Source organism: Heteronotia binoei, chromosome 6 (genome assembly GCF_032191835.1).
Source record: "Heteronotia binoei isolate CCM8104 ecotype False Entrance Well chromosome 6, APGP_CSIRO_Hbin_v1, whole genome shotgun sequence".
In the NCBI taxonomy this organism is placed as follows: Eukaryota; Metazoa; Chordata; class Lepidosauria; order Squamata; family Gekkonidae; genus Heteronotia; species Heteronotia binoei.
In genome coordinates this window covers 1,539,838-1,610,454 of record NC_083228.1, presented here as the reverse complement: position 1 = coordinate 1,610,454, position 70,617 = coordinate 1,539,838, and the positions used below count along the sequence as shown (strand labels likewise).

The following is a 70,617-nucleotide window of genomic DNA, read 5'->3' as shown; positions in this document are numbered from 1 at the left end:
TAGTTCCCTCGCCATGGTAGTCATCTCCCCTCTCACGGTTTCCAGGACGTCTGGCTCTTTCGGATTGCCTCCATCTTCCTCCTCCCACTTGGACCCAGTTGGACGGCTGTCCTCTGGTCAGGGTCCACCCCGCTCGTCCTCATCTCTCGTGGGGCAATCTTCCCGTCTTTCCCCAGGGTTTCCACCACCCTTGCTTCCTCGTGCCGGTCTCTACAGGATGATTTTGTGGTGTGCCAGTGCTTCATCCCCACAGGTGCGGTCCCCACTTCTGAGGGGTGATGAACAATTGTTGTACGTGCAGAGGGGACCCACGCCCCCCGACTCTCCGAGTCCCAATGATGTGCCGGGGGGGGGGGGGGTCCGCACCTTTACTCCTTCGAATGGATCAGTACGTTCTCTGTTATCTGGTGCTCTTTCAGCCATTCGGCTTGAAAGTTGCCAGGTCAGATGAACTCTTAATAAAGTATCAGTTCCAAAATGTCAAGCATGAGATCTCAAAATAACCAGTCCTTGAATCTTGAAACAAAGTTTGGTTTATTGATAATCCATGTGGCTCATCCGAGCTGGGAGAAATTGGAACTGATACTTTTAACAGAAGAATACAGGCTTTAAGATGGCAGATCAAAGGTTCTATAAACAATTCTACATTCACGTGTGAAATTCACACGCTAGGTTCCTTATCTATTTTGCGGCTAGCACATCCTGGGTTCAGGCCTGGCTGAGCCTGAGAACATGTCCCAGGAGGTCTTATCTTCAAAGAGGACATTCCTGCATCTGTTAGTAGAAGCGAGAGAAGAAAGGTGGGGGTTGCTACTTTGATGTGCCTTGGTTTAATTCAGGGTTAGTAACAAATCTATAATTCTGAATACTATAACAGAAGATGAATACACAACGCTTGACACCTCTGTGGCGCCACACCCCTGCTGAGGCCCCCCTTCTCCCCCAACCCTGCCCTCCCCAAGCTGTGTCCCCAGATCACCAGCAATGGCCTAGCTTGAAGCCTTGGGCGTAGTGTTATCCCTAGCGGCTGCCCATGTTCCTGCTTAAGAGTAATGTCTGTGATTTCAGAGGCAGCACCCGTCAGAAACCTGGGAACTCCCTTGTGTCTGTCTGCATCCATATTCAGGTGCCTGCACCATCATTATTTTCCCTGGAATAGGAGTGACAGCTTTGGGTTCAGAGAGCTCAGCCAACATTTGCCTCTGTTGGGTGGGGTGGGAGGCCTGGGAGGTGTTGTATTCCTGTTCATGACTCTGTGAGGAAACCGGGTATCAATAGCAGCCCCTTGCAGCTGCTTTCAAACTAGAATCCTTCTGCAAATCCCTCCCCACGTGATTCCTTAGTCATCCCCTAGGTAGGCAGGCTGTACGGTTGCTATCTCTGGGCTGGGAAAATCCTGGAGATTTGGGGAGTGGAGTCTTGGGAGGGCTGGTTTGGGGGAAGGGCATAATGCCACAGAGTCCTCCAAAGCAGCCATTTGCACTGGGGAGCTCTGCTGTCTGGAGAGCAGTTGTAGTTCTAGGTGCTCACTGGGCTCCACCTGGAGGTTGGCAACCCTAAGCCAACAGTCAGACAATGGAAACCCTCAAGGATCAGTCTTCAAAACAGATCTCACAGAATAACCTATAGCCAATACCTGGGTTTGAAATGTTTCCCAAGGATCCTCCATCATTCTCAGCAGATTCTTCTCCCAGGGGACCTGCCGACCTGGCTTTGGGTTCGGTTTCATAGGGCAAATTTGGTTCTCTTCTCCCGTCCTGATTGGCTTCATTCTCACTGCTGAGCAGATAGGCTTCTACTGACTGCCTCGCAAGGGAGGATATAGCTGCAGCATAGTCCCCTTGCAGTCTTTGCACATTTTCTACAGTGAGACGTGAGACTGAAAGCTCGAGATCCTCTGACCGGCCCCCAGAAGGAGTGCAGGGTGTCTCTGGCTGGGACTGGTCTGGTCCACCAGACCCTGATCCATTCTGCTCTTCTGACATGTTGTCCACACACAAAGCAAAACAAGCACGTCAGCCACAGGCAGGTTCCTGAGGGAAAGAAGAGCAGGAAAAAAACCAAATGCCACCGGTCAAGGATTCAGCTGTCTGGTTGAAGAGCCCTTTTGTGACTTTGCAAGAGAGGTCACCTTGCCCTCCATTGAAGATGGTTTCAGGTGGATAGCCTGAATGTGGGTCTGCTGAAGAGGAGCATAATACGAGTCCAGAAGCACCTTCGAAAGGCAAGACCAACCAGGTTTCCAGGCTATAAGTTTTGATAGGCAGAGAGCTTTAACTCTCAAAAGCTTCCACTCTGGAGACCTTGTTGGTCTTTAAGGGGCTCCTGGACTCAAATCTGGCCCTCCCCTGGGGAAGCCTATCCCCTCGTCTGAAGAAGTATGCATGCATACGGAAGCTTACATTCTGAATAAAACTTTGTTGGTCTTAAAGGTGCAACTTGACTCCTACTTTGTTCTGCTGCTTCAGACCAACACACTGCCCACATGGATCTATCTACATTTCCGCTGTTACTATTTAACAGTTCAGCTGTGGGTAAGAACATAACGCTTTATCGAGAAACTCTGAACTAGAGAACAACCAGGCAAAACAAGCAATATATACAGTTGGGGAAGGAAAGATACATTCCTTTTAGTTGGCGGGAATCCGCCCTATTGGTCTCTCCAGGATAGGACTTGCAAGCCCCCAGTCCAGGTGAGGGTTCCCCGCCTGGGAGGTTCCCAACCTGCCAGCCCACATTGGGCCAACGGTGGGGAACCTCCCCCTATGTTGCCGGTGTGATGACGTCAACCAGAAGTGATGTCATCACGCTAGTAATGGGGCGCAGCGGCCACTCTAGGCGTTTCTGGGAAAACCCTATGTTTTTCCCAGATGTTTTAGCCATTTGGGAGGGAAAACTCAATGGTACAATAGGTACCAAAGAGTTTTTCCCTCCCAAATGGCTAGAGCGTCCAGGAAAACCATAGAGTTCCCCCAAAAACGTCTAGAGCGGCTGCGTGTGGCATCACTGGTGCAACGACGTCACTTCCGGGACGAAGAGGACTTGGCAATCCTACTCCAGGATGTACATTGTCCAGAGCCTGACTTGGGCCAGGATGGGGTGATCCAGTAAACTTAATAAATTAAAAATAACAATAAATAATAAAGCTGTAAATATGCAATTCTTGCTGGAAGGGAGCACGTATCACATGGGGCAGGCAAGTCTCCTGTGCCTCGCAAAACAAAGAACTCTTTGGAGGGACAGTTGGTTGCATTCACTGTTTACACACTTCAGTGCACAACATGCAGCACGCCAAGGAAAGAGTATGGACTTTCAACCCTGAAAGGTCATGATGCACAAAAGGAGCACCCCAGACATCTAATTCAAGAAGAAGACGACGGCAGATTTATACCCCACCCTTCTCTCTGAATCAGAGACAGAGTGGCTTATAATCTCCTTTATCTTCTCCCCCTACAAAAGACACCCTTTCAAGGACAACCTCTGCCAGAGCTATGGCTAACCCAAAGCCATTCCAGCAGTGCAAGTGGAGGAGTGGGGAATCAAACCCGGTTCTCCCAAATAAGAGTCCGCACACTTAACCACTACACCAAACTGGCTCTCTGATTACAAGGCAGATCAGAAATAACTTCTAGGTGTGTTCTATTTTCCATTAGAACTCCTTGAAAATTAATTAATTAATTATATTTATTTCTTCTTTATGGAGCTCAAGACAGCTTACATGCTTTAGAAATCACACTTAATGAGATAAAAGCTTGAGATGATCGATTGTAGTGGGGTGGGTCGCTGTGTTTCTGAGGTTTGAGTCTAGTGGCACCTAAGGCCAACAAAGTTTAATTCTGGGCATAAGAACTTTTTTTCTGTGCAAGTTCCTAATGCAGGGCAGGAGCAGTGCATGAGTGGAAGATGTCCTTCGGCTGTGTGGCATTTTAGCCACTTAATGCAGCTGGTGGGGGAAAGAGGGGCAGGAGCAATTAGTAGGAACTTTTTGGCATTCTGATTTCTCAGCTGACTCATACAGTAGAGCAGCAAGCAGCCAGGAGAAGTCTACCAGACCAATTAATATTTGCAGGGTTCATTTTTACCACACAGTCTCTGCAGGAGAACAAAGTTTGAGTCCAAGGGCACCTTTAAGACCAAGAAAGTTTAATTCTGGGCATAAGCTTTCATGTGCAGGCATACAAAGGGTGCAATCAGACGGGCAGGTTGCCATGGCAGAATCTTGGCTTGGGACAGTTTATGTGGATCAGACAGTGCCCGCTAAGCCTGCATCACAGCACAGCAGGCTGAGTTGGTTTCCCCCTCCCCCCCTCTTAAGTCTCGCTATGCAGTGCACAAAAGCAGACAAGCACACACATGCTCCTGGTTGGTTCTGTGGGGGCATTGAAGCACATGTCAAAGTGGGGTTCGGGGCAGGGGGAAGGACATGCCAAAAATGGAGTGGAATGACCACACTGCCTCTGAATTTGCATGGTGTGCTGGGGCAATCAGTTGGCCGGAAACCTGCTATGGAAGCATTTTGCCAGGGACGTCACCTGAATTTGCTAGTGGCCATTTAATCCACTTAGGATTCACTTCAGCGTGAGGTAAGGGCGAGTGGGGCATGAGAACCAGATGTGTATGTGTGATTGCACCCATTTAATCTGGAGCAGAGGTACGGCTAGGGCAGGCCAAACTGCTCGTGTGATTGCACCCAAAGTATACCCAGAAATAAACACTGTTGTACACACACAAAAGGCGCAGACACTCAGACAGGGAGCTGATTGGCTGGGAGGAGATGAGGAGGTGGAGTCTCACCTGCAAGGGTCAATTGGCCTAAACAATTTGGGGCGGTGCACATCAAGGCTGTATGGGGCTGGCCAAGGAGGAGGAGGTGGTGGTTATGCTGCTCTTGGCATAGAGAGAGGGGCCAGAAGGGAGGCGGGACCCTGATAAGCACAATTCCTCCCCTCCCCCTCTGAGGCTCAAAGGACCTGGAGGCCCGGACCCACCCACAGCTGGGACCAAGAGGAGGTTCTGGCCGCCTGGCCGCAGGACTCAGATCCTCCCTTCTCCGCTCCACTGCCCCCTCTGCCCCTGTACCAACACATTACCCTTCCCTGCAGCAGTCTAGTGCAGCTCAAGCCTCTCACGCAAAACGTCTTTATCTAGTCTGGGAAGGCAGGATTAATCCCTAAAGAGGCATAGCAATTAATTTTATTCCATTATCTCATGCATTTATACCCTGCTTTTCTCCCAAAGCAGCTGATGTTCTTCTCTTCTCCATTTTCTCTTCACAACAACCTGCAAGGTGGACTAGCCTGAGAGCATGGGACTGGCCCAAGATCACCCAGATGGCTTCTATGCTAGAGTGGGGATTCGAGCCCAAGTGTCCCAGATGTTCTGAACCATGATGCCCTGGAGGTGAAGAGAGAGCAGGTGGGGCTGGCTGCTTCTCACCACTGGAACCCTTCTGGAAGGCCCGATTGTGAGAAAGTAGGGCTGGCCCAGGGGATGCATGGCTGAGTGAGAACTGAAACCCAGGTCTTCCAAGCCCAAGTGACAGTGCAATGGATGCCAGCCTCTACGTGGGACCTGGAGATCCCCCAGAATCACAGCTAATCTCCAAAGATCAGTTCCCCTGGAGAAAAGGGATGTTTTGGAGGGTGGACTCTATGACCTTGTGCCCTACTGAGGTTCCTGCCCTCCCAGGCTCCAGCCCCAAATCTCCAGGAGTCTCCCAACCTGGAGCTGGCAAGCCCCCCACCAGTGGCTACTGTTGGCTCTGCCATGTTGCCAGTCTCCTGGTATTGCACGTGATCTCTAGAGTCCCAAGATCGGTTCCTTTTGAGAAAGTGGCTGCTTTAAAGGGTGGCCTCTCTGGCATTAGACCCCACTGAGGTCCCTTCCCTCCCCAGCTCCACCCCAAAAACCACCAGGTATTTCCCAACCAGAGTTGACAGCCTTGGGTTGGGGTCACCCTCAAAATGACCAGTTCTGTCATTGCCCCATGTGAGGACCATTTTAAAAAGCACAGAGACACAAAATGCATCTCAATGTTTTTTTACAAGAGTACATTCCTTTTGTCCTCACACCACCCTTGTTGAGGAGGCCTTGCCAAGTCCTGTTTACAGTGGGGGAACTGGAGCTGAATGGACACTGGTGGCCCAACATCAGGAAGAGAGCCTGCAGCTGCCAACAGGGAACTCATCCCCTTTATGCCTCCCTGCCCCCCAAAAGCTGTGCTTGGGGAGTCCTTGAGTCTGCATCCCACTTTCCTGGAGGCACTTACCTCCCTCTCTCACCACTGATGGTCTTGTGGCCTGCAGAGCCACTGCCCGAGTGTCACAATGGCGCTGACCCGCCTGCCTTTTGTTGCACGGCTCTGGGATGGGGTTGCCAGTGCACCAGGAAGCAGCCATTGAAATCAGTCTGAAGGAGGGAGAGGTGGAGGCAGCTTGAGGGCTCTGTGTTTAAGCTCCTGGCTATGCATCAGACATAAAGCCAACAGGGTTTGGAAAGTATCAGAAGAGGAAACAGCTAAGGATAGTTACACAACAGAAATAAGTAAGTTCCATTGTTTTGGCCCCATTGAGCTGTGTGTACTTCAGGCACAGTTCCCTAATCTCCCCTTAATCTCCACGGTACCCCTCTGCAGCCAAGGTAGCTAAGAGCACTGAAGTGCCAGGGTCAGTCTTTAAGTCGGGGTGACTGGAGGGAATTAAGCCAATAAAGCTGGCGTCTGATGAGGTTTGGAATAAGGACTTGCACTATGGGACTTTCCAGTTTAGAAGACAGATGGCCAAGAAGGGGCTAGAGCATTCTCAGCATGGAGAGAGCTGACAAAGAGAACTTTTTCCCCCTCTCCCAAAATAGTAGAACTTGAGGGCATCCAGGAAAGCTGGTGGGCAGTAGATTCAAGATGGACAAAAGGAAATACTTCTTTATACAGAGAGTAATTAAAATGTGGAATCTGCTGACCAGAGGATGTAGTGATGGCCACAAGAATAGACAACTTTAAAGGGGGACTGCACAGATTCATAAAAGACAGGTCTGTCGGTGTGTACTAGCCATGGTGACTAAAGGGAACTTCCGTGTTCAAAGGCAGTCAACCTCTGAATCCCAGAGCCAGGAGGCAACGTCTGGGGAAGGCCTCAGCCTCTCTGCCCTGTTGTTGGACCTCCAGAGGAACTGAGTGCCCCCTGCGTAAGACAGGATGCTGGACCAGATGGACCCCCACCAGCTTGATCCAGAAGGGCTCTTCTGATGTTCTTAATACACCTGTGCTGCTCAGACCTCTGTCTGGCCAATCCATTGCCCTGGAAAACTCCCTAGAAAGAGGACAAGGTGGAGAGCACCATGCTGCCCCCTGCAGCTGGCAAGCAGAGCACAGGCAGTCCCCGTGATGAAGGGGAAGCTGGTAGCCAGAGACATTTCAGTGGCCGCCAGGAGTCAGACAAATGTATCCTAGATGTGTTTGGTTCAAGTGTATTTTCTATGCATATTTCATTAGCCCATCCAGCACACTCCAAAAACGTAGATCAACCAGATTACTATACTATTATGGATGTGCAGCATCTTAAATGCTTGATTCTACATACTTCTTAGCACTGAACGTATTTACATTGTCAGAATGGTGAGAGCCACAGAAATAGGAAAGAGCAGGATGGGAGACTGCAAGGCAAGAAGCAGCCCAGAGGAGGGAAGGGGTGCACACCTCAGACTGTTGCCTGGGCCAGAATTAAGCTTGATTGAAACAAAGCAGGCCGCATTGTAAAAATACCCTCTTACTAGCCCCCTTCTTCCCCCATGCATCCCAGATTGCATCTCTTTGGCCTCAGTTTGCCTCAGGGCTGAGCAGGGAATAGAGAAGGGTTTTAGTCCTTCAGCCTCTACTCAGCTTCACTATTTGAAATCTGGCTCCCGGCTTTGTTGTTTAGATTTGATAGGAAAGTGTCCCAGGTGTTTGCAGTTTGGTGTAGTGGTTAAGTATGTGGACTCTTATCTGGGAGAACCAGGTTTGATTCCCCACTCCTCCACCTGCACCTGCTAGCATGGCCTTCAGTCAGCCACAGCTCTGGCAGAGGTTGTCCTTGAAAGGGCAGCTGCTGTGAGAGCCCTTTCGGCCCCACCCACCTCACAGGGTGTCTGTTGTGGGGGGAGAAGATAAAGGAGATTGTAAGCCGCTCTGAGTCTCTGATTCAGAGAGAAGGGCGGGGTATAAATCTAGTCTTCTTCTCTTGGCAGCTTGCCTAAGAGTTGCCACTCATCTCTTGTGGCACTGCCACATTGGCACCCATTGCCCTGACATGACTGAGCTGGCCCTTTCTCAGAGTTGCTGCCCATTGGCGGCATGAAGTCTAGCAATGCCTGCTGAGTGGCTATACTGTGGAGGGGAGGTTCGGTGACCCACATGCAATCATGAGCCATTCACTGCGCCCCCCTTGGGCAAGAGAGATAGAAATGAAATCTGGGACATTGGAGGGGGGGAATTACACAGGCAGAGAACAATGATTTGCTGTCATTAAGCTCACAGAATCAAAATGAGTGCTGAAATACATTATTCTTAAGACCTTTCCTATATAGCATTCTGTAAGCTCAGCAGACGAAACATGTTTCAATAAGAGCCAGAGACAACCCTAGAGAAGAAACCAATTAACATCTGCTGAAATGCTGTACCCAGAAGCTGGCAAAGGATATGGAAAGCATGTTTCTTGCACGAGTTCAGGAATAGGCTTCACTATTTTGTTTCCTTGCTTTTTAAGTGATTTCTTTTCTGAAGTGTAAGTAGTTTCTTGTTTGAAGCCAATCCAATGCGTTTTGGTTCCTGCTCTGTTGTTTTATTCCAGTGTCATGCTGGCTTCCCAAAGAAAATTGTTTCATGTAAATCTCTGTATTTCCTGAAATAATCTGGACCCCCCAATCTGTTTTTGATCTTTTCCAAAAAGTTGCTTGAAGGTGAAGATGGATTACATCCCACCACGGGTCAAGTTGAGTGAAGACACCTTTGTCTTTCTCGATGGCAAGTGGGTAAATGAAACCTACATTCAATCAGCGTTCTCTTCCTCTCCGGAAAATCTCCAGAAGCACACTAGCAAGAAGATCTGTAATGACTGGACTCTCTGGGAAGAGAACAAGGCCCTTTGGGAAGAAAACAAGGCCCTGCGGATGGAGAACCGGGCTCTCCGGGAAGAAAACAAGGCTCTGCAATGCTTGCGGATGGAGAACAAGGGGATTCAGGTGATCTACGACGAGAGTCTCCAGCAAGTGCTGCAGCAAGATAAGGCTCTGGAAGGCCTTCCAAACTTAGGGCTCCCGAACAGCATAGAAAACAAAGCCCTTCAAGTTCTCCGAGAAGAAAACAAAGCCCTCCAGGTCTTTCGGGAAAACAATGTTGCTTTGAAGATCTTCCCAGACAAGGTCTTCCCTGAGAAGAAATCTATTCCAGTTCCAGTTCTCCAGAAGGAAAAACTCACCGTCCAGTTATTAGGGAAGGAAGACCCGGCAGTCCCCGAAACTAGCAAGGTTGTGACTGTCCAAGAAAACAGTGCCAAAGTTACCCTGCCCCAGGCAATCAAACCTGTCTCAGAAATTCCGGAGGACAGCAGGACTTTGCCAGTCCTGGAAAGAAGCAAAACTCCTGTGTCCCTGCTCGAGGAGAATGAGGCCTTCCTGGCTGTCCAGAAGCTGAACCAAATTGTGCTCTCCCTTCTCAGAGAGAACCAGGCACTTCTGGAAGAGAAGCGGTCCTTCCACACTCTCCAAGGAGGGAACAAAATACTCTGGGAGGAGAACAACAAGCTGAAGCTGCAGCACAGTGCCCTCAAGGGAGCCATCAACAAGATTGTGGCTCAGATCGACGCCTTGCAGCAGGAGCTGAACACTCTTGTCTTCCTGCCGGAGGCAGAGACTGAAACAAAGAGGGTGGAGAGTTGCTGAAAAGGGAAGGGCCTCAGGAAGAGAGAGGAGCCCAGGCAGAAGATGGTCCCATCATGCACCCTTGCCAAGTGTTCTGTCTCCTGGACAGAAAACCTAATAAAGTTCTGTTGTGATTCAAGAGAATTGTGATGAGTTCTCAAAATACAACGATGTGTGTCCATGGTGGTGGAAAGTGCCATCCAGTCACAACTGACTTATGGCCAGTATTTCCTCTGAGTTAAGAGTGAGCTAGCTCAGTTTTTTTTAACCTCCGGCTCACACATTTTTGTCTTGGCTTAAGAAAAAAAGGGCCCCAGAGCAAGCTAATGTATGCAGTAGCTCACCATTTTAATGCCAGTAGCCCACAAAATAGAGTTTTTGCTCACAAGACTGCACAGCTTAGAGTAGGGTTGCCAAATCCAATTCAAGAAATATCTGGGGACTTTGGGGGTGGAGCCAGGAGACCTTGGGGGTGGAACCAAGAGCAAGGTTGGGACAAGCATAATTGAACTCCAAAGGGAATTCTGGCCATCACATTTAAAGGGACCACACACCTTTTAAATGCCTTCCCTCCATTGGAAATAATGAAGGATCATAGAATCATAATCAATTCAATTGTCAGAATTCAAGGATGGGGCACCTTCTTTTGGGGGTTTTCTGGTCCAATCTTTTTGAAACTTAGAGGGTGTTTTGAGGAAAAGCACCAGATACGATGCTGCAAATTTGGTGCCTCTACCTTAAAAAAAAGCCCCCCCTCCCTTGAACCGCAGATCAATTCTCCATTATATCCTATGGGAATCGGCCTTCATACGGAATAATGGGAATAATGGAATGCCCAGCAGACATTTCCCTCCCCCCCCCTGCTTTCTGATGACCCTGAACTTTAAGGATTAGTGAAGCTTGTTAAAGCCTCCGGTGAAAGAGGGTTATATGCGCCTCCCTGTCAGCTCCAATGCGCTCTGCCGCTTTTGTGTAACGGCGATTTACACTTCTGCCGCTTCTAAAATTTCGGAGTTGCGCCAAATATCACTATATATCAATTTTGACGGAAAAGACCACTCTTGGAATCCCTGCTCCCGGCTTCTCAGGAAAGTTTTCCCTGGATATTCACTTTATTTATTAACTTTGCACGTAAAAGATAAGACTGTGTCTTGGGGAATGTGCTTGGTGTGACTTTGTACACTGTATTTATCATACATGTTTTTGTATTGAATATATCATTGCACAAGTTTTCCAGAGCTGTTGGTTGTTCGTGGATGTTTTTGTGCCCCACCTGGGGATTGGCAGCCCTAGCTTAGAGGGAGTATTATGGCAACCCCTAAGACAAGGATGAGCAGAGATGAGTTGCCATCGCCTGCCGCTGCATGAGCCATGATGCAGCCCTGGACTCCCTCAGTGATCTCTCATTCAAATACTAATCTGGGCTGAGCCTGCTTAGCTTCTGAGGCCTGAAGAGGTCAGGGTAGCCTGGGTCACCCAGGCCACATGTGCAAACTAATAATAATAATAATAATAATAATAATAATTTTTAATTTGTATCCCGCCCTCCCTGCCGAAGCAGGCTCAGGGCGGCTTACATAACACAACATAACATAAATACATTACATTAATAAAATAATAAACAACAAAATACCCCAATTTAAATTATTACTTAGTTAAACATTAAAACATCAGTAAAACAAATTTAAAACACAGATTAATTTGGTGCTGCAGATATAACATAGCTTGCATAGTGATGGTGGATATGCCCTTCAGGCCTGTGCATGGATGGTGGATAGTGATGGTGGATATGCCCTTCAGACCGTTGCATGGATTACTGTTGCCAGGTCATCATGCTCCAGGAAGGGAGCCAACTGCCTCGCCCATCTCAGATGAAAAGCGGATTTAGCAGAGGAATTTTTAGGTGAAGCACAGTGTGCGCGGTACTGGCTCCACCCTTTCACCTTGGGGTCATCTGCCATGGCCCAGTAAGCCGAGACGCCGGCAGCGAGTCCTCCAGGTGGTAGGTGTTACATTAACGAGCTCTATCTGCCTGGGTTTGATGTTAGAGTTTTCCTTCTCTTGGCTCGCGAGGTTGGTGAGCCCAGCCTGCCCATCCAGTTATACCGCCGGACATTCGGTCGCAGCATGACGTGGCAAACTCTGTGAGAAATGGGGGGGACCAGCGGGAAGGTGTTGCCATGGATGCAGTAATGCAGGAGAGGCCATTGCAGTGACCATCTGCCAGGCATAGCCGGACAGTGACCACGTGGCGTTCACTACACCGGGAAAGGAGAGGCTATGTATTGCGCATACACTTTCCCTGGGGGGGGGCAGGATACCCAAGAGGGAGCCCACCCTCCCTCTCCCTCCCCCTCCCTGCACCACTGTGGGTGAATCAGTTCTGAAGACAGTCCAGCAGTTCAGCTACCTGGGGTGCATCATCTCCTCAGATGCCAAGATCGACAAGGAGATTGATAACAGGCTGGCAAAGGCAAACCGTGCATTTGGCCGACTGCACAAAAGAGTGTGGAGCAACAAGCATCTGAAAAAAGGCACAAAGATCAATGTTTACAAAGTGGTTGTGATGACAACCCTCATCTACGGCTCCGAATCGTGGGTTTTATACCGTCATCACCTGCGACTCCTTGAGCGCTTTCATCAGCGCTGTCTTCGCACCATCCTCAACATCCACTGGAGTGACTTTGTGACCAACACTGAAGTCCTCAAGAAGGCGGAGGTTACAAGCATCGAGGCACTGCTGTTGAAGACGCAGCTGCGCTGGGCAGGGCATATTTCTAGGATGGAAAACCACCGCCTTCCTAAGATTGCCCTGTATGGCGAACTTTCCACCAGCCATCAAAATAGAGGGGCACCAAAGAAGAGGTACAAGGACTCCTTGAAGAAATCCCTTGGCACCTGTCGCATCAACCATCACCAGTGGTCTGACCTAGCCTCAGATCGCAAAGCATGGAGGCACACCACCCACCAGGCTGTCTCTTCCTTTGAGAACACACGCATAGCTGGTCTTGAGGACAAAAGGAGATTGAGGAAGAATCGCACTGCTACAGCACCAACCCCAATTCAGACTTTTCCCTGCAGCCACTGTGGCCGGATCTGCCTGTCCCACATTGGTCTTGTCAGCCACCAGCGAGCCGGCAGCAGACGTGGATTACTGCACCCTTCTTAAATCTTCGTTCGCGAAGTCAAGCCGAGAGAGAGAGATAGTGATGGTATAATACTTCACATTAAAAAGCCAGCTGAAAGAGAACGGTCTTACAGGCCTGGCGGAACTGGTTCCACCAGCGGGGTGCTGTAACCGAGAAGGCCCTCTCTCCTGTCGTTTTCAATTTTACCTCCTTCGGCCCAGGGATTGTTAGCAGGTTTTGCGAGCTAGATCGAAGCACTCTCTGGGGAACATATGGGGAGAGATGGTCCCTAAAGTAGGCAGGTCCTTGGCCATATAGGGCTTTAAAGGTAGTAACCAGCACCTTGTAACGAATCCAGTACACAATTGGCAGCCAGGGCAGTTCCCGCAGCCCAGGCCGTATGTGCTCCCACTTAGGGAGTCCCATTAACAGTCTGGCTGCTGCGTTCTGCACTAGCTGCAGTTTCTGGGATCGGCATGGGCAGCCCCATGCAGAGGGCATTACAGTAGTCTAACCTTGAGGTGACCGTTGCATGGATTACTGTTGCCAGGTCATCGTGCTCCAGGAAGGGAGCCAACTGCCTCGCCCATCTCAGATGAAAAAAGGCGGATTTAGCAGTGGCTGCTATCTGGGCCTCCATTGACAAGGAAGGCTCCAGTAGCACCCCCAGGCTCTTGACCCTGCGCATTGTTTTCAGTGGTGCACCATCAAAGACCGGTAGGGGAATTTCCTTCCCTAGACCGCCATGCCCTAGGCACAGGACCTCTGTTTTCGTTGGATTCAGTTTCAACCCACTCAGCCTGAGCCAGCCTGCCATGGCTTACAGTGCCTGGTCCAGATTTTCGGGGACATCGCCAGGCCAGTCGTCCATCAGTAGATAAGAGCTGGGTATCATCAGCGTACTGATGGCAACCCAGCCGATACCTCCAGGCAATCTGGGCAAGGGGGCACATGTAGATGTTAAACAACATCGGGGAGAGCACCGCCCCCTGAGGCACCCCACAATTAAGTGGGTATCTCTGAGACAGCTCTCCCCCAATCTCCACTCTTTGTCCCCGACCATCCAGGAAAGAGGAAAGCCCCTGAATCCCTACGTCGAGAAACTAGAAGACAATACTTTTTATTTATTATTTATTATTTATTGATGTCATGTCTAGTCCTCTTTTCTCACTTGGCCTCAAGGAGGATTACACAGACAGGACAGGACATTCAATAAACATTGTAGTAGGATTAGGGTTGTAGAACCCATTAGAAATCTAAAAACAGAACTGAAGCACAGTATAAGCTTAAATGTTAGTGTGACCCATTAACAATGCAATCCTAAGGACACTTTCCTTGGAGTAAGCCCCATTGAATAGACTGTAGTAGAATTCAGAGTAAACCTACTTAGGATGCAAAAATTACACAATAGGATTCTAGTTTCACAGTAGCATAGATCACAGTCCCTAATAACTTATCTAAGTAACTTTGTGAATCATCTAGTTATATGTGCAACTCTAGTGCACGCATAGAAAAGCCTTCTCAAATAATTCAGTTTTGCATCATTTGCAGAAAGCCTTCCTGGGTCTCAAAAACAAAGGAAGATTGGAAGAAATGAGAGGGGGGAAATAAAGCACAATTAAAGTAGGGGACCTTCTAAGGCTTGGGTGGGATCTCCCTTCTCCATTACCTCCATTGTCCCTTTCCTGAAACCTTTCTTGCTTCCTTCCCATCCTCCAGCCAACCTATCTTTATCTGCTCCCCCTCCCCCATCTTCAGCTCTCTCTCTCCCCCTCCTAGCAGCCAGAAAAAGTTTGCTTTTCTCAGATTTGTAAAAAGGTTTGTCTGATTTGTTTGTCACTCAAATCTATGGATTTAAGCATCCACAGATAGGGCCATGATGAGAATATTGATTTTTGCTTGCCTTCCACCATTCTACTTCCACAAGTCAAGGAAACTGGCAAGGAACTAGTTAATTATCTACCTCCTGAGGAGCTGGCATCAATTTCTGGGATCTGACAGCTGTTTCTCAGGGAAGAGGGCCATAAAATACACAATGAGGTCAAGAGAACAGAAGATGTATTTCCAGAGAGAACCATTTGCCTACCTGCAGGAAGGGGAAGATGGATGGCTGTTGCCAAACATGATCTGAGTATGGAGATTTCATACTCTTGATTCTCCCCACAGCAGTGAGTGCTGTTGTTCCTTTGGGCTTCACTTTGCTGTTTTCTCTGTGAAGTGTGGGAACAGGGTGTTGGCAGGGACTGAGTGTCTTCACGACATGGGAGGGTCCTCGGCACACCTCTCATTGGCTGGCAGGCTTCGGATCACGATCTCCAGATTGCTTTGTGGCAGTGGGCAATCTCCCCCACTCTCAGCCCCTGCCCTTCATAATTTGAGCAACAGGAGAAGAAACCGAGGGATGGCTTTGATGGTGATGCCCTACTCTCTCTGGTGGCCACAGAAAACTGAGAGATTCTTAGAGCGTCAGCCAAAAGCAATGCCATGTGCAGCAGATACCCCCCAAAGAGAGAAATTTGGAAAGAAAAGTTCATGAGCAGGAAGAACAAGACCAGGGTAAAGATTCCAACGAGACCCAAAGAAAAGCTCTGAGACTGTAAGGAGAAATGGGTGCCTTAAAAGAGGAGGAACTGAAAAGAAGAGAATAAAGAACATTTGGATGAAACAGAGATCGTCATAAACATGGTTTCCTGGCAAAGACTAGGACAAGATAAATTATACTTTTATCACACGGGAAACTTCAGTGGGGTTGCACCCTTGATAAAACTAAGGAAAAATTGACCAAAGAATTTTAATGGGAGGGGAGAAGATTGTTTACCTTTTGCTAGACATAAAACAACATATTTAACAGAAAATACTCAGGGAAATTTCTTTTTGTAGAATTTATTTTTAAAAAATGTCTTTCGATTCAAAAAAGGATATTATGGGGCCAAACAATTAAAATGATTTTAATGCAGACCACAAGTAGGGTTGTCTTTTCTCCCCAGCCACCAGTGAGGGATGCGGGGGTAGCGTTGCAATATCCAGTCTGGAAACTCCTGGAGACTGCAAGGTCGAGCCTGGGGAGGTCAGGAATATCAGTGGGATACAATGTCATGCAGTCCACCCTCCAAAGCACCCATTTTCTCCAGGGCAGCTGATGTCCACAGTCTGGAGAGGAGCTGTCATTCTGAGAGAGCCCCAAGTCCCACCTGGAGGCTGGAATCCCTAATTTCAAAAGCCAATTCGATTTCACACAGAGGACAGGAAACAAGAGTTGCCCTGGAGCTCCTTCATTTTTCATGAACCCAGTTCAGGTTGTGACAGTGTCCTCTGGGAACAAGGGACTGAAGGTTCCTAACTTCTGTGTGAGGCTTGGAGATCTCTTGGAATGATAGCTGGTTCCCCTGGAGGAAATGGCTGCTTTGGAGGGGTGGGGCCCTCTCGAGCACTGTAACCCACTGAGATCTCTTCTCTCCTCCAGCCCCACACTCCCACCAAGGCTCCACTCCCAAATCTCCAGACCCACAGCTTCAGGTGTAGGTCTGAAGCATCAGAATAAAGTTTGAGTCTAGCTGGGCACCTTGAAGACCAGTGAAGTTTAATCCTTCCTGGGGGATAAAGTTAGGGTCCAGTAGCACCTTTAAGACCCACAAAGTTTGATTCAAGGTGTAAGTTTTTGTGTGTACATTTATTTCAAAATGTCTACATCCTGTTATATGCTAATTTGTTTTTTTCTCAACCACGTCTATGAGTCTGAATGCTTTTCTTCCATTTCACTATATCTGAAGAACTGTGGGTGTACATACAAAAGCTTATATACTCTGAATCAAACTTTGTGGGTCTTAAAGGTGTTACTGGACTCTAACTTTATTCTGTTGCAACCAACAAACTTATTCAGAACGTAAGCTTTCGTGTGCAGGCACACTTCTTCAGACGAGGAATGAGGTACGGTAAGCAGAGCTACATATAGCTGGTGGTACAAGGTTAAAATCCAATAGCAGAATAGTAAAATTAACAAAATCAGAAAACCTTTGATCTGCGTTGCATTAACGTGGGAAATTTTGTGCATGCACACAATTCTGACTAGAAGCTTGTTGGTCTTAAAGGTGCTCCTTGACTCCTGCTTCGTTCTGCTGCTTCAGACCCACCTTTCATGCTGGGATGAGCGTTCGGCCTTAGAGGCCCCACAGGTCATGCCGGAGTTCCCCAGACGGGGCCAGCTGAGGTCCAGGCCTGTTGGCAACCCCTCCCCCTCCCCCTCCCGAGTCGCGCCCTGAGCGTCACGCGACCTCACTTCCTGTGCCAGCCACTTCCGCCCAGGGCCGGAAGTGGTGGCCGCGCGGTGCACTCTTGTTTCCCGTCCGCGGCCGGGAGGCGGTCTGGTTCCGGCGGCTGAGGATGGCGGAGCTGCCGGGCGAGATGCGGGAGCGGCTGGGCCTGTGGGAGCGGCAGCTGGCGCCTCTCAGCGAGCGGCAGGGCGACTCCGTGGGGGAGCTGCGCCAGGCCTTCCTCTGCCCGCCCGCGCCGCCCGAGGTGAGACGCCGGCCCTGGCGGGTGTGGGGCCGTCAAACATGCAGTTCCTATCAGGCCCCCCAGCAGCTGGCTGCCCTCTGCTCCCTTCTCCCCCTCTTGCTTCCTTCTGCATCACAGCTTGCTTTGCAAGGCTTGCTCCATCACAGAGCAAAGCCTCAGTTTTCTCTGTTGGCTGAGGCTCCTCCCTTGGGGAGGGAGAGCTTGCTTTGCCAGGCCCGCTCAATGAGTCAAGCCTCTCTTCCCTCTATTGGTTGAGGCTCCTCCCCCTCCTGGTCTCCTGGGGAAGAAGGAAAGAACCAGAGCTTCCTTTGCCCCGTTCCCTGGATCCCATTGGGAGAAATACAAAGAAAGCACCTTTAAGACCAACAAGTGTTAACATTTTAAGCATGTTTTATGTTTTTTTTAAAAAAAATATTTAATTGTTTTTGTCTGTGTTCTTTATAAATTTTGTATCTCTGCTACCTAATCTTAAATAGGTACACACATGGCCCCACCTAACATGGCTCGGCCCAACCCGACATGGCCTAGCTCAACAAAGCCTCATGTATGTCATTTATGTCTGACATAGCAAATGAGTTTGATACCCCTGCGCAGAAGATGGGGTTGCCAGCGTCCAGGTGGGGCCTGGAGATCTCCTGGAATAGCAGCTGATCCTCACATTACATTTCCCCTGGAGGAAAGGGCAGCTTTGGATGGTGGACTCTTTGGTACTGTACTCTGATGAGTATATTGTCTCATATTGAAACCTTGCTCTCCCAGACTGTAACCCCAAAGCTCCAGGAATTTCCCAGCCAGGAGTTGGCAACCCTTGATAGGAGGGCAGATGGACAGCTCGGCCTCTTGTCTGTGCACTATTGCAGCCTTCAGTACTTGCACTTGAACTCTGAATTAAATAAGTACGTTTCACTTAATCCAGTTGCAAGCAACTTGGGTGGCTTTTTACAAATTGCTCCATTTCTCACTTTCACCTATCCTCACAGTTAACAAATATGCAACATTCTAGTGTTTTAGATTAAGAAGTAGCATAGTGTTATTTTTGAAAAAGGTAGTAATTTAGAAAAGGGGCCCACTTCAGAAAGTTAGAGCTGCTGTTATCTGAAGAAGTGACTCACGGAAGCTACAAATTTGTTAGTCTTTAAGGTGTTGTTGGATTCTTACTCTTTTCTGTAGCTGTCCTAAAGCATTGCATGTGGGGAAAGGCTGCTCTGGGGTGCTACAGATGAGAATCACTGGATCCCATTGGTAGTCTCAGAGTGAATGCAAAACTGCTGCTCTTTTGGCTCAGAACTGGTCTCTGCAAGTTTTTCAGTGTTGTGTTTAGCTGCTGGATGATATCACTGTTGTAACAGGAACTGCAGAACAAAAGGTGTTTTATGGGCTGATAACACTGAACCTTTTTTATTGACTGCATGTTAAATACTGTGCTGCTACTTCCTGATGCATGCCCTAGCGTAGATGGCCCAGGCTAACCCAATCTTGTTGGATCTCAAAAAATAAAAGCAGGGCCAGTCCTGGTCAGTCTTTGGGTGGGAGACTATCAAGGAAGTCCAGGGTCACTACACAGAGGCTGGCAATGGCCAGACATCTCTGTTCATCTCTTGCCTTGAAAACCCCACTGGAGTCACCATAGGTTGGCTCTCCCTGCCTAGTGTGACTTTCTGAGCACTTCAGCACTCTGCTTCTTCATTGTGTGGCATGACATCAATAATGAAACTGGTTCTGGCAAACTATAAAGATGATGGAAAGATGGTAATAAAGTTATTCCCCCCCCCCCACTTCTATTCAAAATTCTGATTAAGAATCGCAGAATCATATAGTTGGAAGGGACCTCCAGGGTCATCTAGTCCAGCTCCCCGCAGCAAGCAGGAATTTCACAACTACCTCCTCACCTCTCAATGTCCCCTGCTCCATGCCCAGAAGATGGCAAAAAGTCCTTCAGGATCTGTGGCCAAACTGCCTGGAGAAAATTGCTTTGGTGCTCTCTATTAATGAAACTTTTTGTGTTCTAAGTTTGAATCCAGTGGCACCTTTCAGACCAATAAAGGTTAATAATGGGTATAAGTTTTCACACAAAACTTGGTTAAATTAAAAAATTAAACTTGGTTGGATGCACTTCATAGAATCATAGAGTTGGAATGGATATCCAGGGTCACCTAGTCCAACCCCCTGCTCAGTGCAGGAAATTCACAAATACTTCCCCCCCCCCCCCCCACACACACACATCCCCAGTGACCACTGCTCCATGCCTAGAAAAGGGCAAAAACCTCCAGGATCCCAGGCCTTGGAGAAAAATTGCTGACTGACTCAAAAATGTCAATTAGCATTTCCCTGGGCATGTAAGAAAAGGCCACAGAAACTGAGCACTGATGCAACCCTTCCTGCCATTCCTCTCATGATCTGCCTAATTCACAGAATCGGCACTGATGTCAGATGGATATCTAGCCTCTGCTTAAAAATCTCCAAGGATCAGAGAGCCCACCACCTCCCAAGGAAGCCTGTTCCACTGAGGAAGTCCTAATGCTTATCTGGAAACTATCAGTTTAATTTCAACACATTGCTTGTGGTCTAACCTCCTGGGGCAACAGAAAACAATTTGCACCATGACAGCCCTTCAGGTACTTGAAGATGGTGATCGTCTCACCTCTCAGTCATCTCCTCTCCAGGCTAAACATACCCAGCTCCTTGCATGCACGTGGAAGCTTCTGTTCAGTCTCACAGTCGAGTCCGACTCTTTGCGACCCCATGGGCAAAGTCATGCCAGGCCCTCCTGTCCTCCACCATCCTCCGAAGTCTGCTCAAATTCGTGTTTTGTGAAATCAGTAATGCTGTCCAGCCATCTCATCTTTTGCAGTCCCCTACTTCTTTTGCCTTCTGTCTTTCCCAACATCAGGATCTTCTCCAGTGAGTTCTCCCTTCTCATTTGGTGGCCAAGGTATTTGAGCTTCAGCTTCTACCCAGAATTAAACTTTGTTGGTCTTATGCTACTGGACTCAATGTTCTGTTGCTTCACACCAACATGGCTACCCACCTGAATCTGTTCTAAGTTTTGTTATGTTCTGAAGAATACATGAGACATGACCACTGAAGCCAACTCCATCCCTTCATTCCCCTCCAATAAATAAAAAGCCTACATCACCTTGAGAGGTGTGTCTTTTGGGAATACTGGGGAAAGTATAGCAGTGAACCCCCTGTATTTTGTCAACATGGAGCCTAGATTGTCCCTCCTCTCTTTGGAAAGGAAAGGTCCCATGTGCAAGCACCAGTCATTTCCGACTCTGGGGTGATGTTGCTTTCACAATGTTTTCACAGCAGACTCTTTATGGGGTGGTTTGCCATTCCCAGTCATCTACACTTTCCCCTCAGCAAGCTGGGGGCTCATTTGACCGACCTCGGAAGGATGGAAGGCTGAGTCAAACTCAAGCCAGCTACCTGAAAACCCAGCTTCCGCCAGGGATCGAACTTAGGTTGTGACGTGAGCAGAGCTTAGGACTGCAGTACTGCTGCTTGTGACTTAAATATTTTTGTGTGCTGCAGATTACTCCATTTTGTGTTGGCAAGCCCCTCCCTCCCACCTTTTCCAAGAGAGGGTGTGTGGAAGTTACATCTTTGGAGCTGAGCCATTCAGATTGCTGTGCTGTTACAAAGCTGTTATATTGGATGCGCTGAGTATTTTATTTATTTATTTTATTTATCTGGGATTTATATCCCGCCCTTCCCACCGAGTGGCTCAGGGCGGCTTACAACATATATAAAACTAACATAAAAATATAAAATTACACTTTAAAATTAACATTTCATAATATATAATTAAAATCAAACATTTGTTATAACTATACATCATTAAAACAGACAGCGGTCGTGGAGCTACACTCTATTCAGCTTCAGATACAAATTCAGTATACAGTATACAGTATTCAGTAGTCGGTCGTCGTGTCATGACTTGCCGGTTTGGCTATAGTAGTAAACAATGGCTAACTATGAGGAGGGAGGGACTTGCAGCATGCTGCAAGAAAGGGGGGGGGGCTGCAAATCCAAGGCTCATTCATGCCATGCTGAAGTGTGGTTTGATGCTGTGTCTGAGCTGGTTGTGAGCCTTCTAGTGTTTAGAGCAGTCACTAAAGGATGTGATTGATGATGCTACGATGTATATCACGTCTCTGTATCCTTAGAGTGTCAGAATTCTCAGGGCTTGTTGTGCATTTGATGGTTGCTGTGCAGCTATGTGAGAGCACCAGAAATGCATGTGTTTCATTTTGCACCTTCTACACTGACATTATTGTCAGAAGGGTCCTCTCCTAAGTGGTGCTGCTGAATGCCTCTTTTGTTATCAGGTTTCTGCTCCTAATTGATTCCGCCTCACATAAATAAATAATAAGTCATGTTTCTGCCTTAGCCAGGAATGTTTAATAGGATGAACAACTGCAGAATCCAGTGCAGCATGTATTATTTTGGTTTGTGCAATATTAAGTTGAAACAGAGCGTCTTTATAGAGTTTGTGGTGAAGCCATGGCTACAGCTCTTCCAGTTGTCTAAAAAGGGATGGCTGTCTTGAGTCTCTAGTGGTTGTTCACAACTTACTGACAACCAGCACTGTTTGCGAACTGGCTTTGAATAAATATGTGCAAAATGTTATAGCTGGAAAATAAGTTGAAAAAGCCAGTCGTTTTTTGCTAAAACTGCTCAGTAGGTCAACTAATTAACTGATCTCTTTGTGAACAGCTCCCCATTGAAGATTTGAGCAGCTTGGGACAGCCGTCCCTGACTGTAACACTGGCAGCCACAGTGCCGGAATCCACAGAAGACATCCTTGTGAAAGGCTTCTCCGCTTTGGGAATGGAAAATGAAAGAATTGAAACAGCACAGCAGGTGAGTAATAGTTATGACATTCACTCTGAGAGTTTATCCCAAGGCAAAAAGTGCTAAAATGGACTTTTAGGAATTTATTCCACTTCCCCATGTAGAAGGATTGTCATTTGACTGGTTAAAAAATAGCGAAGCATTCATTGTTAGAGCAGTAGCAAAGAACAGAGAATTACACAATGGGTTATTGTCAAAGAGAGTCCAATCCCTTCCAGAAACTTTTTAGAGCACCTTGTTAGGACGTGGAGGTCCCCTTTTCCTGAAGCAGAAGCAGTTGACTCATCTGTATTCTGACTTTCCAGGTGCTTGTGACCTTGGTTGCCTTTTGCTAGTTGACATCCTTGCACCTAACGCTGTTTGTCCCAAGGCAGAGGTCTTCCTCCCCAAAGAGGAAAGCAGTTTCTGAGACACGAGGCTAAGAGCAAAGCCCTTTAGTGAAGGGTGCTGCTTCACCTACCCAGTGACTGTGAAATCTGCTGCCAGCAAGCAATGGTTTCAGCGGCCCCAAGGACTTCGTTGCTGCATGAGGCATGGGCCAATGGGAGGCATGCGCTCAGCCAGAGAGGGAGATGTCAAGATTCTACTCTAAATTTATTGGCTTGTCTGAATGCATCTGAGAGCAGTGTGTACATACTAGCTATCCTGCAGAATGCGCCCTATATGATGGGGCCAGCCACCTCTATGGTTCTTTTATATTAAGAGATGAACTCACAGAATTTATTGCTGCAGGCATAAAGAGCTTCAAAAGGGGACTGGATAAACATATGGAGCAAAGGTCCATCAGTGGCTTTTAGCCACAGGGTATAGATGGAACTCTCTGACTGGGGCAGTGATGCTCTGTATTCTTGGTGCTTGGGGGGCAACAGTGGGAGGGCTTTTGGAGTTCTGGCCCACTGGTGGACATCCTGATGGGTTTGGGCCCTTGTGTGACACAGAGTGTTGAACTGGATGGGCCATTGGCATGATCCAACATGTCTTCTCTTACGTTCTTAAGCAGTATGGGGCTAACATAAGTATGCCTGGTGTTTCTTTATATGGGTGCTGAGTAATTTTCATGTTACCTTCAGTGTGTGTACAGCTGAATATGTGATTGAAACTGTCTGTTTATCCAGAGCCTGTTCCCCAATTTCATGTGTAGAATGAACATAGGTTGGTTCTTTCTTCCAAACAGATGTCTGTGTGTTCACTTTTGCCTGTGAACAGCTCTTCTGTGTGCATGCTCTGGCCTGAAACATTAAAGGCACATATATGTATTTCATATTCAAAATTGTTCCCAGACCTACTTGATATCTTAGTTTGTATGCATATTTGGAAACATGCACATCAATAGCAAAAACTGTTTGGTTGGGGCTTTTTTCTGCTGTTTATATCTTGCCAGTTCTGGCAGTTAGCCAAGAGGTGAACATTCTGGCTAGCTGGGAGCCCTAGATCTATAGCTGTCTGATGACTGTGTATTTGCTTCACGTTTTCTTGCTGGATCCCATGTCCCTGTTTTCATTTAGTTATATCACATGGCCAATAGGAATGCAGTTCAATTGTGGAAGAAGGCAGGGGCTCTCTGGAAGGATCAGGGGGTGCTTCCATGTATGCAATCTTTACTCCTCAGAAGTCCCTCACCCCTGCTGTTGTTGTCTTGGTGTATGACGATGCACTCCTTTTGGATTGCTGCTTGTACAGGGGGCACTTTTGACGATGGACTATTTTATTGTGGTTAAATATGAGTAGTCAGCGACAGTATTTGGCAGGCCTATTGGTGGCTGTCCCAGCCCTGCAGCTGAGATTCCAGAGGGTAAGTGGCAGGTCAGGTTGGAGCATTTTCACTGGCGGCAGTGGAGGGTTATGTTTATCTTTCCCATGCCCTTGAGATGCCTTGTAGGAAAATGGGGCCTCCTAGAACCTGCATCCTGAGCTTGTGGACTGGTCAGACTGCTGTGCAGGAATCACTGTTTTAGAGCTGAATTCCCTTTGTGCAAGATCCTGGCGACCAAAATCAAAAAGTTAGAGTGAGGTTAAAATTCAGCACATTAACCGTGACTGCTTGGATTCTGCAGGAGGTTGCCTAGAATGTCTTGTAGGGGCTGAAGTACCACAATCTTACTGGAGCAGCAGGATTATGTGTCACTTTTCCAGCAGTTTCTAGAGGAACTTCCAAAGGAGGTGGTTGGCCACTGTGTGAAATAGGATGCTGGACTAGATGGACCCTCACTGATCTGCTCCAGGAAGGCTGTTCTTAGGTTCTAGTTCTGGAGGGGAAGTGCTCCAGCAGACGGCTGTAAGGTAATGGAACTACTCTTAGACTTCTTTCTTTACAACACTTGAAAGATGTTCTAGGTGGGCAAGTAGCTTCTAGGGCATTAAGTGAGCCAATAAGTGGCCGACCCCTCCCCTCACAATCAGTTGCTGAAATCCCCCTTCCTCTCCAGGCCGCACATTCACTCCTTCTTACCTGACCTGACTTTTGCTTAGCTGTCTGCCTGTATCTTCACCCCTGATTTTTCTGTCTTGTGGATGGTTGGGGGGGGGGGGGGGGGCGGCTTCTGACAGAGCTGCACTGAAGTTTGAAAAAACATGACTTAACAGAGTTTTTAAATGTTGTTATCATGAACTGAACTCTCTCACTTTCTTTGCTCTAGTTTTTCTCTTGGTTTGCTCAGCTCCAGACCCAGATGGATAAAGATGAAGGAGCCAAGTACAGGTACATGCCCTTTGGTTTAACGACAATGTTGCTTAACGACAATGTTGCAAAGCATCCTTTATGAACCTTTGTCTATATCTGTATTATTGTGCTGCTTGTTTATTATAGAGGAGGACTGGACATTTCTGTGCTTTGTTTTAGACCACTGGCAATCTGCTTGATTTTATCAAAGATTTCAGGTTTTCACGGCTGGCAACATCATTAGGGTTTGTAGAATCTTTCGGGCTCTAGTGCCGTGTTCTACTGGAGAAAGTTTTTCTTCCAGACGTTTCGTTCTCAGCTGAGGATGTTCTCCGCAGCTGAGAACGAAACGTCTGGAAGAAAAACTTTCTCCAGTAGAACACGGCACTTGAGCCCGAAAGATTCTACAAACCCTAATGCTTGATTTTACTTTTTGGATAGAGTCTGAAAATCTAAAAGAAAAACTTCTGCAGTACTTTGGCTGAGGGAAGGTGTCTTTGGAGTAATTCTTGTGCAGTGGATGAAGTCAGGAAATGAAATCGGCTCTTAACTGGTTTGGCTACCAGGCAAATGCTGCTCCTAGCTGCTCTTAAGTATGACTTCTCCCAAGTCTGCAAAGCAAATTGGTGTCCATGAAGTTAAATACTGAACTCAATAGATAGGTTCAAATGAACGTATTCTTCTACCCTCTGCCCTATGGAAGGACTTAGTCGTTCTAAAGCATATCAGAAAGCTCTCCTTGAATCCTTGAATCTTGAATTCCAACCTTAGGTCTGGGAGAGCCTGGCTATATTTGGGAGGTGAAGGCCTTCTTACTCTTTTCTTACTCTCAAATAGCAGAAGCAAAAATGTGTGCTAAGCTAGCAGAGAATGCCATGTTTTGCAACTCTCTTTTTAGTATAAATATATTTGTAATTTTGATTTTAGGAAATTAAGGCGTTTATACTTCTTTAAGCATACCAAATGGTACAATTTTATATGGTAACTAAGTTATACATGTTTGTCTTTAATGATGAAAAACCAGTATTTACTATCTGCACAATATACACCATTTGTATGCATACAGATACAGTGATTTAACCACATCTTCTTTTGCTCTGTCCAGTTATGCAAATTCCACTAAATGTAGACTGTTCCCTGCTAAAATCTCCTTGAGACCAGCCTTCCCTTATCCATAAGCATTCCATGCTAGATTCTGCACAGCCATTCTTGTATTTCTTGAATAAATGCTGCACCTTATGTTGCTGAAGATTATTTTATTGCTTTAGCTCAGTAGGAGCATACTGCATATATTTCATTTGCCCCCAAATTTCCATTCATCTCCCTGTTTTCCCCCCGCTGCATTCTAAATTTCTGTAAAATATTTGTTTTTATGCTGCCTTTCCACCCATTCAGGATCTACAAGGTGGTGAACATTTAAACAATTAAAAACACTGTTAAAATAATTATATATATAAAACTGTTAAAATTAAAATATTTTTAAGAGTTCAGTTAAAAACACATAAACATGCGGGGCTAGAAGGAGGGCCAGTACAGTTATTGGGGGTATGCCAGACAAAATATAAAGGTCTCCTCCTCCTTATGAGAGATGTGATAAAGAGCAACAGACAAAGGCTTCCTGGGGTGGGAGTTGAGAGTTGTGGTGCCATGACAGAGAAGGTCCTCTCCCAGGCTGCCTCCTGTATAGCCTCAGAAGAGGGAAGCCACTGGGGGAGACTGGAGGGAGTGGGTAGGTTTCTGTCGGAGGAGGCGGTCCAGGGCTTTAAAAGTCAATGCCAGCACTTTGCATTGAGCCCAGAAGCAAACTGGAAGCCAGGGATGATATGAGTCAACCCTCTGGCCACAGCATTCTGTTATGCTTACAGAAGCCAGATTCTTACTGAGACTTTGGACAGCTTCTCCAGAGATAGGCAGAGGAGGTTGAAGAGGCTATTGCAGTTGCTTCTTGCCATCCATTCTTTATTTCTCTTCCACTTGGAAACTAAGCTTTACTTGAAGTTGGAGGAGGAGAAGGAAGGACACCTAGATGATATTATTTATTTATTTATTTATTACGTTCAACTTATATCCCGCCCTCTCCGCAAGCGGACTCAGGGCGGCTCACAACATCATGTCAATACAGTTAAACCAATAAAACATATAAAACCATAATTTACATATTTCAATTAAAAAAAAAATGTTATAATTTTTAAAACCATTCTATAGTGCTGCATCCGTACAATATAGGCGGCATTGAATTCCAAACAGTGATCACCAGCATTCTACGTGATGTCCGGTGGCAGCCCTCTTTCTGTCAAGCATCGAAGGCCTGCTTGAACAATTCGGTCTTACAGGCCCTGCGGAACGCAGACAGATCCCACAGGGCCCTTATGGCTTCCGGAAGGGTATTCCAAACTTCTGGTGCTGCCACCGAAAAAGCCCTAGATCTTGTCACACATAACCTGGCTTCTTTTGGTCCGGGGGCGGACAGTAAGTTTTTTGCCCCTGAACACAGTGCTCTCTGGGGAATATGTGGAGAAAGGCGGTCCCGTAGATAGGCAGGTCCCTGACCATAAAGGGCTTTAAAGGTCGATACCAACACCTTGAAGCAAACTCGGAACACAACAGGTAGCCAGTGCAGTTCTTTCAGCACTGGCTGAAAGAGTAAGGAATAAGGAGGTGTTTGTGTGTAAACACTTGATGGGAGGCAGTCTGTCTCTCAGCTCTGCAGTCCCTGTCAGTCTTCTCTGCCTGTCTCTTGATGAGCCTTCAGAATTCTCTGCCATCTCAACCTGGGAGTTCTTGAATTCAGGAGGCTTCAGTCTGAATCCAGTATTTTAGCCCTCCCTAGCTACACTGACCAGAGCAATCGTTTGTGAAACTTGCCTCTCTGCAAGGCTGATTTTCTTGACTTTTGTCCTGGCTGTCTGGATAGTAGAAGGGGACTCGTGGCAGGACTACCCTGAGGTGTGAGAACTCATGCTGCAGCCTTTTTGGGTTGTTGTCTCACTTGGCCAGCCCCCCGCTCTCCCCCCAAAATACTCCTGCCCTGGTTTGGCAATTTGGGCTTGAAGTCTTTTGACAACCTTTAGAATAACATGTTGCTGCATTCTGTCGCTGCTTTGCTGCTGCTTACATGGGAAGCTTTTCTTTGTGTGTTCACCTGAGCCTCTTCTCTAGATTTGCTACTTCTTATATCTGCAGGGGATGCCTTCAGGAAGGGCTCTCCTCTCCTCTCCTCTCCTCTCCTCTCCTCTCCTCTCCTCTCCTCTCCTCTCCTCTCCTCTCCTCTCCTCTCCTCTCCTCTCCTCTCCTCTCCTCTCCTCTCCTCTCCTCTCCTCTCCCCTCCCCTCCCCTCCCCTCCCCTCCCCTCCCCTCCCCTCCATGCCAGGGCTTCAGCAGCAGCCGCAACTGCTTATCTACTGAACACATTTCTACCCCCCCTTGTCACTATTATTTATTTATCAGTTTCTACTTTGCCCTCCCCCCAAGCAGTATCAGGGCGGGTCACAACAATAATACTATAAAATCATTGAAGGATAAATGATTAAACATTTTAAACAGGTAACACAATAGATTAGGGAGTACAGCAGTCCTAAATTGCTGGAAGCTACTGGGCCATAAACCAGATGGAGCTCTTACTAGTCTGGGCCGCATACAGTTGGAAAACTTCATCAAGGGAGGCCTAATAACTGGGCATTCACTGCCTCAACCGAAGGCCTGAAAACCACCACTGTGTACAAAACCCATCATAAAATATATATACAAAATAAAGTCTATATTAATTTCAAATAATACCAAATACACAACATATCAAAAAGTTTCACAAAAGGAAAGGGTCCACAATATATCAATGTCCAGAGAATGTCCAGTCCTTCTCTCTTCTTGTTTAGTCCTGTGTGGTATCCAAATTTCTTATAAATCCTGGCTCCAAAGGTGATGTTCCCTTTTCGTGCCCGTCAACTTGGATCACGTTTCGCATACAAGGCTTCCTCGAAGAGCCAATCTGTTGTGTAAAGGGTAACAGCTAGTAAACAAAGAAAATGTGGAATTGATATAAGATCTTTAAGAAGTTGATTAGTAACACCTGTAACTTCTTATGTAAGGAATTGGTGCAATGAAATGGTATTGAGCTATTGGAAATTTAATTGTGGTCTTAGTTGATGTCAAAAAGAAAAATTGAGTAGGTATGTGTTATATCTTTTGTATCTGTATCTTTTGTAGTTTCTTTGAAATTAATATAGACTAAGAATTATTTTGTATATATTTTTATGGTGGGTTTTGAACACAGTGGTGGTTGTTTTCTGCTACAGACTGTGTTGCCACTTTTGTATGATCAACCAAAGGCCTGGCAGAACAACTCCATTTTATAGGTGTCAGCGAAGGGGCATTGAAGTTTCAACAATGAACAGGCTTAGCTTTGTTGAAAACAAAGTTTCCTTTTATTGATTACAGCAATGCATTTCACTACGCAGGTTCATTGATACTAATAACGAGAGGGGTGCAAGCATGAGCATATAAGGATACACATCAAAGCATAGGGGTTTTAAATCATTTCCCATAATAAAACTGGGGCTCCTCTGTTGAGGATAGCCAGGGCGCCTATCTGTTATCTCCCACCTACATAAACTGTCTCTCCTCCCCTGCTGTGGCCTTGCTCGTCTCTGCTAGGCGCCTGGGAACCGGCTAGATGTTTTGCACTTCAAAAGGCCTTTTGGCACCTTGGCTCCCCCCTCCCGGCCATCACATTCCTCTACAATACTGGGGTTAGTACAGCAAAAGGCATGGGGTTAGTTAGCAGTAAATAAACAGTGCAGGTAATAAAGTAAACTTCAATGTATACAAGCTGACAATAGGCCCTGCAGAACTGAAATAGATCCTCTGGGGCCCTGATCTCAGAAGGGAACATATTCCACCAGGCTGGGGCCAGGGCAGAAGAGCCCTGGCCCTGGTTGAGGCTAAGCGGATGTCCTTTGGCCAGGGACAACCAGTCCACTGAGCATGAGGTTCTCCAGGGCACATATGGGGAGAGACAGTTCCTCAGATATGTCAGTCCTAGGCTGCAGAGGACTTTAAAGATCAGTACCATGGATCCGCCACTTAATTGGTAGCCAGTGCAATTGGCTTGTGCCCCCACAGACATCACAGTCAGCAGGCATGCTGTCACACTGTGCACTAGCTGGAGCTTCCGGATCAGTTTCAAGGGGAAGCCTGCATAAAGCGAGTTACAGTAATCAAGCCTGGAAGTGACCATTGCATGACTATTGCACAACTGGTGCCTACAGCAGTTTACAATACAGAAAGCTAATTCTGTGGCATAAATAAGGGTAGATGTGAAAAGGTTGGCATCACTTCCTTGAATCAATCTGTTGCACTTCTCTCTTCACACCTCCTATTGCTCTTGTAGTGGAGACCCCCTCTCCAGCATGCAAAAGGCAGCTGTGAGCCCACTTGGAGAGCAGCAATTCCAATTTCTTTATCCTTTGTGGGAGCCATGTGGAAAGGAGTGGAACAGAGCATCGATACAGATGTCAGGATGACATCTGCCCTGTACATTTGCACATGGCTCCAGCACAGAGATCCTTGTCTGCTTCCATTCTGCATTACACTTGTAGCCCTTTTGTCTGCATTTTATCTTCCTTTTCTCTAGACAGATGAGGGCTTATTTGTTGGGATTTGAAGAGCAGTGTGATGCCATCTTGAGTGACGTGAACAGCGCTCTTGAGCACTTGGCGTTGTTGCAAAAGCAATACCTCTTTGTGTCGACCAAAACAGGGACGCTACACGAGGCCTGTGAACAGCTGCTGAAGGAGCAGGTAACTTCCAGGGAGGCTGGAGAAGTTTCTCCTTTGTGAGGATCTGAGCCCAATGTGTTGGGTCTGTGCTTGGCTAGGCACTCAAAATTCCTCAATGCCAGTTGAGCAGCCCAGCAAATTGTAGTTTTCTGGTTCTGTCTTCAGAGGTCTGCTGGAATTTTTAAAGAGCTCTGATATTGATCTGTGCAGACACTGAAGTTTGAAACCACCAAGCAAGAGAATTGTGCTGCAGGAGGAGCTCATGTGATGCAGTGGCTAAGAGCCCAAGCTGTGAATTAGAAAGTTGCTCTCCCGCGTTCTCACTAGAGCAAGGGGCTCCCAACGTGGTGCCACGCTGCCCACCAGCACCTGTTCTGGTCCCTGCCAGGTGGTTTTAGAAAATGGGCAGGATCACTAGGGGGTTTTGCCCAGCAAGGCTTCTGATTGGCCATTGGAGATTTCAGATTTTTTCTTAACAAAATAATAATTGCTTTGCCAGCAACTGCCTCCTCAGCATAAGACCTTCATAAGATAAGTTATGGCAGCCATTGTGTGACTGGTTCCATTTTGTGGCTGTGCCCCCAATCCTGAATTCCAAAGGTGCCCACAGGCTCAAAAAGGTTGGGGATTCCTGAACTTGCATGCCGGATCATTCCCTCAGCTCCCACTTCCCATCTGCAGTATGGTAGTATCAGTACTGGCCTAACTTATAGGGTTATCAGAAGATTAATAGCAAGATAAGGTCCATGTAGCACTTTGAATGTCCCCAAGTGCTGCAGAAAGAGTAGGCTGGTAAGTCACACTGAGCTCTCTGTGGAGGAAATGGGAAGGACTTGAACTTGGCACCCAGACCAAACCAAACCTTGAATGGCATAAGAAGCACAATTAAGAATACTCTTGGGACCCTCTGAAAAACCTGCATCTTAAAGCTATTGGTGGGGTACAATTAAGAATACAGTTGGGACCCTCTGATGAAGCTGCATCTTAAAGCCATTGGTGGGGTTGCTGTTGAAAGAGGCATTGCATGGCATGTGGGGGAAGGGAGGAATGAAGAATGGTAACAAGCTGGACTCTGTGGGGGGTTTTCCTTCTGCTTCTTGGTCAGCAGTTAAGTTTGCCAGCAGGTATAGAGGGAACTGTTCTGTCTCTTTCAGTAGAGGGTTAATCTGTGGGAAGGCGCAGCTGAAGCGTTTCTTGCCCCTGGAAATAAATAACATCCTATCAAACTCGTATTAAAGGGGCACAGATGACTTTGCCTCCGGGCAGTTGCCAGCCTCATCAGCAGGAAAGGAGAGCAGATAGTAAAGGGGTTAATTTGTCCCCCAGACAAAAATAAATTCAGAGGCAGTTCTGGAGTCTTTTGGCTTGGCTTTCATGGGGGCAGATACCGGGGTTGCTTCTCCCAGACCTTCACAGGACTGGTCGGGGGGGGGGGGGGTTATGTTGATGGTGCCAAGGGGGAAGCTCTCCATGTTCCTGCATTCTCCTGGCTCCCTCCCCCCTCCAGTCTCCAAGCAGGGGCAGGGAAGGCTGAAGACACCAATTAGTCAACCCAGTTACTTCCATGGAATGTGGCTCTTCCCGCACTTGGTTCCCCATCAGAGCAGGGAGTTGGCCAGCCAGCAGCCTCCCCGCTGAAGATCTCGTTTCTTTTCTAGGGGCAGGAAAATGGGCGAGGGCCTCCCGCATCACTAGATCCTCCGCCTGGGAAAGGGAAGCCACAGCAGGTCCCTCAGTGTGCAGGAAAGGCAGTTTTCTTGTTTCTGCCATGATTTAATGAGATTGTAGTGATGGGGGCGGGGCACAAAGCCAGGAAACACCGGAGGGCCGGACAGTCTTCTGACTCAGAATGCAGCCCCCTGCGGAATGCCAGTCAGTCCTCCCTCTTAGGAGGCCCGTTCAAGACCAGCTGGAGGGTAGTGTGGTTCCAGCTTCCTGCCAATCATCTCTCATTTATTGTATTCTCGTATGCAAATTTGCTGCTCAGCCTCTGCCTTGTATATATGTGGGCAGGCTAGTTTGAGTCCTTGCGCTCGAGAGCTCACAGCCTGAATTATCCTTTGTTGGTCTTAAGGGTGCCATTGGACTCTAACTTTGTCACATTCTTCTTGAACAGTCAGAACTCGTGGAATTGGCAGAAAATATCCAACAGAAACTGTCATATTTTAATGAACTGGAGAATATCAACACAGTAAGTATGGCGTTGAAGCTGCAAGAACTTGGGCTAACGGTTGGCCTGTCAGAAGAGGATCTGGGAGACTTGGGTTCAGATCCCTCCTTTGCCAGGGAGCTTTGCTGCCTGCCCTGGGGACCTGCCACACTCTCCCCGCTGAACCAACCTTGCAGGGGTGTGGCTGTGAGGATAAATGGGGGAGGGCAAGAAGCAGTCTTGAATGAAGGGTGGGATAATCAGGTAATAAATAAAACCTCGTAGCTTCACTTCTGAGCAGCACCGGTCCAAGGGTGCATGGCGCCCTAGGTAGACTGCCAGCCCACTGTCCCCCTCCACAGCACCCCTCCCTCGCCTTCCCCCTACCCATTGCAGCTCCTCTTCCCTCCCTTCCCCTCCCCAGGTCTCTTTCAGTGCCCAGCAGGGCAGTTGAGTGCCATGCTCCCATGCAATCTAAAGCCCACACCCCACAATTAGCTGATTGGCGGGTAAAACTCACTGAATAAAACATGGTAAAACCTGGATAGCAGCACTATGCTTCCACCTTGGCACCCTGGATGGGAAGGAAGTGGGTAGGAGGGAGCAGCAGCAGGTTTGGGTGCTTGTCAGTATCTGTCTGCATTGATGTTCTGCCAATGCAGATTTCCTGTATATTTAAGAATTTAGTGGTCTTGTTCTGCCTCTAAGATACAGTCAGATACACTGAGGAAGCTTAAAATTCTCCTGAATTTCATATCCTTTTTAAAGACCAGGGCTCAGTTTTGCTGATTGGGATCCTAAAACACAATTTTGCAGGAAAATTAACAGAAAAGTAGTACAGACTTTGGGAGGAGAGCATGGTAAGTTCTGGTGGGGATTGACTGTTGCGAAGAGCTCATCCTCGTAGCCTCATGTTGGGATGGTGCAGCCTCTAAAAGTCTCTCATGAGCACCAGGTGTGTCTCTCCCTGCCCACTCCCCCTCCCCCTCCTCCCAGCCATGGTTTTATTCCCCTTTCCCTCATGCAGTGTGAAGAAAGAGCAGGTCTCCCTCCCAGTTCCAACTTTGCTGCTTCGCAGAGAGGGGAACCCGGACGTGCACACTTCGTTTTTTGTGTAATGGTGTGTGTGCATGTTCCCTTTGCAAGGGGCTGTTTTTTCTCGTTGTTTATACTGAGACTTTAACAAAAAAATGATTTCTAGGCATAATATGGGAGTAAAACAGTGCCATCTGACCAACATTTTGTGTCTCATGTTTGGGTAAAAGTTATATCTCAAAATGCCCCATTTGTAAACAGTTTACAAATACAAAAGAAAGAGAACTGAATCTAGAAGGGAAGAAAAATACGAAGTGCAGCTGATTCCTAGTTGAATGAAGCAGTTAGAATCATGGAGTTGGAAGGGACCTCCAGGGTCATCTAGTCAGTTTGAAGTAGTGGTTAAGCGCATGGCCAGTTTGGTGTAGTGGTTAAGTGCGCGGACTCTTATCTGGAAGAACCAGGTTTGATTCCCCACTCATACACTTGCAGCTGCTGGAATGGCCTTGGGTTAGCCATTAGCTCTGGCAGAGGTTGTCCTTGAAAGGGCAGCTGCTGTGAGAGCCCTCTCAGCCCCACCCACCTCACAGGATGTCTTTTGTGGGGGATAAGATATAGGAGATTGTAAGCCTCTCCCCCAATTGCCACCCTTTGTCCCTGACCTACAAGGAAGGAGGAGAGCCACTGTAAGGCTAGCCCCCGAATTCCTACGTCGGCGAGGCGGCGGGTCAGCAGCTGATGGTCGACCATATCGAATGCCGCCGATAGGTCTAACAACAGCAATACTGCCGAGCCTCCTCAGTCCAGATATGATTCACTAAGACCCCTAGATCCTTTTCGCACATACTGCTGCTAAGACAAGTCTCCCCCATCCTATAACCATGCATGGGATTTTTCCTATCGAAATGTAGAACTTTACATTTATCCCTGTAAAAATTCATGTTATTGGTTTTAGCCCAGTTTTCCAACCTGTCAAGGTCATCCTGTATCCTGTTTCTGTCTTCTACTGTATTTGCAACTCCTCCCAATTTGGTAGCATTGGCAAATTTAATAAGCATTCCCTCTATTCCTTCACCCAAATCGTTTATAAAGATGTTGAACAAAACAGGTCCCAGGACAGATCCTTGAGGCACTCCACTTGTCACTCCTGTCCAAGAGGATGAGGAACCATTCACAAGCACTCTTAGGGTGCGATCTGTCAACCAGTTACAGATCCACCTAACGGTAACAGGATCCAAACCACATTTTACGAACTTGTCAACAAGGATAGTATGTGGAACCTTATCAGAAACCTTACTGAAATCAAGATAAATGATGTCTAGAGCATTCCCCTGATCCAGCAAGGTAGTCATTTTCTCAAAAAAAGAGATCAGGTTAGTTTGACATGACAAACTAACTCATGCTGGCTCTTAGTAATCACATCCATTTTTTCTAAGTGTTCCAGGACTGATGTTTGATGATTTATTCTCTGTCTGTTATACAAATAGTCAGTATTTTATAAGTATCATCCCAGACATCCTATAAGTGTTCTGGTGGCAGACAGAAATCCATATACTTCAAGTTTCCAGATGCCCCTATTTTATGCAACCCCTAATTGAGTCTTCATTAAACAATATTAGCTTGAAAAGCCTGGATATTGAAAACATGATATTGTTGTGACACTTTAACATGGCATTTTAAGAAAGCAGTGCAATATTTATGAAAACTGTTCAGCTAAATCATAGTAGCTCTTGAAGGAGACAGTGCTATAACCCTTTCTGGGGAAAAAAAATATTTGCAGGATCAGCAAGTACTTCAGATGCCCCATCTAATAAGTTTATTAATTGAAAAGAACGCACAGGCCCATAGAGACACATCCCTAAAGAAAAGAGACATTTCCCTCCATCTTTCTGGCTTCTCATCCTCTTAGTTGCTTGATGAGACATTATTGGAAAGCTATAATTTCAGAGCACTATGATCAAATAGGTCTCAATCTGTGAAAAGTGGGCAGGCACATAATTCCATTAGTGATAGTGATGCTTCTATGTATGTCCAAGGAAGCCTTTTTTTAAAGTATACTTTCCAAAAGAACCATCATATTACCTTAACAGCTATCTTTCCATTGAATAATTGCTAAATGAAAATTATCGAGTTTATTATGGTCACATAAATCCAAAAAGATGAGGGCACCAGCAAAACATAAGACCGTCAGTCAGACGTAAGACTGTCCTTGTAACCAGACAAGCCAATTCCAGGCCTTTTAACCGTTCTGTTCCCTGCTCAACCAGGTGCTTCTGCAAGGCAAATGATGAGGCCTTTTCCATTGAAGTAAAGCAGAAATCTCAGTTTCTTTTTAAGATCTGGAAGGAAAAATATTCAGATAGGGTATATGTGACATAATCCACTGAGGAATTAATGGTGAATAGAATTGAAGCAGCTAACAGTTTCCATAAGGATTTGGGAAATTTGTCGATGGATTTCAAGTCTATTGAAATGAACTTTAAATTAAGCAAATGACACGATTTTTTTTTTGCTAGTGACCATGGACACCAGCGTCTTTTTTGGGAGTTGTATGGTAGGACGGTTGTCTTAAAGCTGTACATCAAAGACATGAATTTGTAAATAAGTCTCTTTAAAAGCACTGTAATATTTAGCTAAATATTGGTACTTAAAAGGAAAAACCACAATTGAATGCAGTGCAGTTCCCTCTGTGTTCCAGTGCATTTAAGTCAAACTAATCTTCTAGAAGTACTTTTCCCAGTCCAAGTATCCATTCTGCCTCCTTATGTAAACAAGGGTTGGGTTTCATAGCGCTGGATCGGAAATCTCAGTGTTGTCTTAAGTGGATGCTGATGAAGTGTCTAAACATAAGCAGTAATAGAGTCACCTGCGATGCATCCAAAATCCTGCCTTTGGTTCCGGAACAGCATCCTATTAAGCAGATTCTACTTCTGCAAGAAGAGTTTTTAGCATGTGGCCACAATTGCATTGATTCTGCCTTTCTAGCTTAATTAGAAAAATGTTGTAACTTAAATGCACAGCAGTCCTGCAGTTGTCCAAAACATTTAACTTCCACAGCTAGGAACAAACTAAATACCCACTGCGCTTAAAGTGAATCCCTTCTTGGTTTCCCCAGCTATTTTAATAAGTAGAAGATACATTATATACCAGGGATTTTCCCCTGTTGGAAAGCAGCAGCTGTATAGCACAGCCTGGAGATTTATTCTGTTGCATCTTTGATTTCTGCTTTTGTAACATGCAGTTTCTGTCTCTCCCCCCCCTTCTCTCTCCAAGAAACTGAATTCCCCAACGTTATCTGTTAACAGCGAAGGCTTTATCCCTATGCTGGCTAAACTTGATGATTGTATTACGTACATTTCCTCACATGTAAGTTGTGCTGTGTTCTGTTTTCTCACTATTTCCATTAAGGTTAAGATAGGCAGCTGTGTTAGTCTGTCTGCAGCAGTAGAAAAGACCAAGAATCCAGTAGTACCTGAAATACTAACAAAGTTTGTGGCAGGACTTCTGTGAATCCCTGTTCCTCCCCTGCCACAAATTTTGTTAGTTTTTAAGATGCTACCAGACTCCTGCTGTTTTCTACTTCGTCCACGCAGTCCTGTGTTTCATCCATTCTTGCTTTGCGAACCTGGTGGCCAGAAAGGTTAAGGAAAGCCACACTTGTCCCTGGGTCCATTCTTTGTTGGCAGGTCTCAGAAGTCTTCTTCAGTGCCTTGATTTTGTCTGAGTTCTGTCAGCTGGTGTGTTGTTTTCTTGAACCTAATGGACTTCTTGCTCCTGCCCAAAGACAACCACCAGCTGCCAGAAGTTAGATAAAATATCTCCCTGCAGGGCAGTGACACAAATAGCTTGAAGATGTGTGTCTGCAAAATTCTGGAGTCCTGATGGGTAGTTTGTTGTCATCCATCCATGTTGGAGGAGGATCTGAGAAACCCAGGGCTGAATCCCCACTTGCTGGCCTTGGGCCAGTCACACCAGCTCAGCCTGACCTACCTCTCAGAGTTGTTGTGAGAATAAAACAGAGGGGAGGAGAATGGCGTAAGCTGCTTTGGGTCCCTACCGGAGAGAAAGATGGAATATAAATTAACATTTTTTTAAAACATCAAGAGATCATCCCCTTATAGCATTTTGCTTTCTGGAGGGTAGTCCTTTTTTCTTTTTTAAACAACAGCATTCTGGTTATTAAAAAAAAATCTGCTTTGAGATTAAAAAGCTTATGGCTGATGTTTCTTTTCTTCATGCCCTTAATGCAATCATGCATTTAAGTTTTTTTGGTGGTCTTAGTGAGCTCTGCCCAGGGCTGCTTCTTGTTTTGTTCAAAGCACAAAGTCCCTTCCAAATCCTTATTTGTTTCCTTGACTCTTCTATAAAATGCTTTTCTTCTCTTTCAGCCAAACTTTAGAGATTATCCTGTATATTTGACGAAGTTCAAGCAATGCCTTTCTAAAGCTATGCACCTCATGAAAATGTACACTGTGAATACATTGCAGAACCTCACAAATCAGTTGATTAAAAGGGTAAGTTGGAGAATCCAGCAGTGAATGGTTTTGGAATGCTCTGCATTTTGTGTGGAAAGGAAAGGTCCCCTGTGCAAGCACCAGTCGTTTCTGACTCTGGGGTGACGTTGCTTTCACAACGTTTTCACGGCAGACTTTTTATGGGGTGGTTTGCCATTGTCTTCCCCAGTCATCTACACCCCCCCCCCCCAGCAAGCTGGGTTCTCATTTTACCGACCTCGGAAGGATGGAAGGCGGAGTCAACCTGGAGCCGGCTACCTGAACCAGCTTTCGCTGGGATTGAACTCAGGTTGTGAGCAGAGGGCTCTGACTGCAGTACTGCAGCTTTACCACTCTGCGCCACAGGGCAGAATATGACATGAACGTATTTTGCATGTCTTTGCTTGGAAATATCTCCCTGACTGGTTCTTCAGGGCAGGATTAATAAAACACATTTGGGTTAGTCTCAGATCCCTAATGAAGGAGAAATTTTCAGGAAAGGGGCATTTAGAAACCCTACTTCACCCCGCAAAAAAACTCCCTCCGGGATTATGTAAGTTCATAGAGGCTTGAATTGGCTAATTTTGCCTCTTCTCTTTCTTTCTTTCCCCTTTAAATAATCAACGTTCTGTTCTCCTGGAACATCTTCAGTCTTTGGGTTATTTGAGAGTGTTAGGCTTCTCTGTTTAATTTATATGCAGAACATATCCCAAGAAAAGTTGGATTAAATTTAGATGAATATGGAATGAAAATAGGTAGAAAGAACATTAGCAGTAGGCCGGGCAGTGCTGGATGTGTGTTTTAAGACCGATTTGTATCAGAGGCTGCCATGAGCCAAGGGAGACTTCTGATTCCCTTGAGGAGGCTGAAACCTCTGAGGACACCTGTTCTGTAATTCAACCCTCATTGTGAAGCACTCTGTGATGAGGCTGTCTAGGATGATGTGGAGCCTGTGCAAAGGAAGCCTCTGAGCCTTTCAGGCCGAGCGCTGGCCTTTAAAGTAAAAGAGTTCTGTATGATGGATTCTGAAGAAATGACCTAACTGGAAGCAGAGTGGCTTTCACAACGTGACTCACCCCATGAAGTACCAGCATTGTTGTTTGTTTGCTTGTAGCTCTCCCAAGAATCCTCATGCACTGGCCTGTCGCAGTCAGCCAGAGAAAGGGAGAGGAGGACCTCTGGGTCAGCCTAGGGGGGATTTGTGTTGGTGGAACCTTGGATGTGGGTATTGGCAACTTTTTTTAAAAAAGCCCAATAAATCACTGTTTGGAAGACAATGCCTGTAGTTACGTTTAAATAAGCCAATCCTTGAGATTGCCCAGAATTTGTTAGACTATCAAGGGTAGTTAAAACCATTTTAATTAGTAAATTTTTGTAAAGTTTTGCCAGTTACTGATCCCAGTCAACTCAGCACATGTGAAAATGGTCAGAAGTTTACTGGAAGTCAATACAGAGCTATGGACCTTCGTGCCACGAGGCCATTGCTGAGAATAGAGTAATTTACAAACAGAACCGAGTAAAAAGGTACACAGGCTAAAGCCAGCCCCGGTCCATTAAGGTTCCCAGGGTTAGATGTATAACATAGTCTTCTTTGGGTGCTCAAGGTCATCTGGCCAGAGCCAGATGTTGCCACGGCTACCAGATAACAGTTCCACTGCTGAAGTCTTCCTCCTGTGCGTCTTGTGAAAAGTTACAACAAGCAAAATGCCAAAGCACAACCGCAATTGGATACACGTTTGAGCAAATGAATATACAGACCAGGATATGCTATCGAACTCCAAGACAGTGTGAAGAAATAAGAAGGACTGGACAGGCAGGGACATCACCATGCAGTCCACCACCTGCCGTTCTGACCCAGTTGTCAGGGAACCTGACTAGTTTAACAAATCTCTGCAGAGTTGTCAAGTGTGGCTTCCATGAGCTTCTCTTAATGAAGCAAAAATGTTAGAAGCTGGAGAAAAGCCTGGAATACAATGGGATTCCTGCCCCCCCCCAAAGACTTTTTTCAGTTCTTCCAGTGGGAAATTTAGGGGAACACTTGGGGGGGACCCTCCTCTGAAATGTTTTCTCTTTTTGAATGAGTGAAATGCTTTTCAAGACAAGGTCATGCTCCACTCAGAATGTGTGTACTGTAGAGGTATACAACATGTTTTGTAGAATGTGTTTATTGTTTAAATGTGAGTACTTGGTGAGCATCCATTCATACGCTATAATGCAGTTGATAATACATCACTGAAGAGTTCATTTTTTGAGTGATAGAAACAGATTAGCTGCTGTGTTCATGAGCAGCACTTACAGAAATATTATCTTTGTGCCTCTTTGTTTTCCAGGACCCCACAGCTGTGCCAAATTCAGACAATGCCTTCACTTTATTTTACGTGAAGTTCCGAGCGGCTGCTCCCAAAGTCCGAGTAAGTAAGTTCTGAAACTGTGGTAGATACCAGTGGGGTGTGCGCTTCATTGGGAAAGGCCTTCCCAGAATTTTCTCTGCTTAGTGTGCAGATATTTGTAGAAGAACTGTCCTAGGGAGGGCATTCTGAGTGATCCATCTGCAAGTGCCAGTCCTTCTAATCTCCCCCCCCCCCCACTCCTCAGAGTCACCTAAAAGACCTTCCCATATCTCATGTCAAAGAAACCTGGTTATTTAGGTGCTCTGTCCCTGCAAGTGACAGAACTGTATTACTTCCTTGAAATGCATTAAATAAATTTCATTCTGCTTAAATTGTACCTGATTCGTAGAATCATAGAGTTGGAAGGGACCTCCAGGGTCATCAACGCAGGAAATTCTCATATACCTCCCCCTATCTCCTGGCATCCATTTCTATGGACCTGGTACTCATTGCATTTATTTACAGGTATACTGGCTACTGTGGTTGCCCCCCCCCCTTCCCCCAAGGGTGCCCAGACCAATTCCCCTCCCTTCCCTTAGTCATAACTCCAGTGCTGGCAGGCTGGAGGAGGAGCTAGTTGGAAGGATAGTGAGGAGGGTCTGTGGCTCAGTGGGCAGAACATCCACTTGGCATCTCCAGGTAGAAAGACCAGGCGGAAGGTGATGGGGAAGACCTTTCTCTGCTTGAGACCCTGAAGAGCTGCTGCCAAGCTGAGCAGGAAGCACTAACCTCGAGGGACTGATGGTCTGACTCAATACAAGGCGGCTTCCTGTGTGACCTGTCAAGCAGAATATGAGCTTTTTGAAGAGTCAGGAGGAAGGTGGGCACCAGGCCAGCTCAGTGAGGCCCACCAGCTGTTTGCAGGCTGTTCCTGGAGACTTCCGGGAAGAGCTTCAGGTATTCCCTCCTTGCAGCATTTTGCACCTCTTTGTGAGGCTGAGGCTTTTGATGGGAGGGAGCTGGTATTGAATCTGCTGTGCCCCTCCCTCTCTCTGGGCAGGCGGATGGTGCAGCTGGTGTCACTTCTGCCAGTCTGCATGGGAGGCCCCCACACTGTGGAAAGGAAAGGTTGGTCTGCAGAGGACAGAGGCATAACTTCCAGATCACTGTACACTGCATTGGTCAGGCTGCACCTGGAGTATTGGATGCAGTTCTGGAGGCCTCACTTCAAGAAGGATGTAGACAGAATGGAGCAGGTGCAGAGGAGAGCGAGGAGAATGACCAGGGGCCTGGAGGCCAAATCCTACAAGGAGGAAAGGCTGAGGGACTTGGGAATGTTCAGTCTGCAGAAGAGGAGGTGGATTTGCTCTCTCTAAGTCTTTGAAGGGCTGTCACTTGGGGGAGGCAGGGGGCAGTCCCTGTCGGACTAGCAAGAATGGCTTTAAATTAAGGATGGGAAGGTATCAATGGGATATTAGGAAACACTTTTTTACAGTACGGACTCAGCTACCAAGGCAGGTGGTTTCCTCCCCCTCACTGGCAATCTCTATGCAGCAGCTGGACGAACCCTGGTCAAGGATGCTCTAGGCTGATCCTGCATGGAGCAGGGGGTTGGACTAGATGGCCTCTTCCAACTCTATGATTCTAAACAGCAGGTAGGAGGGTAGGCAAAGGTAAATGAAAAAATGGGGTGTGGCTAAACCTGCCAGGTAAAACTAAAGTGGGGTATCAGTGGGGCTGCAGAGAGAGATGAACACATGAAGTTACCTTGGACTGAATCAGACATGCCTCCCCCCCCCCTCCGGTCCATCAAAGCCAGGCTTTTCTGCTCAGCCTGGCAGCGGCTCTCCAGGGTCTCAGGTGGAAGTCTTTCACATCACCTGTTACCTGGTCCTTTAATTGATGCTGGGGATTGAACCTGGGACCTTCTGCACACCCAGCAGATGCTCAGCCACTGGACCACGGCCCCTCCCACATGGAAAGGCTGTGCACATTGTAGAGTGAGCAGAGACAGAAAAGGAGGGAGTGTTAGCAGGGGGTATTCAGAGAGACCCCTGATGGTGCAGAGAAGAGAGAGGAAGAGGGGTGGGAGGGAGAGGAACGTGCATTTCTGTGGTGAATGAAGTGATGGGATCTTCCTGAGTTCTTCTAGAAATGGCTCTGGGAGTGATGTTGTTGGTGTACAGTGTGGGGATCCCCAGGAGAGGCCCTCTGGAGCAGCCCCCGTGGGAAAGGAAGCTGTTCCTTTGCTTTGGTCTGGGTGTCTCGAGGAGTGTGTGGGGCAGAGGACTTTGAGGGCTGTGCTTTTCCTCTTGCTCCGGTCTGCCGTGAGCTCTTTATGCCTCTGTTGGTTTTTTCTTTGAACTCTGAAGAATTAATAACTTTTCCCTGTCTGTCCTGACAAGATTAATCTTTTAAGAAGTTGCTCTGGCAGGCAGCCGGGGAGGAGCCCTGCGATGCAGGCTGGCTTGAAAGAGTCTTGTGGCCAAGGCTGCCACCAGACAAGGAGATCTGGGGGCGCTTCCCATGTGGGGAAGCAGTGGCATTCATTCTCTGCATTTTTTCCCTGTTTCTTTTTAGACACTTATTGAGCAGATAGAGCAGCGATCTGAGAAACTGCCCGAGTGAGTATACTGGCACTGGGAGCTGCAAGGGTGCTTCCTAAACCCAAAGGCCTGCTGGCTGGATCAGTCAGGCCCAGCTGGCTGCCCAAGGAGGGCAGGGAGAATCCTCCACTGTTGTCTTAGAATCATAGAGTTGGAAGGGACCTCCGGGGTCATCTAGTCCAGCCCCCTGCGCAAGGCAGGAAACTCAGATTCTCTCCCCCTCTCACATGTCTGCCTCTGATGCTGCGTTTGAATATGGAGCCCCTCCCCCTCCCCCGGTAAAGCTCAGGTGGCAGGTTCCAGATGATCACTGAACAGACTTTCTTATGTCTGACCTGAATTCACTGCCAGTCAATTTTCCCAAGGTATTATGGGAGAAGAAGGAGGTCCCCCTCCTCTTTCCTTCCTCCTCACCATGTGTAGCCTTGCAAAGCCATCATTGTCCCAAATTAAAAAGCACCAAATGCTTTGGCCTTTCCACACGGGGAAGCACGGGGCTGGGCAGGAGCTCAGGACATACCCAGTCCAATTCCCTGCACAACACAGGAAATACCCCCCCCCCACTCCCCCAGTGGCCCCTGCTGTGTGCCCAGAGGAAGGCAAAACACCTCCAGGACCCTTTGACCAATCTGGCCGGCTGGAAAATTCCTTCTTGATGCCAGAGTGACAATTGGCATTTTGCTGGGTGTGCAGCAAACAGCCATGAGAGGTGAGCACTGGCTCCTCCTTTCTGGCCTCTCTCTCATGGTCTCCCTAAGTCCACAGAATGAGCACTGCTGTCAAATGGCCATCCAGCCTCTGCTGAAAAGCCTGCAAAGGAGAGCCCAGCACCTCCCGGAAGCCTGTTCCATTGAGGAACTGTTCTAACTGAAGTTCTTCCTAGGAAGTTCTTCCTCGGAAAAGTGCTCTACCTCCTTGCCTGTTTCTGCATCTTTTCCAGATTAAAGGTACTCTTTTTGATACGGGGCATCTGATAAGATACTCGGCATTTCAAATGCAGCTGTGCTATAAACTTATAAAAAGTTGTTACAATATGGACTGCTTTTATTTCCTGCTCCTGCCCTGCAAAATCATTTCCTAAGTAAATTATTTGCAAGGATTGGGGTTGGGCTAGATGACCCTGGAGGTGCCTTCCAACTCTATGGATTCTGTGTTTCTGTGATTGTACTTGGTGAAAATATGAGGTCAGTGCAAAAATATCGACTGCTGTTCAAGATGGGGAGGGAGCATTAGAGCCAAAGCCGGACAGGCCTCCTGTGCTGTTAAAAAAGCTGCGTAGGGGTGGGACTTTCAGGAGGTTGGGCTTTTCTCACTCCTCCACCACCACAAGCTGAGTTGCAACCAACTTAGGTCAACCTCCTGGGGTTTTCAAGGCAAGAGACAAAGAAATGGCATAGCAGCCCTGGACCTCTGCGGTGGTCTCCTGGCCTTGCTTGGCTTCCAAGGTCTGATGAGATCTGGTTAGTTTGCTACATACGCCAGAATCCCATCTGTTGTGCAGCTAAACAGATCTTTCCATACATCTGGCTGTCCTATAGAGAAAGGAGGACAATGGGCACGTGTGGGCAGATTAAAAATGAACCTTCCTGTTTTGGCTTGTGGTTTGAGTTAGTTCTTGGGACCAAGAGGGCTGCCCCTGAGATGGCGGATCCATGGGGTATCTGACTGGCTGCTCTTTCATATAGATTCCCCGCAGGTGGGAAGCCAGATGCTGGAAGGCTAGATTTGAACCTGGCTCTGGGACACCCGTGTTCCCTCCCATGAGTTTGCCACCTCAATGAGCTGAGATGTGAAAGTCAATATTGAAAATGCAGTCAGCTGTCAAGTGGCTCATCAGTCATTCTTCTCTCCACCCAGGTACCAGCAACTGCTGAGTGAAATCCATCAGTGTTACCTTGAGCAGAGGGAGCACTTGCTGGGGCCGAGTATTACTAGTACTGTAACCGAATTAACCAGTCGGAACAACAGAGATCATTGTGCTCTGGTAAGCACCTAGGGATGTTCCCTCGATTCACCTTGCTTATGGAATGGGGCCGCTGACCAGCGAATGGCTTGAAGTGAGCAGCCCTGCTCTGCTGGAAGGGAGTTGTTGGCTCCGGCCCAGAGGTTTTGCTGAATCTCTTGACTATATAACATTTTAGATTTGTTTCCAATGAGAAAGGAAATCGCTGCTTTCCCAGCAGTTATGATAAAAAGAGTCACCTCCCCCAATGCCCAAGCAGTGTTGCTTGTAGGGCCTTTGGTGGGTGTGGCTGGATCTCCTTTTGGCTGTTCCCACAAACACCTAATGACAAAGGTCTTTAAATGCACACTCTCTGCTGATCCTCTGTTTGACTGATTTCAGGTTCGAAGTGGCTGTGCCTTTATGGTCCACGTGTGTCAGGATGAGCATCAGCTTTACAATGAGTTCTTCACAAAGCCGACACCAAAACTGGAGTAGGTAACATGGAGGACCTTGTTTCTGTTGCAGTATTCCTTGACAATGCTGTTTATGTACAGGTGTGTCAGAGGCAGAGTAAGGCAGTGTCCATGTTGCTTAGCTGTCCAGACACTTACCTTGCAGGGGCCAACTCTGTAATCCCCTTGCATTTTCGGGGTCTCTGCTTTAGCTTGCTGTCTGTGGCGCACGGATGAAATACTGAGCAAAGGAGAGCATATCTCCATTTAATGCAAAGGCTTACAAAAAGTCCAGGCAGATGGCACAGTCAGAGAATATGCATTCTCTCCCCCCCCCCCTTTTTTCCCTTTTATACAGAATGGAACACTAAAGATTGTGCCTTCTTACTAGTTCTAAAGTTCCTGATGGTATAACTAATATTTGTAAATAAATTGCTGTGACCAAAACTTATTTTGGAAGACAATCAAAAGCCAATTCAGCCCTAATTAGTACCCAGAATATCCAAGTTCTATCAGATATTTGAACAAAGTTCACCTCCCGATTTGAGCAGATCTATGTAATAGCTGCATCAATGTTATTAAAAGAATACTATCTTGCCCAGCCATCCCTCTTTCAGTTCACAAACAAATTAGACCAATCACAGTTCATTAATCAGGAGGATTTTGTAGTCAGTAATGAATTGAAGGAAAAGGAATGTCATAGAAATTTCTGTCTTGTATGTAAGCTACTTTCTGTGGCCCCAGAAGGCAGGATCAGAAACAGCAGGTTGAAATTAAATCAGAAGAGTTTCCAGCTCAACATTAGGGTGATCTTCCTGACAATGAGAGCAATTCCTCATTAGGCTTTCTCTTTGGGAGGTGGTGGGCTCTCGTTCCTTGGAGGTTTTTAAACAGACACTAGATGGCCACCTGACAGCAATGCTGATTCTGTGAATTAGGCAGATCATGAGAAGGAGGGCAGGAAGGGCTGCATCAGTGCTTCGTTTTCATGGCCCTTTCTTACAAGAAATGCTGTTTGCCTCTTTGGGGTCAGGCAGCAATTTTTCTCCAGTTTTGCCAGGGAACCCGGAAGATTTTTTATTTGTTTTTATTTTTGGCCATCCTCTGGGCATGAAGCAGGGGACCCTGGGTGTGTGTGTAGGGAGGGAGGTACTTGTGAATTTCCTGCATTGTGCGGGGAGCTGGACTAGATGACCCTGGAGGTCCCTTCCATGATCCTACTTATTAAACTGTGGCTGCAGTCCTAAAAACACTTTCCTGGGAGTAAGCTCTATTGAATAAAACAGAACTTCTGAGTATAGTGCTTTGGATTGCTCCCTAAGCCAAAAATTTTCCATCCAAAGACAGTGGGACAAAGACTACGGATTAACATTTGCTTATAAGAGGTGGCTCAGGATTTATGCACTGATTAAAGACTCTTTCAGTCCCTCCAGAGTGGAGGCTCAATGCAAAATATCAGTGGTTTCTGTCTAGAGTAAAAGAAACGCATCACATGGTTAAGTTTATATGCTGGAAATATTTGGTGGGGAGAACAATTCTGAGGGGTGTCTGTGAAATATGAAATATTAAATGTTCTGCTGAGTGATACTTGTCAAGGATTACCAGTGTGGTATTTTTGACTTTTGGCTAAGGTTGTCCTGATAGTCGCAGTGAGCATCCCCTGGAATATATGATACAGGAAGGAATGGTGAGAATTAAAGGGCTGGCTTTGGTGAAGAAATATCAGTAAAAATCCATCTAAGAAAAGGACTTGCATCTCTCTGTCTCTGTTCTTGAAGAAATCATATCAATTTGTCATTTATGAGAATTTGTCATTCAGGTCTGATAAGTGGGAAACTATTATGTGGCATTTGTTCATTCTAAACCTTTGTCAGCTGCTTTTCTACCCTGTGGAACCCAAGGTGGCTTACAATGGAAACAAAACAACAATTCTAGCAACAAACACATAAAAGCCAACAATTTAAAATCTCCAATTAAGACTTCCAATTTAAAAAAACCTCCTAAATTATTCAAATATAGTCCTAAATCACCTGCCTCCTGAAGGTTGAAAGTGATGGGGCCAGATGCGTCTCCCTGGGGAGGTTGCTTCCTGGTTGTGAGGCTGCCACTGAAAAGGCCCCTCTCTTATGTACCCAGGAAATGGGTCCTTGACTGATGGGACGGTCAGGAGGGCCTCTCCCAGTGGTCTTAATTCCTGGGCAGGAGCAAATTGGGGGTGGGAACAGTCCTTCAGATGCATATAGATTTAATAAAAACAAAGACTGCCTGCTACAACATCCATTTGCATCATAAAAGGGAATTGTTCTCTTCAGAAAAGTCTTTACAAATGCAAATTTAATCAATAATGATTTCTTTAGTTGGTTGGTGTTGCTAGTTAGTAATATGCAAGCTAACAGATAATTTGGTCTTCCACAGAGTGACAGCTATAGACATGTGTATCATGGAATTCTGCTGCAGTTCTTCTCACGAGGGAGCAGGCTCTCTCGACACGTGTGGGCTGGACTGTTGTTGCCATGTAGGGAGGTGGGAGTCAGCTCCAGCAGCCTTAACTCAAATAATTGCTGATGGTGGAACTCTTCTCTCCCCCTCCCCCCCTATCTTGCAGTGGACTTTTAGAAAAGTTGTGTCTGTCCCTGTATGATGTCTTCAGGCCACTGATCATCCATGTAATTCACTTAGAAACATTGTCTGAGCTCTGTGGGATTCTGAAGAATGAAATGCTTGAAGATCATGTTCAAAACAATGGTAAATATAAAGACAGGCTCCAAATAAGTATACATCTTTTAAAATAGGCTAGAATGGAATGTGCTCATTACATCTGTACTCTCCTTAACTTGCATATTTTGTCTAAATATTCTTTTAAATTTTGGAATTAATAAGGATCTTTTTAAAAAAATTGGAATTAATAAGGATTTATTTTTTAAAAAAACACTTTATTATATCCTATCTCACAAATGACCGGTTCCGGTAAGCAGGTATTATTTCTTGCTTGACCAAAGAAATAAAGGATGAAGCTGAAATCTAGCATGTTCACACATTTTTTGGAAATGAACTTCATTGGCTCAGCGGAACCCAAGAAGGTGTAAGATTGCTGGATAGAACCACTTCACGCCTACCGTGATTTGTCTTTCTCAGAATTCTGACTTCACACACACGAGGAAGTTTTTGCAGAAGAATCAGCCAAGAATGCCTGCATTTGAACATCATTCAGAATCATAGTTTAGGTTAACTGTGGTTCATAAACAAAGTAATAACAACTAGTGAAGTGAACCTAATTCCAACTGTCATACTAGTCATAGTTTAATTAAACTGGGGTCCTCAACCTCTTAGGCATTGTGGCTACCTTTGGAATTCTGACACTGCGTGGCCTGCACAAACACAAAATGGCCACCGCAGGAGCTGGAGCCAACCAGAAATGGCTGCTACAAGAGGCGGATCCACACATACACACAGAGCAAGCTGAAGTGCATGAAACAGAAGGTGTGAGAGAAAATAAAACTAAAATTGTGGGGGTAGCTACTGCCAAAATAGTGTTAATCTGCACAGCCAATCAGAAGCTCTGCAAACCAGGAGCTCCACCTAGCTCCACCCACTTGGTGGTGGTGGTTATAGATAAGTGTGGTTGCCAATGTTTGTAATTATATCAAAGTGTGATTTGTAAATCTGACAGTTCGCCGTGAATTTTTGCGGTCTGGATGAGAGTTTTGGGTTGGGTTTTGCGGGCTGATAATCTGCGCACCCTTTCAGAAGCACAGCTGAGGCTCTTGGCAGTGCTACGAGAGAAGGAATTAATGGTGGTGTCCCTTTCCTGGCAGCAGAACAGCTGGTGGCTTTTGCTGCTGTGGTCGAGCAGATGCTGGAGGACGTCCAGGAGCGCCTGGTCTACAGGACGCACATCTACATCCAGACAGATATTGTGGGCTACAAGCCGGCCCCAGGAGATCTGGCCTATCCCGCCAAGCTGGAGATGATGGAGGTGAGGCTTTCTCCGTCTCTGCTGGTTGAACAAACAGCAAAAGTATTTGGACCAACCTTTCTGAGCCTGTAGGCACCTTTGCAGTTCTGACAAACAAGGTGGTGGGTGCAACCACAAAATGTGCTGCTTTGCCTTTTGTTCTTAAACGCCATGCAAATCATTTCTGTCCTGCCACAAAGGGTGCCCTGAGCACTTTATGTCAATACTCAGGTCAGCAGTACAAACTCTTTAAGGGATGTTTTTTCAAACTGGGTTTTGCCTGCAGAAAATAGCCCAGAGCTTGAAAGAAGAGGAGAAGAAGTTGCCTGCAGATGGTTCCTTTTCAGATGTGAAGCTGGAAGATCCAGAGAGCTGCAGTGTGGTGGAACCTGGTATGTGTTTCTAACATAAGGTAACAACAAGCCAATGAAGCATAGAATCCTAGAGTTGGAAGGGACCTACAGGGTCATCTAGTCCAACCCCCTGCACTATACAGGTAATTCACAAATGCCCCCCACACACCCAGGGACCCCTGTTCCATGCCCAGAATGATGACAGCTGTATTTGCCTGTGGCCTAGAGGGGCTGTGGCTCAGTGGCAGAGAATTCGCGTGGCTTGTAGAAGGTCCCAGGTTCAGCCCCTGGCATCTGCATTAAAGAAACGATTAGGCGAATAACAGTTGCGAGAGTTCTTTGCAGGGAGAGTGGCTACCAGTCGGAGTAGGAAATACCAACCTTGAGATCCTGATGGTCTGACTCAGTGGAAGGCATCTTCATGTGTCCTTAGGGAAGCAAACCCTCTGGCATGTCTGAGACCAGCATGGCAGCCTTTGTGCCGCTATTGGCCTTCCTGCCGTGCATTAATTTTTAACTGCTTTGTAAAGCTGTCTTAACTGTTAGTTAATTTCTGATTGTTTAGTCTGAGCCTTGCGAGACCTTGCCCAGTTCTGCAAAGGCTTGCAAGACAGCATTATTTCAACTAGCTTTTAACTGAATGACGACGACCACCATGATATTAGATCCAATTGGATGCCCAAGAACACTGAACCATACAGAATTAGCACCAAGTTGTTTAAACTGTTTTAAATTGTTTATTTTAATGTTTAATTTAACTGTTTTTATTATTATTCCATTACGTTTTGTGAGCCGCCCTGAGCCTGCTTTGGCAGGGTGGACGGGATATAAATCAACTAGACTAAACTAGTGGGATTTTCTACTATTTCTGGTTTTGTTGATTACAGTTTTGTCCCCAAAACAGGAGCAAAATCTGTGTGATGCTAGAAATTCTGAAAAGCTTTTGCTGTTGAACCAAAATTCAAGCCTAGCGGCAAGGGCTGTTCCCACTGGTAGCCGTCAAGGCAGCGAGTAAGAGCACATCACTCTGAACTAGTGGAATAACTCAAAGTGAAGGGATCTGTGTCTTTGCCATAAAGATGAAAGCGCTGTTTGCTTGAGACAGGAACAAGCCTTTGGTGTCCCTTTGTGTATTGCAGATGCATTGGGATCCTGCCCTCCCAGAACTCTCACCACGATTTCACCAGCTGATCTCCATGGAATGTGGTACCCCACTGTCAGAAGGACACTCGTGTGTCTCTCCAAGCTTTACAGATGCATTGATGTACGTGCCCCGTTGTCTCCTGCCTGCAGCATTCATCTTGTGTTCCCTGGTTGAAAGCTAGATCATGGAGCAGGCACACTCAGAAGAGAAATGTTTGAGTTGCATTTTTTTGCTTTCTAAGGTGGTTGTTGATTTGTGTTTGGGGAAAAACTACTTTGGCACATTTTTTGAGTTCCCAATATTGAGCTCCTTATCCAGACTATGCTAATCAGATTCAATTCCTGGTTAACAAGGAGGACTCACATGTATTACTTCTGTTGGGGAGTTAATTCCCTGATGTTTTCTCACTTACTGGGCTCTGTGCCCTCGGTGATGTCCAATGTAACACCTCCTCCACCCTGTCTCTCCCTGTAGAGCTTACATATGAAGCTGCCTTATACTGAATCAGACCCTTGGTCCATCAAAGCCAGTATTGTCTTCTCAGACTGGCAGCGGCTCTCCAGGGTTTCAAGCTGAGGTTTTTCACACTTATTTGCCTGGACCTTTTTTGGAGATGCCAGGGATTGAACCTTACAGGTGACTGTATCCCACTGCTATTTCAGGAATGACGATTTTCTTCATTCCACCATGTTTCTGAGCTACTACTATATTCAAATAGTCATTGAGCATCACTTCTCCCTGCTTGGCTCAAAGACTACTAGCATTGGCATGTAGACACCTATAATGTGTTTCCTTCTCCAGTAACCCTCACCTCCCTTGGCCTGATGGTCTCTTGCCATCTTACCCTATCCCCCAAGCTCTACGATGCTCCTTTCAATATTGCCCTGAGCACTAACACAGGCATCTCTTGGGACTGACTTGTCCCAATACTGAGGCTTCCCAACTCCCATCAGCTCCCCCCCCCCAAGGGATTAGTTTAAAGGACCTCTGCCTAAGGCCCCAGAGAGCCCTTCCAGGCTGTGTGGACAGGCCTGACTTGGAGGGACTAAGGGGAATCGGTGGGTCTGGATTCAGTGTAATTCATGCCTTCATGTGTCCATTTCTGAGACAATATTGTTGTCTGTAAATTACAGCTGCTGTGTGTATTTTCTTTTCTTTTTTTCCAAAACAAATTTGGAAAAAATGCAAGTTAAGCAGCAAGGCTTTTGAATAGCAGTTAAATGTGCAAACTGAGAGTTGACAACTGTAATCGATGGGACTCCTCTGTGGAGTTGTGGGAGGGCTCAGGGCCCCTGTTTTTACGGCCGGTTCTGCTCTTTCCCCTGCTCTAGAGGGCTGTCTTCCAGGGACTCTCGCAGGAGGCCTTGTCGGCCTGCATACAGTCGCTGCTGGGGGCTTCCGAGGCCATTGGGAAAAACAAGGTCAGTAAGATCCCCGAGCATAAGGAGGAAATGGGGCACAGATATTTGCTGCAACTTTTAAAAATTAGTTAATATGGCAAAGGGGGCTGAAACTTCTTCCACACGTGCCCCCCCCCTTTCTGTTCTGCATTAGTAGGAAAGAGTCTTTGGTGCTGGCCTCTGTTCTGCTCTGAAGGGGCCGGGGCAGTGAAGACTTTGAGTGGGAGTTTGCAACAGACCTCTTGCTTTGAAAGCTGGGGTGTGGGTGTGCATGCTGGGGCAGGTGCTGCAAAGGCTGGCAAGAGAAACCGGGGCAGGGGGAAGCAGCATTAAGAGAGGAGTGGCAGAGCACAAGAGAGATTTCAGTGTGGGATGAGGTTGTGACTCCAGTGCCAAGTGATGCCAGAGAGGACGCCCACTGACATAACAGTGCAGTCTTAGCTGGGCCTCCTCAGAGTCTGACTGAAGTCTGCTCAGAGGGACTTATTCCCAGGGAAGTGTTTGTAGGATTGCACTCTAAATTGCCTGGAAAAACTTGCCACGATAGCAGGCATGTACACTTTATGTAATTCTTCATGAATAGGACACTCTAGTTGCAAAGAGCTGCAAACAGACTGCAGATGCAAACATCTTTTTTATGGGTGTCTCTGTGCAGCTGTATCAGCTATGCATATTAGTTGCTGACTGGATTTGAACAGATGGCTAAGCCCAAGCAGCATATAGACGCTTTGCTTCTACAAAGGGTCTTAGCAACAAGCGGAAGATCCAGCCAGGCCCGGAGAGCCCAGCAAATGAAATGTGTTTGATGTGAATGACTGTCAGTCCTTACTTTTTCTCCCCTTGTTATGTATCCCTCCGCATTAATACTTTGTTTCTGTTACAATTTAGGGCCAGGTAGACGGTCAGCTTTTCTTAATAAAGCATCTTTTGATTCTTCGTGAACAAATTGCTCCTTTCCACACTGAGTTCACCATTAAGGAAATTTCCCTGGACCTTAAGAAAACTAGAGGTACTTTACTGGCTGCTGGCTGGTCACGGGGGGCGGGTTTGCCCCTCCTCCTGACGAGTCGGCCACGGGATGGCGTTTATGTTCATCTGCAGTCACTTGCATGGCTTCTGCCTACAAACTCTTTCTCTGGAATCTGGTTTTTATTTCTGGAGGGAACTAGGTCAGGGTTTTCAGCAGGCATTAATAGTGTTTTCCCTGTATCAGCTCTGGTTTCTCTGCTAAAAACTGCCTAACTTCTGTGCTTCTTTAAGGAAACGTGGCTGGTGAGAGCAGCACTGGTCTCGAGCTGGGTGGCAAAGCAAGAAGAGAGAGGAGCCCGTGCAGGCGGTGGGAGGGCAGAAGTGGCGGGGCTGTTCTCTGGAGCTTCCCTGCCTTTGCCTGAGCCAGGAGTCCCCAGAAGTTTTGACCCCCTGGACACTGGTGGGGTTCTGCTGGAGGAGGTGGTGCCCCCTGACATAGGTCAGGGAGGGAGGTGAGGGGGTAATCTCTCTTCAGCTCTCCAGGCAGAAGCTCTGCCTTCTAAAATGAACAGAAGGGCTTTAAAATAGTGAATACGCTTGTGTGGCAGCTGCCGTGGAGCAGTGTGGTTAAAAACCTGTGCAGCCAATCAGAAGTCGGGCTGGAGAAGATTTATATCTGACCTGGCCCACTTTCTAAAAACTTTTGGTAGGCGTCTTGATGCCCATTGGAGACCCCAGGCCTAGGCGAGCCCTTTGTGGCTTTGGTTTAGTTGGCACCACGAGTTGAGATGCAGTCTGAATATGGCCAGAAGCTTTTGGAAGAACAAGTATTACAGGTAGTCTAGAGCAGGGGTGTTGAAGATGCAGCCTGGAGGCCAAATCAGGCCCTTGGAGGGCTCCTATAAGGCCCCCGAGCAAGTGGCTGCCATCTACTTCCTTCTCCCTCTCTCTTGCTTTCTTCTACATAATAGCTTGCTTTGCAAGGCTTGCTCAATTGCACAGAAGCTACAGAGCAGTCTCTATTTTCTCTATTGGCTGAGGCTCCTCCCTTGGGGAGGGAGAGCTTGCTTTGCCAGGCTCCCTCAATTGTACAGCAGAGCTACTGAGCCAAGCCTCTCTTCCTTCTATTGGCTGAGGCTCCTCCCCCTCTTGGCCCCCTGGAGAAGGAAAGAGCCAAAACTTCCTTTGCCCAGATACAAAGAAAGCACCTTTAAGACCAAGTGCTAATGTTTTAAGCATGTTTTAAATCTTTGTGTTTGTCTGTGTCCTTTATAAAGTTTATACCTCTGCTACCTAATCTTAAATAGGTACACACACGACCCAGCCTGACATGGCCTGGCCCGACAAGGTCTCATTTATGTCAGATCTGGCCCTTAGAACAAATGAGTTTGACGCCCCTGGCCTAGAGAAAGGTACAGATTCTGTGTCGGGTGCTTGGAGTGGCACTTAAAAGGTAACCAATGTTTCTCGCCTCCCCCTCCTGCTGTGCCAGGAAATGTCCCTGAGAGTCAGTGAGCCACCCTGAAATGCAGCATTCTCATTGGGCAGCAAGGAACCCTTTTGAGTTGAACTGGACTCCAGTTGCCTGCTGAGCTAGTGAAGTGTCCGTTTCTTCTGCTTAATAACTGTACCTGGAAGACACGGGAAGTTTTCCTTGAAAACTGGAGAAAGTTTTTTTTAGAAAGCTGACTTCCTAAAACTACTTTACAATGCACACGTAGTAAAAAAAAATCTGCTTATTGAGCTATGTTGTATGAAATACCTGTAACATGAGGGAGGAACAGAGATCACAGAGGCATTGATTCATCTGGACATGTTTCAAAATGCTCGTGAAATTGAGGGGGTCCATTTCAGAACTTTACATAAGAACATAAGAGAAGTCATGTTGGATCAGGCCAATGGCCCATCCAGTCGAGAGCCAGTATGGTGTAGTGGTTAAGTGTGCCGACTCTTATCTGGGAATCATGGAATCATAGAATCATAGAGTTGGAAGGGACCTCCAGGGTCATCTAGTCCAACCCCCTGCACAATGCAGGAAACTCACAAAATTCACCGGATCTTCATTGATGTCAGATGGCCATCAAGCCTCTGTTTAAAAACCTCCAAGGAAGGAGAGCCTACCACCTCCCGAGGAAGTCTGTTCCACTGAGGAACCGCTCTAACGGTCAGGAAGTTCTTCCTGATGTTGAGCTGGAACTCTTTCGATTTAATTTCAACCCATTGGTTCTGGTCCTACTTTCTGGGGCCACAGAAAACAATTCCACCCCATCCTCTATATGACAGCCCTTCAAGTACTTGAAGATGGTGATTATATCACCTCTCAGCCGCCTCCTCTCCAGGCTAAACATTCCCAGCTCCTTCAACCTTTCCTCATAGGACTTGGTCTCCAGACCCCATACCATCTTCGTCGCCCTCCTCTGGACCCATTCCAGCTTTTCTGTATCTTTCTTAAAATGTGGTGAGGTCTTACCAGAGCAAAGTAAAGCAATACCATCACATCATGTGATCTGGACACTATGCTTCTGTTGATACAGCCCAAAATTACATTTGTTTTTTTAGCCACCGCATCACACCGTTGACTCATGTTCAACATATGATCCACTAAGACCCCTAGATCCTTTTCGCACATACTACTGCTAAGTCTATAACCATGCATTGGATTTTTCTTACCTAAATGCAGAAGTTTACATTTATCTCTGTTAAAATTCATTTTATTGGTTTTAGCCCAGTTTTCCAGCCTGTCAAGGTCGTCCTGTATCCTGTTTCTGTCTTCTTCTGTGTTTGCAACTGCTCCCAATTTAATATCTTCTGTACATTTAATAAGCATTCCCTCTATTCCTTCATCCATATCATTGATAAAGATGTTGAACAAAACAGGTCCCAGGATAGATCCTTGGCACTCCACTTGTCACTCCTCTCCAAGAGGATGAGGAACCATTCACAAGCACTCTTTGCGTGCAATCTGTCAACCAGTTACAGATCCACTTAAGGGTAACAGGATCCATACCACATTTTACCAACTTGTCAACAAGGATAGTATGTGGAACCTTATCAAAAGCCTTACTGAAATCAAGATAAATGATGTCTAGAGCATTCCCCTGATCCATCAAGGTAGTCACTTTCTCAAGAAAAGAGATCAGGTTAGTCTGACATGACGTTCTTGAGAAAACCATGCTGGCTCTTAGTAATCACATCCATTCTTTCTAAATGTTCCAGGACCGACTGTTTGATGATTTGTTCTAAAACTTTTCCAGGTATAGACATCAAGCTGACAGGTCGGTAGTTATCTGGATTATCTTTTTTCCCCTTCATGAACATGGGGACAACATTCGTCCACCTCCAATCTTCCGGCACCTCTCCTGTTCTCCAAGAATTCTCAAAAATAATAGTCAGAGGCTCAGAAATTATATCTGCAAGCTCTTTTAGAACCCTGGGATGCAATTCATCTGGCCCTGAGGACTTAGTTTCATTTAAAGAAACTAGGTGTTTATGTACTACTCCTATGCTGATCCTAGGTGGAAATTCATACCCTCCTTATGTTCTATTTTTGCCATATTGAGCACCATTTCCCTCAGAAGAGAAGACTGAGGGAAAGTAAGAATTGAGCAGTTCCGCCCTCTCTTCATTACCCGTTACAATTTCACTTTCTTGCCCTCGCAATGGGCCTACCATGTCCTTACTTTTTTTCGTACCCTGAACATAAGAAAAGAACCCTTTTTTGTTGTTTTTAGCATCTTTGGCCAGCCTAAGCTCATACTGAGCTTTAGCTTTCCTAACTTTTTCTCTACAAGCACTGGTGATTTGTTTATATTCATCCTTGGTTATAAGGCCCTCCTTCCAATTCCTAAAGGAGTCTTTTTTTTTTTCTCAAGTCTTTAGGGAGCTGTTTATGGAACCACTTCAGCTTCTTTAGGCTTTTTCCATTTTTTCTTCTCATAGGAATCATCTGTGATTGCGCTTTCAATATTTCGCTTTTAAGAAACTCCCACCCCTCCTGAACCCCCTTCCTCCTAAGCATTTCTGACCATGGGATTTTACCCACCATAGTTCTAAGTTTATTAAAGTTTGCCTTTCTGAAGTCCAACCTATAAGTCTGACTACATATAGACTGTAAATTCCAAAATCACATGGTCACTACTGCCCAGGGTGCCCACTATTTCCACTTCTTCAATAAATTCTTCCTTGTTGGTAAGAATCAAATCCAAGATAGCAGATCCCCTTGTTTCCGTCCTCACTTTCTGGAAAAGGAAGTTGTCAGCAAGAGAAGTCAGGAATCTGTTTGACTTTTCATTTTTAGCAGAGTTGGACTTCCAACAGATGTCCGGGTAATTGAAATCTCCCATGATCACTGTATCCCTTCTCTTGGAGAACTTTGCAATCTGCTGTAGAAGTATCTCATCCAAGTCCTCTGCCTGTCTTGGTGGTCTATAGCAGACCCCCACAATAATATCACTGTTCTTTCTTACTCCTTTTATTTTTACCCAGAGACTCTCAACTGAGCTTCCATGCTCCGATTCACATATTTCCTCACAAGTATATACCTCCTTCACATATACTGCTATGCCTCCACTCTTTCTCATTTGCCTGTCCCTTTTAAATAAGTTGTACCTCTGAATCCTAATATTCCAGTTGTGTCATCTCACCAAGTTTCAGTAAGGCCTATTATGTCACAGTCTCCTTCCTTTATTAGGACTTCCAGTTCCTCCTGTTTGTTTCTCATACTCTGTGCATTAGTGTAGAGACATTGAAATCCACGTTTTATGCATATCGAGGGTTTAGTTTCCGTACAAGCCTGCAAGTTAACATTACCTAGCATATGCACCACTCTTTGCAAAACTTTAATGTTCTTATCCCCAGTTTCTAGCATCATTATTGTCTCGCTTCCCCATACAATTTAATTTAAAGCCCTCCTTATTAGGTTAGCAAAGCTGTTACCAAACACCCTTTTTCCTACCGCCGTAAGGTGCAAACCATCTCCTGATAGAAGACCAGCATCTTGAAAGCAGAAGCCATGGTCCAGAAATCCAAATCTTTCCTGACGACACCATCGTAGTCAGTTGTTTATTTGAAGTATTCTTCTTTCTCGTCCTAAGCCACGGCCTTCAACAGGAAGCACTGACGAGAACACAACCTGTGCGCCCAGCTCCTTCACCTTCTGACCCAGAGCCATATAGTCTTTCCTAATACGTTCAGGGCTATGACGGGCAGTATCATTCGTTCCCACGTGGATCAGCAAGAAAGGATAGTAATCCGTGGACTCGATAAGTCTTCCAATCCTTTCTGTCATGTGCTAGATGCGTGCACCCAGCAGACGGCAAACCTCTCGGGATGACTGGGTTTGATTCCCCACTCCCCCCCCCCCACTTACAGCTGCTGGAATGGCCTTGGGTCAGCCATAGCTCTGGCAGAGGTTGTCCTTGAAAGAGCAGCTGCTGTGAGAGTTCTCTCAGCCCCAGCCACCTCACAGGGTGTCTGTTGTCGAGGGAAAAGATATAGGAGATTGTAAGCCGCCCTGAGTCTCTGATTCAGAGAGAAGGGTAGGGTAGAAATCTGCAGTCTTCTTCTTCCAACACTCTGTGTCACAAAGTGGCCAGAACCCCCCCACAAACAAACAACCCCCCCAACCCCTCCCCCACTTTTTTTTGCCGAGGGTCAGGAGAAGTGGGTTGGCATGGTCTCTGTTCTATCTCTGTTGTATCTTGCTTGTCTCCTTGGACACTAATATTTTTGCTCTGAACAGCCTCACAGCTCTTACTAATCCTTGCCCTGGATGCAGCTGAACATGGACGAGGCTCTCTCCGTGTTAAGTAGTTTCTAGTTAGCGAGAGGTTAAAGGGCAAATATGTCCTGTTGGTGTCCTGCTCTGGCTGACATGAAACTTTGTTCTGCATGTTTCCTAAGGGAACAAAGGTTTATGACAGCCTGCTGTTGACTGAAAAGGTAAGTGACCAAAGTGCAAAGAGCTGCGTGCTCAGGTCTCAGAGTTTAGATTTCCAGGAGTGCAAGAGAGATTTATAGGAAGCCTTGCCTGATCTCAAGGAAACATTGCAACACAGTTTCCAGTGAAACTGTGAAGTAAATGTGTAAATTGACAACAGCATAAGGCATTGCAACTACACGACACTTCAAAAGCACTCCATACCATACCATACCAAACCTTTAATGGCATAATAGATTCAGATAAAAATACACAGAATATAAAAATTTAAACATTGGAGATAAAATCAAAATAAAACCGAGCTTACAGATACATTCAAACATGGTCAGAGTTAAATTTAAGGATGTCAGCCAGAAATTTTGCCACAGCACTCTTCTTGCAGAGTTTTACATCCTAATTATTAAAAAACCCAAATGGGGTGCCCACAGGGACTTGCAGGGGGAATCTTTGGGAGAGCTGGGCTGAGAAATGGGAGTCATTGGATCCCCAGCAGAGGAGGGGCACCGTAGATGCCTTTTCTGATTTGTGGAGCAGGCCCCCAACCCTTGGCTAACAGCCAGGGAGTCCAAGAGAGCAGATAGACAGGGCTAGCACAAGTGGCACAGCCACACTGGGGTCAGGTATGTTGTGGTGATCTCCCCGTCTGCTTCCAGTTCTCCCTCTCCTTAATTAGAATTGCAGGGGGGGTGACCTTGATTAATTTGTGGGGGGGGGCATGGCTGTATTTCCAGGGGGTTGTGAGAAGGCCTTGCTTTGCAGCCCTCCCCAGGCAGGTCGTGTGGTGTGGGGGCTCCAGCTGTCAGTTCCACTAGGCCTCAAAGACCAGGAGTCGAGTTGGCAGCCCCAACAGCGAAGGCCTTTGTTTGCTCGGGCCACAGCCTCTGCAGCCACCTTAACATCCACTGTGGGCTTCAGCTGGTGACTTTTGTCCTGCAGGACCTCCTGAGGTGCCCAGTTTGAGGGCTTAGGCCAGGGGTGGGGAACCCTTTTTCTGCCAAGGGCCACATGGATATTTATAACATCATTAGCAGGCCATAAAAAATTATCAACTTAAAAAAGAGTGCTCACCCAAGGGAGAACGATTTAGGCCAGCAAAATTAATGCAAATAATTGTTTTTCTATTCAAAGTCATGTGGGGAGAGCCTAATCTCACACACACACACCCGGCCCGCCGCCCGAGGCAAATGCAAAGGTCCAGGGCTTTTTAGTAGAAAAAGCCCAGCAGGACTCAGTAGCATATTAGACCACATTCCCTAATATTAGCATATTAGGTCACATACTCATTAGCATATTAGGCCACACCCTCTGGGATAATCAAGTGCAAACTGAACTGTGACAGTAACTTTTCCAGGCCCTGCAGCAATTCTGGCCAGCCAGCCAGGCCCCAGGGAGGCTGCCCCACAGTGCAACTGGGCCCTGTGATCCCTGCCTGGCCCTGGGGAGGCTGCTGCACAGCGCGGCTGGGCCCCATGATCCTCGCTGGCCAGCCAGGCTCCAGGGAGGTTGCCACAGGGCTCGGTTCAATCCAGCAATCCCTGAGGGCCACCCAAGTGACCCCACACCCACCCCTGGCTTAGGCAGAGGGAGGCTGGTGCAGTGGGCAAGCCCCTTTCCTAGTTTGAGGGCTTAGGTGCAACGGTCAAGCCTGGCTTAGGGGACCATTTGGAGTTGCGCCAGGCTGGTCTTCCCTAAAAGTGGGCCTCAGCCTCATTTTGCTTTCAGGAGCCTCTTTCAGCTGGGGCTGGCCCAAGGAGTTTTGTTACTCTAGGAGAATGCCTGAGGGCCCCGCATGCTGCCTTCACTGGGGCTGAAAATCACGTGATTAATGTGAGCTGGATGTTAGCAATGGCTACGATGTTGACTGTGAAGTAAGTGATATGAGATTAGCATAAATGTCCAGGTGAGAAAATAATTTGAATTGGATACTCCATTCTGACTGCGAAGAGGCATCAGAAATTGAAGGAACAGAATTAGCCAACTTTCTTTTGAATTGACAACAAAACCAAAATATCCCCTGGAGTGAGGTCTATTCAAGATGGTGCAATAAGGACCAGTAATTGTTGGATTAATTTTTGGACATATTTGGAAAGTTGGAGTGAGGACTTGAGCCTGGATGCTTTCACGCACACACATGTACATGTGGAGCGCTCAGTAGAGAGACTGTAGAAGAAGCGTGAAGCTTGGCAGATGCTGATATTTTGTATTTGTATATGAGTGCGATATTGTAAGAATTTAAACAATTTCAGTAAATTTGTTTTGTATATTTAGTTGTTGACTGGGTGAGGTATTTGGTTTCCAGATTTGCAGTCTGTTTCCCCATGGTCCGGTTTAGTTCTGTATTTACTGGGGCTGAGGCTTCCAAGAGGAGCAGACTGGGAGGCCAAAACCGCCCTGGCAAAGGGCGCCGCCCACAAAGGGAGGGAGGGAGGGAGGGAGCTTGCTGCGGGATGTCCCCTGGGCCCACCATGGACCGTGGCATGCCCTGCCCCCACTATGCAGGGGCTGGGAACAGAAGAAACACTTGTTGAAATAATAACGTGATCTGATTTTTAAATAAGCGGCTTTGTTTTCACAGATGCTGCATTTAAAATCCTGAATCCGCTGACGGTGCCGCACTTCTTTCGACTAAGTAGCAGCAATGCCTTGATACAGTTCTTGCTGGAGGTAATAGCAGTGGCAGGCTTGCCTAAGAAGGGCAGTGCTGGAAGTGGGGTGATTTCCGGGGGCGTCTGAAAGGGGTGAACTCTCTCTGTGTTGCAGGGCACGCCGGAGATCAAGGAGCATTACATTGACTCCAAGAAGGACGTGGACCGGCACCTGAAGTCCGCCTGTGAGCAGTTCATTCAGCAACAGACGAAGCAGTTTGTGGAGCCCCTGGAGGAATTCCTGACAAAGGTACTGGGAGGGTGGAGATTCACTGCGGCTTCTTGAACTGCAGGAGAGTTTGTTCTCAGGTTTATAAGGAGAACGAACACCTTCTCACGGGGGCTGATGGGCAGGGCTCTGGGAAAGGGAGGCTCCCTTCGACTCCAGCAGCCCTGGAGACGCCCTTAAGGCCTTTGGGGCAGGAGCTCTGGAGTGTCAAACCTCCCTCCATCAGACCCTCCAAAAGGAGCCCTGACTCCTGAAGTCTCCTTGGTCTCCCACCCGGCTCTTCTACTGCGGATCAGCCTGGCTGCCCTCATGGGAAAGAAATGTTGACTTCCCGTTTTTGAATCATTTCTGCTTTCCAGTAACGGCATTTCCTGGGGCCCCCAAGTCCCTGGGCCCCAGCAGTGACGTACTCTTTCAAGGCTTCTTGGGAAGCTTGCCTTAGAAATGGCTGCCAGACATTTTAGGCTGAGAGCAGGCAGGTACACCCCCCCACCCCCCAACCCGGCTGAACTGGCTGCCAGCCATGGGCAGCTTTTATTGGGGCTCAACTGATTGGGCTGAATAAATCCCTGGGAAATACCAATGAGGTGTTTTGGGGGGTATTTATTCAGTTTGGCTTCTGCCAAGGAAGTCCCTAGTGGCTGCCCAGAGGCAGGCAGCTGCAAACCACCTCTGTTCATCAGGCCAGAATGGCCCAGGCTAGCCTGAGGAAGAGCCCCGTGGCGCAGAGTGGTCAAGCTGCAGTCCCAAGCTCTGCTCACGACCTGAGTTTGATCCCGGCGGAAGGAAGCTGGGTTCAGGTAGCCGTCTCATGGTTGACTCAGCCTTCCATCCTTCCGAGGTGGGTCAAATGAGTCCCCAGCTTGCTTTGGGGAAAGGTAGATGACTGGGGAAGGCAGTGGCAAACCACCCTGTAAAAAGTCTGCTGTGGAAACATAGCGATGTGACGTCACCCCAGAGTTGGAAAGGACTGGTGCTTGCGCAGGGGACGACCTTGACCTTCAGCCTGCTCTCATCAGATCTTGGTCAGGCCTGGGAGGCCCACGGTTGCTCTGCAGAGGCAAATCAGGGCTCAGGCTTGCCTCATCTTGTCAGAGCTCAGAAGCTAAGCTAGTGGGTTGTGTTGGGATGTGGTTGCTGCACAGAGGCCGCCAACAAATCTCTCAAAATGTGGTGACCCCCCAGCCGTGAGGTCCAGAGCAACCTGGGTACTTGGCCAGGGTGTGCCAGTGATGGTCAGTAGCAAGAGGGTGGGAAATGCCGGATTTCCCCACATTGTGTGGACGTTGCCCCCAGTTGCTGAGGGTCCCTTTCATGAGCCTGACCAAGCCAGGCGTGCCCATCTCCCAGCCCCTCTGCAGCACAGAGATGAGCTCAGCTTGCCAGGCCGGGTGGCTTTAGGGATTTCTGCATGCTGACAAAGTGCTTTGGACACGAAAGCTCTCTGGGCATTTTTTCCTTTCTGCTCCCCCTGTGCTGCCCCTCTGGCAGGTTTCCAGACCTCTGCCTGTCCGGCCTGATCACCTTGTCTATTGGATTGGATTGATGGATTGATTCTGCATGATCCACCAGTGAGAAACGTTAATAAATGAATGCTCTTTCATCAATGTTTTAGGTTTCTGCTTTGAAGACAATGGCTAAAGAAGGGGGCCCGACGTATAACCTCTTGCAGCAGCCGTGGGCTCAGCCAGGTGATCTCCTTTGCTTGCCGCCTCCGTCCTGTCGCTCCTCTGGCTTTGAGGAGATGGGGGGACTAGATCAAAGGCTGGGTCCTTTGGGGGTTTTAATGGAATCTTCCATTTGCAAAAGCATGCAGATTCAAAGGCTAAGTGCTGTTCAGGTTTGTCTTAGAACATCTTCTGTGTGTATCCAGAGCCAAGAGATCAGCGGTGGGATGTGGTCTGTGCTCCACTGTCCTGTGGAGGAGAGGAAAGTCAGGCTGAGGGAGCCAGAGCTTAGCGGGAAGGAGGCTGAGGTTGGGCCTTTCCAGTCTCCTTCCCCAGGCAGGGCCTTGGGGGGGGGGCGGGGGGTCCATGCAGCTCTGCCGGACCAGGAGACAGGAAGGCAGCTTTGTCAGTCTTTGTTTCTCTGAATTGTGTTTCCAGCAAAGGTCGGCGACTTGGTGTCTTCAACCTACAGGACAATAAAGATGAAACTGCCGTCAACGTTACGGAGCATGTCGCTGTATTTGTCCAACAAAGACACGGAATTCATTTTGTTTAAGCCAGTTAGGGTGAGCAAGTCTGTGTTACTGTCCCCCCCCCCCCCCCCCCCCCAGTCTGTTGAGAATCTGAATGTGGGGAATGGTTTGGACTTCTCACTCTTTGGGTGGCTACGTGGACTTGGATCCAGCAGCAGTTTCTGTGGATGGGGTGGATTTCTGTCTTCTCCACTTTCTCCTTCCCTCGTGTCTGAACCCCCCTTCCCTCCAAATGCTTCCCCCCAGGGACAGGATTGCCAGGAGTACTGGGGGGGGGGGAGTTGGCGGAACTTGTGCCTACTCTCAATAATGGAAGGCCTGCTGGATCCAGCCGTCTGGAATGCAGGGGTCAGAGTCTAGAATGGTTTGAGTATTCCATGACAGTTTATTTCTCCAGGGATTTCTGTGGGTGGCTGGGTCTGATGGTGCTTTCTTGGCAATTGCTTTAATGTTTTATAGAGTGTTTGTGCCCTTAAGCCTTACTAGTGCTAGCATTAGATTCAGGTGGGTTGCCGTGCTGGTCTGAAGCAGCAGAACAAAGTTTGGGTCCAGTGGCATCTTCAAGACCACCAACATTTTATTCTGGGTAGAAGCTTCCATGTGCACACACACTGTACACAAAATAAAACTTTGTTGGTCTTAAAGTTGCCACTGGACTCAAGCTTACTACTTGTCCTGATTTTGGGTGTGGCTCTCTTGTGAGTGATAGAGAACTGTGTTTTTGATGGAGGATTTATTGTTTTAATTGAGGCATCTTGTAATTTAAGAGGGAGGACAGTAGTTCAAATAAGGCTGAGGATTCTTTCCTGGGTCTGGTTTCTGTCTGCTTCTTTGAGCTGCCCAGGAGAGATCCATTCTGTGCTGCTCTCATGCTCTTCAAATCCGGCCAGAGCTCTAGACACTCAGCATAGTTCCAGCCGTCAGACTGTGTCCGTGTTGATCTTACGTTGATGGAAATTTATTTTTTCTTCATAAGAACAATATTCAGCAAGTGTTTCAGAAGCTTCACAGCCTGCTGAAAGAAGAATTTAGTAGCGAAGACCTCCAGATTGTCGCATGCCCCTCAATGGAGCAGGTAGATAATAGATTTCTCAACTTGATAAAAGCAAATGGTAAAACTGTTTGGGGCTTTACAAGCCATTCCCTGAAGAAGCAGTGCCTCAGGAAAGCTCCTCCCCTGCCATAAACACTCCTAAACTCTTGCTGTTTTCTAAAGCTGTTCTCTGCTCCCTTCGGCAAAATCCCATTTGAGTATCATTTGAGCCCAAAGCTCCAGGCCTTCCTCTTGGCATCCCGTGTGCGCCCCCTGCAGGCACAAGCAGCACCGAGGACCCCCCTTTGCTGCCACCTGCTTACCTTTAGTCTTGGGGTTTTATAGGCTGCTTCAGTCAGAGGAGGACAGGAAATAAGCGGCATATAGAGCAATTTGAACCCAAAGCTCCAGGCCAAGGGTACTTGCTCGCTGCTGAGCACATGCTAAAGGGATCTTGGGAGGCATTCTAAGACCGGGCGGTGGCAGCAGCAGTCCTTGTAGGAGCATGTGTACATGTCTTGTGGAGGGGTGTGCCGCTGTCACAGGAGGCCCACTGTGAGTGCAAAAGTGTGATGCGGTGGCTAAAAAAGCAAATGTAATTTTGGGCTGTATCAACAGAAGTATAGTGTCCAGATCACGTGATGTGATGGTATCACTTTACTCTGCTCTGGTAAGACCTCACCTGGAGTCTTGTGTTCAGTTTTGGCCACCACAATTTAAGAAGGATGTAGAGAAGCTGGAACGGGTCCAGAGGAGGGCGATGAAGATGGTGAGGGGTCTGGAGACCAAGTCCTATGAGGAAAGGCTGAAGGAGCTGGGCATGTTTAGCCTGGAAAGGAGGCAGCTGAGAGGTGACATGATCACCATCTTCAAGTACTTGAAGGGCTGTCCTATAGAGGATGGTGTGGAATTGTTTTCTGTGGCCCCGGAAGGTCGGAAGGTTGGACCAGAACAAATGGGTTGATATTAAATCAAAAGAGTTTCCTGCTCAACATTCTTCAGTGGAACAGGCTTCCTCGGGAGGTGGTGGGTTCTCCTTCCTTGGAGGTTTTTCAACAGAGGCTAGATGGCCATCTGACAGCAATGAAGATCCTGTGAATTTAGAGGGAGGGATTTGTGAGTTCCTGCATTGTGCAGGGGGTTGGACTAGATGACCCTAGAGGTCCTTCCAACTATGATTCTAATTTGTAAATGAAAATACAGAGCAGAGAAATGGCAGTAGATGCCAATGCTCCAGGCAGGGTTGGCCTCAACCTCTCATTCCCTCCTGGGTCTTGGAGCCCTCGGAGGGGCTGCTGGGCCTGCCTTTGGCAGCAGCTTCTGGCAGAGCAGGTTTAGAGGAAGCTGCTCTTGGTGGGGCCTTTCCACAGGCTGAAGAGAAGGCTGCGGAAGTGTTTGTGGGGTGGAAAGATGTGCTAAAGACTCAGGGAGAGCCCCAAACTGCAAGAGCCCGGAAATGGCTCCCATGGTCCCTCTCTTCAGCAGTCTGCAGATGGAATCACAGAGCTGGAAGAGGCTTCCAGGGGCATCCAGTCCAGCCCCTGCACAAGGCAGGAAATCCATAGGTACCTCCTCCCAATACACATCCCCAGTGAGCCCTGCTCCATGCCCAGAAGATGGCAAAACCTCCAGGATCCCTGGCCAAACTGGCCTGGAGAGAAATTGCCGACTGTCCCCAAAACAGCCATCAGCATTCCCCTGGAGGTGTAAGAAAGAACCAAGCCCTGGTGCAACCTCCCCGCTCCCCCCCCGCCCCCCACGACCTGCCCAATGCACAGAATCTGCTGCAGGATCAGGCCAGTGGAGGGGCTGGTGTTCCGGCACAGGAATGGGCAACAAAGCAGCCGGGAAGCTTGGGCACTGGAGGGATGTGGCTTGTTGAACCCAGTTTTCTTTCGACTCTCCAGTGAGGACCTGCAGTGCTGCCCACTTGCCCATCACTGGAGAGTGAAGCTCTTCTTCTCTTGCAGGTGAACCTCCTCTTGTCCGTGAGCAAGTAGACAGAATTGTGGTGCCGTCTGAACTTCCTTCCTTCCTTCCTTCCATCCATCCATTGCACAGGAAAAGGATCTGGGAATCTGCCGAAGACCCTCTGCAGGCAGCAGGCAGTTGCCCACCTTCTGGAAGGCCAGGCCTTGTGGAAGTCTTCTTGAGCTCCCATCGGGTGGAGCTTGTGCTGAAAACCCTCCAGTGAAAGAAGCAGGCCCCATGCCCTGGGGAGGGTCCCATCCAGCTGCTGAGCACAACCCTGCCTGGGAGGGAGTCCTCCCGTGGAGTGCAGACGGGGCCTGCCTGTGCCCCACCAGGCGAAGCTCTTCCATCTCCTCAGACACAGAACTCTTCGTAAGAGAGGCCACTCAAATGTGTCACTGCATATCACTGAAGGGAAAGGCACTTGAAGGTGCCAGGTCATGCTTAGCACATGGGCTTGTGAAATTGCCCTCTCTTCTTTGGGTACCTGCGAGTCTTCCACAGTGTTTCCTGCAGGGTCCTGTCCTGATGAATGAACTCTGCCACCGGCATCTCTGTGTGGTTTGGTATGTGCAGGATGTGCAGAGAAGACTGTGCAGAGTGACAGGAAAAAAGGTTGTGCAACTTGAGTGACAACCGCCAGGCATGGCTGAGCTGGGGAAGTTCCAGTCCTTATCTGTTCGTCTGGCGGGGGGGGGGGGGGGGGACAGGAAGGTTCCTGGGCTGAGTTGATTTGTAGGAGTGCTGGACCCCCCTGGGTTTGAGGGTGGAGCCAAGCAGGGGGGGGTCTGCTGTGAAAGCAAGAGGAGACCTCCCTCTCTTAAGGGAGGGGCAGGGGAATGGCCCCCGTGCCCCGGGAGGCCTTTATCTGTTACCGGCCTGTGAATTGCAGCCATTCAAGCTGGACATCTGCACAGCTCTGTCTGTCCTGACGAGTTAGCACTTCCCTAGCAGCTTGTACAAGAGTGAGACTGTTTCACACAACAGCTGACAGATTCATACATTTAGGTCATTCCTGCATGGAAGTGCCTTGAGGAGTTATGAAGTTCTTGAGAATACAGAGTAAGCTCTGTTTAAACTTTTTTTGGGGGTAGGAAAACCCCCCTTCATGTTGTTCAGGATTCCAGTTGAGCATGGTCGATGTGCTTTCTGATGGGGGAAGCGATTGGAGTGTTCTGCAGTCTGTCAGTGGCCAAGAATCAGGACGGTCACTGTCCAGGAACAAGCAGTCTGCTGCTTTCTGGCCTGGGTTGCTTTGGGCAGGGAGTGGCCGCCTGTCAGCTTGAGTGGGTCTCCTTGATCCTGGGGATCCACAAACACTTGTGCTCTTAAGTACACCTCACAGGATAGGAAAATCACAGGCTTTGAAAGCTCCACAGTGCACCAGGAGGAGGAGAGGCTGTGCCAGTGACAAGCAGGTCGAAGTGACAGACCAATAAAAGCAAACTCCTGGCGACCCTTGGATAGAGCCAGGACACTTGGGGGACAAGGGCTGCTTCCACGGAATGGAAATGCCATGAGGTGAGATGACAGTCCCAAGGAGCCTTTGGATGTGTCCGATGGGTCTTTTGAGTTTGCTTTTGTTGCTTCAGAAGCCACTCGCCCCCTTTAACACCACCCTGAGTGGCCTGGCCTGGGCGGAGGCTGGCTGCAGCAGACAGAACCGTGGACGGAGGAGCTACGGCTGCAATACAAATCTGTTTAAATGGTTGTAAAATAATGTCTTGTAGTATATATGTACATCTGGCAATTTTATATGGTTTTCATACGTGATTCTTGTCTGAGGTTAAGATGTGAGGGCTGGAAATCCAGCAACTGAACCCTCTCAGTTCAAAATTAGAATCACTTGGAAGAGAAGATGGGGGGGGGTGATCTTTGTACAGTGTCCTTGCTTGAATGCAGGCTTCTTTAAAACTGTACAGTTCCAAATATCTACCTATACAAATAGTGTACATAATTTAAAACAGATTAATTTAAGATCTTTATATTATTGACTAGAGTCCTGTTTTTAATGTGGTTTTTCTTTTTGAAATAAAAGCTTTGATTTCTTACTCTGGCCTTGGCTGTCTTTTAACGCCTGCAAGAGCAGCAGCCAGGAAGGCTGTGATATTGAATGGTGGTTGGTCCCTCCTCCGAGGAGGATGGGAGGCATCAATGGAGGAGTGCCCTTTTCAATTGCGATAGGAGGACTTCTCATATTTCTCATCCGGACTCAATATGCAGTCATGAAAAAGGCCTCAGTCCAGGGTGCTCTGAATGAAGGAAAACTCGAGCCTGTGAAGCCAAGAAACAAAATCTCCATCAAACCTAGGGTTGCCAGCTCGGGGTTGGGAAATTCTTAGGGTGGGGCTTGGGGAAGGGAGAGTCTGCCTTCCAAAGCAGTCAGTTTAGGGTATCCCCTAATGGGGTTTTTGAGGCAAGAGACAAATGGGTGGTCTGCCCTTGCCTGCGTCTGTATGGAGCCTGGAGAGCAGTCTCTAATTCTAGGAGATGACCTGGCCCCACCTAGATGTTGGCAACCCTCAGACTTCTACGCTGTGTGTAAGTCTTGCTGTGACCCTCATCCTGCTGGTGGAAAGAGAAACTGCTGGGCGGGGGGGGGGGGGGGAGAAAGAGAGAGAAGCCCTGAGCATGTAGAAACTCCATTTTTACACACCAAAGACGTGGAAAGAGTCCATGCTGGCTACAGCAAGTCCTGAAACCGCTGGGGTGGAGACCAGGCCCTACAAACAGCAGCCAAGTTCTGCAGGGTCTCTGTGCTTGCTGCCCCCAAAAGTTCTGTATCCTCTGTGTTACTAACATCTGTAAGGATATGGATTCAGGTGGCTCTCCTGTTGGTCTGAAGCAGCGGAGCCCAGTCTGAGTCCTTTCAGACCAATGAAGTTTAATTCTGGGTGGGACATACTAAAACAAATGACAAGATTACCCATAGGAAATGATGGG

At 47.3% G+C, this 70,617-nt stretch overlaps 2 protein-coding genes across 2 annotated transcripts; both read left to right on the top strand.

The window, feature by feature from the left end:
• The first annotated feature begins 8,922 nt into the window (after positions 1–8,922).
• On the top strand, positions 8,923–9,946 carry CBY2 (chibby family member 2). The gene has a single exon (XM_060240770.1). It carries the CDS (start codon positions 8,941–8,943, stop codon positions 9,913–9,915), a length of 975 nt encoding a protein of 324 aa, XP_060096753.1. The 5' UTR covers positions 8,923–8,940; the 3' UTR covers positions 9,916–9,946.
• Positions 9,947–17,386: 7,440 nt separating this feature from the next.
• Positions 17,387–69,725, top strand: COG3 (component of oligomeric golgi complex 3). Its single transcript, XM_060240988.1, has 23 exons — positions 17,387–17,537; positions 22,257–22,403; positions 25,031–25,092; positions 30,683–30,848; positions 32,944–33,018; positions 37,285–37,377; positions 38,400–38,525; positions 40,835–40,915; positions 43,415–43,458; positions 45,298–45,424; positions 45,785–45,876; positions 48,443–48,582; positions 49,653–49,813; positions 50,079–50,184; positions 51,285–51,409; positions 52,621–52,710; positions 53,578–53,698; positions 62,172–62,260; positions 62,357–62,491; positions 64,086–64,161; positions 64,576–64,703; positions 65,647–65,745; positions 67,674–69,725. Exons 1-23 carry the CDS (start codon positions 17,403–17,405, stop codon positions 67,701–67,703), a joined length of 2,448 nt encoding a protein of 815 aa, XP_060096971.1. The 5' UTR covers positions 17,387–17,402; the 3' UTR covers positions 67,704–69,725.
• The last annotated feature ends 892 nt before the right edge of the window (positions 69,726–70,617 follow it).

Bases quoted from the DNA above. Each gene is read 5' to 3' on its own strand.
- CBY2 (XM_060240770.1), top strand. From the start codon at position 8,941: ATGGATTACATCCCACCACGGGTCAAGTTGAGTGAAGACACCTTTGTC.
- COG3 (XM_060240988.1), top strand. From the start codon at position 17,403: ATGGCGGAGCTGCCGGGCGAGATGCGGGAGCGGCTGGGCCTGTGGGAG. The intron at 40,916-43,414 runs GTAAGTAAGTTC...GTTTCTTTTTAG, and splicing joins CGGCTGCTCCCAAAGTCCGA to ACACTTATTGAGCAGATAGA. The intron at 50,185-51,284 runs GTATGTGTTTCT...TGTGTATTGCAG, and splicing joins CTGCAGTGTGGTGGAACCTG to ATGCATTGGGATCCTGCCCT.